Below are 72,089 nucleotides of genomic sequence, written 5' to 3'. Positions count from 1 at the left end.
TCAAACTCAACACACACAAAACAGACAATCATTTCAAAAAATAGGCAGAAGATACGAACAGACTCTTCTCCTATGAAGACATAAAAATGGCTATCAGACACATAAAAAAATGTGCATCATCACTAGCCATCATGGAGATTTAAATTAAAACCACTTTGCGATACCACCTTTAGAATGGCCAAAATTAGCAAGACAGGAAACATGTGTTCAAGGGGATGTGGAGAAAGGGGAATCATCTTACACTGTTGGTGGGGAATGCAAGTTGGTGCAGCCACTTTGGAGAACAGTGTGGTGATTCTTCAAGAAATTAAAAATAGAGATTCCCTAGGACCGTGCCATTGCATTACTGGGTATTTACCCCAAAGATAAAGATGTAGTGAAAAGAAGGGCCATCTGTACCCCAATGTTTATAGCAGCAATGACCACGGTGGCCAAACTGTGGGAAGAACCAAGATCCCCCTCAATGGACGAATGAATAAGGAAGATGTGGTCCATATACACTATGGAGTATTATGCCTCCATCAGAAAGGATGAATACCTAACTTTTGTAGCAACATGGATGGGACTGGAAGAGATTTTGCTGAATGAAATAAGTCAAGCAGAGAGAGTCAATTATCATATGGTTTCACTTGTTTGTGGAGCATAACATATAGCATGGAGGACAAGGGGGGATGGAGAGGAGAAGGGAGGTGAGGGAAATTGGAAGGGGAGTTGGACCATGAGAGACTATGGACTCTGAAAAACAATCTGAGGGGTCTGAAGCGGCTCCGGGTGGGAGGTTGGGGGAACCAGATGGTGGGTATTGTAGAGGGCACATATTGCATGTAGCACTGGGTGTGGTTCAAAAACAATGAATACTGTTACTCTGAAAATAAATGTAAAATATTTCTAAAAAATATGTCCTTCAGATATCCTGCCATTACTCTTTATGTCACTTGAGAGCACAGAATCCTTACCCAGGGCCAAAATAATTGAGCATCATTGAACTCTCCAGACTAATTTCTACCACATCCATATTTTCTTACTCCACTTCAGGCACACAGAACACTTGGCTAGTTTCCAACAATAATCCTGTGTTTATACCTTTCATATGTATAGTCAACCTTTTTCCAGAATGGTCCCTATTTTGGGGTAATTTAACCTAGCCACTATTATGAACTAATCTCAAGTATTAGGGGGTTAACACCATAAAAATAAATTCCACTGTCAGGCAGAATAACATGTGACTGTTCCTCATCAAATTATTCTTTAAGTGATGGTGATCCAAGCAGTCACTCAAAGATCCAGGTCCCTTCCATAAAATGAATCTTTCTAGGTCTCTACATATGGTCTGATAAGTTATTTATCCAAGCTTTAGCAAGGGAAAAAGAGAGAAAGGAAGAATGATGGCTTATATACCATAAGTAATTAATAGCAGCCTCAATGATGTCCTAAAAGATGTCCTGTGCACATGGGATTTTCTCTTTGTCACTAAGACTTGTAAGTTTTACTATTAGATGATGGGTGTGGACCTATTCTTATTGATTTTGTGGGGTATTCTCTGTGCCTCCTGGATTTTGATGCTTGTTCCCTTTGTGATATTAGGGAAATTCTCTATAATAATTTACTCCAATGTACCTTCTGCTCCCCTCTCTCTTCTTCTTCTGGAATTCCAATTATTCTAATGTTTTTTGTTTGTTTGTTTGTTTTATGGTATCACTTATCTCTCGATTTCTCCTCTCATGGTCCAGTAGTTGTTTGTCTCCCTTTTGCTCAGCTTCTGTATTTTCTGTAATTTGGTCCTCTATATCACTAATTGTCTCTGCTGCCTCATTTATCCTAGCAGTAAGCGCTTCCACTTTTCTATTGCACCTCATTAATAGATTTTTTATTTCAACTTGGTTAGATTTTAGTTCTTTTATTTTTACAGAAAGGGCTTTTATTTCTCCAGAGAGCATTTCTCTCATATCTTCCATGCCTTTTTCAAGCCCAGCTAGTACCTTGAGAATCATCATTCTGAACCCTAGATCTGACATATGACCAATGTCTATTGATTAGGTCCCTTGCCTTTGTTACTGCATTTTGTTCTTTTTTTTTTTTTTTTTTTTTTTTAGTTTTTCCGCCTTGTCATTTTGTCATTTTACCCAGATAAGAATATATGAAGGAGATAATAAAATACTAAAAGGGTGGCATAAACCCCAGAAAAATGTGAATTAACCAAATCAGAAAGACCCCAAATGGTGGGGGGAATAAAGGAGGTAAACTTTTAAAAATAATAATAATAATAATAATAATAATAATTTTTAAAAAAGAAAAAGACAAATAAAATAGAGATATCAGACTGGTGAATAGAATAGAGCCACCCACTTAATTTTGAGAGTACTTTGGTCTCTTAGAAGAAACTATCTCCCAAAATTTTAAAGAAAGGAAATCTTCATACACACACACACACACACACACACACAAAAAAAAAATAAGGGTAAACATAATGAAGGGATGGAATACGACTGTAAAGATGAAAATTTTTTAGAAAATCTAAATAAGGTGTTGATAAGTTGGTTGGGAAAAGAAAGAAAAAGAAAGTGGATAGAATTTGCTCAGGCTGGAGATGAGAACAAAGTCCTGTGTTAGATTTCGGATATATTTTAATCTATTAGAAGAGGTTGTATCCCAAAATTTTTTAGAAGAGAAAAACCCTATGTGTATAGAAAAAGTAAAGTTAGATACAGTGAAAGATAAGATATGACTATAATAATGAAGTTTCAAAAAAATTTTTTATGAAAGGTATTGTTAAGATAAACTAGTTAAAAATGCTAAAAGAGGAAAGAGTAAAAGTTAAAAAATAGAATAAGATAATAAAATTTAAATTAATTAACTTTGCAAGACTAAAGAATCATGGAATCATGGAAAGAATTATGGAAAGCCATGGATTATCATGCTCTGCTTTCTCCTCCTCTGGAATTCCACTGTTCTCCTTTGTAAGTAAACTTGGCCTTGGCTGGATTTCTTGCTGATCTTCTTGGAGAGGGGCCTGTTGCAATGATTCTCAAGTGTCTTTGCCAGAGGCAAAATTGCACTGCCCTTGCCACGGGCCTGGCTAAGTAATCTGCTCAGGTTCACTTTCAGGAGCTTTTGTTCCTTGATCACTTTCTGTAGAGTTCTGGAGGACCGGAATGAAAATGGCAACCTCCCAGTCTCCAGCCCAGAAGAGCGGAGAGCTCAAGCCCCACCTCTCAGTGTGCCCTGGGAGAAAAGCACTCAAACATACCCATCTCCCTGGTCCTTGGCTGCACTCCTAGCTCACCCTGCCTGTGACCGAACATCTCTCTCTTTCTGTCATACAGCCCCTTCTGCAGTCTCCAAACCCAGCAGATCAGTGCTGGTCTTCCAGTGAGGTCTCCCCGGATCTTCCACTTGTGGAGTCCCTGCTCAAAAAGCAGTGGTCTGACTGTGCCACAGATCACATTTTAAGGTAACCCCAAATTGAGAGCTCACTCCTTGACTCCATCTCCATAGCTAGCTTCCCTGCTCTAATACCTGTGAGCTCTGTGATAATCAGACACCCTGATCCTTCAGTGACCCCAGAGGATATGAGACCACAGTGGAGCAGACTTTTAAAGTTCAGATTTTGTGCTCCATTGCTCCACTGCTTGCCCAGAGCTGGCTCCTCCCCCCACAGTCTATCTTCCCATTGCTTTGGATTCACTTCTCCCCAGGTCCTAACTTTCAGAAAGTGGTCAATTTTCTGTTTCTAGAATTGCTGCTCTTCTTCTCTATGATCTTCTATTGGATTTGTAAGTGTTCGATATGGTTTGACAAACTATCTAGCTGATCTCCTGCTACCTGATGTCATCTCAGCCTGCTACTCCTCCACCATCTTGACTCCTCTTCCAGTAATGTTTTCTTGACTATGACACTAACCTAACAAGAAACAAAAGAAAAAAAAAAAAAAGGGTAAGTTGGGCTAAATAAATTTTAAAATTTTGTGTATGTTTAAGGACAGTCACAAATTGGAGAAAATATAAGCAAATCATATATCTGATAAAGGATTAAAATCTAAAATATATATGGAACTCCTAAAATTCCACAAGAACTACAAAATAAATAAATATAATAACCCAATTAAAACAAAAGGCTTAAACATTCCTTCAAAGAATATATAAAAATTGTCAATAAACATACAAAAAGAGGCTTAACATCACTAGTCTTAGTAAAATGCACATTTTTACCACAATTATATATTGGTTTGTACTCATTTGAAATGAAAAAAAAATAGAGAATAAATGTTAGCAAAAATGTGGAAAAATTGGAAAGATTGTGCTTTGCTAGTGGGAATATAAAATGCTGCAGCCACTTTTTTTTTTTTTTTTTAGTTTCAGAGGTAGAATTTAGTGATTCATCTGTTGACTCTAGCACCCTGTGCTCATTACATTAAGTATCCTCCTTAATGTCCATCACCCAATTTTCCCTTACCCACACTCACCTCCCCTCAAGCAATCCTGATTGTTTCCTAGAGTTCAGCATCTCTTATGGTTTGCCTCTCTCTCAATTTTCATCTTATTTTATTTTCCCTTCCTTTCCCCTATGTTCATTTGTTCTGTTTCATAATTTCACATATGAGTGAAATCATATGGCATTTGTCTTTCTTTGACTGACTTATTTCACTTAGCATAATACCTTCTAGTTCCATCCATATTGTGGCAAATGGCAAGATTTCATTTTTGATGGCTGAGTAATATTCCATTGTATATATCTACAACTTCTTCTTCTTCTTTGTTTTTTTAATTTCTTTTCAGCATAACATAATTCATTGTTTTTCTTTAATCCATTCATCCCTTGATGAAAATCTGCAGTCTTTCCATATTTTGGCTATCGTGGACATTGCTGCTATGAACATTGGGATGAATGTGCCCTTTTGAATCACTATGTTTGTATGCTTTGGGTAAATACATAGTGCAATTGTTGGGTCATAGGTTTGTTCTATTTTTAACTTTTTGAGGAACCTCCATAATCTTTTCCAGAGTGGTTGTACTAGCTTGCATTCCCACCAGCAGTGTAAGAGGGTTCCCCTTTCTCTGTATCCTCACCAACATCTGGTGTTTTCTGAGTTGTTGATTTCAGCCATTTTGACTGGTGTGAGGTGATATCTCATTGTGGTTTTGATTTATAGAGCTTCAGCCACTTTTGAGAATAGCTTGGCTGTTCTTTGAAAAGTTTAACACAGAATTAATCCATGATCCAGCTATTCCATTTCTAGGTATACATTTAAGAAAATGAAAGGAAGGACTCAGATAACTCTTAACCAATATTCACAGCAGCATTATTAACAATAACTAAAAGGTGGAAATAACCCAAATGTCCATAAATGGACAAATTCTTTTTAATGTGACCTGTAAAATAATGTGGTATTATTCAGCTTTAAATGAATACATTTCTGATATAGGTCACAACATGGATGAAAATTGAAAACGTTATGCTAAGCAATAGAAGTATAAAAAATAGGCATGTGGGGACAAGATGGTGGGGAAGTAGGATGAGGTGCATTTTAAACCTGTACCCTAAAGTGAGCTGATTATCAACCAAAGAACTCTGATCACCCATGAAATCAGCCTGAGATCAGAATTATACACGTCTGGATCTCTACAGGGGCAGAAGATGCCAGTGGGAAGGTAAAGCGGAGTGGGAATGGGGAACTGATATATGAAGATAAACAAAATGGGGAGGGAGCCACCAGAGGCGACTGGTTGGAAAGTAATACCCCTAATACGACCGAGATGCCCTGCCTCTGGGGACAAGCATTAATTTGGAGACTGGTTGAAAGCACTTCAAAAGAGCAGAGGATCTCGGGGGGAAATTGTGAAAATCGGGATGGCTAGGGACAGGGGCTTAAGTCCCCGGTCCAAGAACAGCATCCCCAGTGCTGAGCTAGAGAGAGTGCGGCAGAGAAACCAGGTCTTTGTCCCTAAGACAACAGTGTGCCTGAGAATGCGAATGCGTAGGGTCTGGCTCCTGTGAGGGGCTGGAAGCCTCGCCAGAGGACAGAACACGCAAGCCCTGCTATACAGACTAGGATGCGCATGCCCCTCATTCTCCCCTGAAAGAGATACACAAAGGCCTGGCCGGCGCTCTGTGACCCGCACCATTGTTTCAGAGCCTAAGACAAGTGACCCAAACTCTCCCCTGAAAGAGGTGTGCAAAGTCCCAGACTGGTGATTTCAGACCTGTGCCCCATACTCTGAGCCTGAAATGTGGGTGCGACCCAAAGCCTCCCCTGAAAGAGGTGTGCTCCTAGACCCAGAAAGACCAGGCACTCCCAGCCCTGGCCAGAGGGAAAAATCTCAGTGTGCAATCGCTGCTTGGAACCTCTCTAGTGGTCTGGAGCTGCCCAGACAGCCACCGCTGCCATGGTTTTGGGTACAAGCAAAATATCCTGCATCCCCAGGGACTGCGAAATGGAACCTGCTATGCCAGCAGACAAGGGGGAACTTATTTGGGCTCTGCAGCCAGACTGAGGCTTCTCTCTGAGAGGGAGGTCAGGATGCAATTTGTTTTCCTCGAAAACTACAAAAACCATCAAAAGCGGTCAAGGTGAGAGAAAAAAAAAAAAGTGAAAAAACATAAAAACCGCCAGAGAACAAAAGCCTGAAAAAAAAAAAAAACAGTTTCCTCAGAGCCCACCCACTTGATGGGGGCTGGGGGACTTAACTCAGGGAACATCATTGACTGAAAACCTACGTGGCAGGCCCCTACCCCAGAAAACCAACCAAGAAAGGAAAAAAAAAAAAAAGACTACAAGACAACAACCACCACTACTTCATAGGACAGCTTTTATTTTTAACTCGTTCCCACTATTCTGGTTCATTTTTTTTATATAGATAATTTTTAACCTATTTACCATCACAGTGAGATGTCCAGTACATCAAATTCCATAATAAACTTCTAACCTGAACTTTTTGATACATACACACCTGTGTTTTTCTTCTGGATTTCTATCTTTTGAATTTTTTTAAATATTTTATTTATTTATTTGACAGAGATCACAGGTAGGTAGAGAGGCTGGCAGAGAGAGAGAGAGAGAGAGAGAGGGAAGCAGACTCCCTGCTGAGCAGAGAGCCCGATGTGGGACTCCATCCCAGGACCCCGAGACCATGACCTGAGCCGAAGGCAGTGGCTTAACCCACTGAGCCACCCAGGCAACCCGAATTTTTTTTTTAATTTTAGTTTACTTTAATTTATTCCTTTTTACTTTTATTTTCTAATATTCATATAGATTTAAACTTCAAAGTAATGTCCTTTCCCCAATCAATACTACCCCAATAGGTAAAGCAATTTTTAATCCCCCTTTAACTTAGGAAAGTTAAGTCATTTAAAAAAGATATCAAGATACAACCAGGAAGAATCAAACCAACCTTCCTCACCCACACTGAGAATTTTTAACCACTCATCTTCTTCTTCCACCATTGTTTCTGTGTTTTTGTGTTTGACCTGATAGTATATAAATCTTACACTTGTGGTTCTTTTTGACGAGGTTCTTCCATTATTTGCATATTTTTTTTTCTCGTGTCATATAGTTTTATCAGTCTTTGTGTTTGTCTGTTTTTGTGTGTATACTTCATAAATCTTGTGTTCGGGCACATTTGAGCTGAACTTTCTCTTTCATCATCCCTTTCTTTCCTCTCTCTCTCTCTCTTTTTTCTTTTTTTTTCTTTTTCTTTTCTTTTGTCTCTCATATGGATGGGGAACCCTGATTACTCAGAAGTGTTCCAGGGTGCACCTTGACTACACCACGGTCAATACATCCAAATACATCTGCTCAGTCATCTCTCACCAAAATGACTAGGAGGAGGAAGGCCCAACAGAAGAAAAACACAGAAGATGTACCTTCAGCAACAGAGCTAACGGCTATCAACATAGACAATATGTCGGAAAGAATTCAGGCTAACAATTTTCCAGGCAATAGCTAGGTTGGAGAAAGCCATGGATGACCAAACAGAATTGATTAGGGCTGAGATGAAAGTGGCCAGAGAGGATGTTCAAAATATTAGGGCGGAATTAAAAGCTAACAGGGCTAAGGTTCACAATACTCTCAATGAGTTCCAATCTAATCTAAATTCTCTCAAAGCTAAGGTAACTTAGACAGAAGATAGAATTAGTAATCTGGAGGACAATAGATAGAGAGAAAGGATCAGGAGGTAGCCTGGAACAAACAGCTTAGAAACCACGAAAACAGAATCAGGGAAATAAATGATGCCATGAAGCATTACAAATCAGAATTATTGGACTCCCTGAAGGGGAGGAGAAAGAAAGAAGTCTAGAAGATATAGTGGAACAAGTTCTTCATGAAAATTTTCCCAATCTCGTGAATGGAACCAGCGGTCCTGTATTAGAGGCTGAAAGGTCTCCACCCAAGTTTCTACATTCAAAAAAAAAAAAAAAATCAAGGCACCTGATAGTCAAATAGAGGAATCATAATTGTAGGTGTAATCTCTTGAAAGGTACTAGGACAAAGAGGCTCCTTGCCTACAGAGAAAATCCCATCAGAATAACGTCAGATGTGTCCACAGAGATATGCCAAGCCATAAAGGGCTGGCAAGATATATTCAGGGCACTAAATGAGAAGAACATGCAGCCAAGAATACTTTATCCAACAAGACTGACATTCAAAATGGATGGAGAGATAAAGAGTTTCAAAGACTAGCAAGGCTTAAAAGACTATGCAACCACCAAGCTGACACTGCATGAAATATTAAGTGGGGTTATATAAAAGAGGAAAAATCCTAAAAATAGCATTGAACAGAAATATAGAGACAATCTACAGAAAGAAAAGCCTTCAAAGGTAACACGATATCAATAAAAACGTATCTATCAATAATCACTCTCAGTGTGAATGGCCTAAATGTGCCCATAAAATGGCACAGGGTTGCAGATTAGATAAAATGAGAGGACCCATCCATATGTTGTCTACAAGAGACCCATTTGAATCTAAAGATATACCCAGACTGAAAGTGAAGGGATGGAGAAGCATCTTCCATGCCAATGGGCCTCAAAAGAAGGCTGGGGTAGTGATAATCATATTAGATAAATTAGTTTTTAAACTAAAGAATACAGAAGGACACTACATAATTCTTAAAGGGACTCTCCACCAAGAAGATATAACAATTGTAAATATCTAGGCCCCCAAAATGGAGCAGCCAATTAAAAAAAACTGTTAATCAAGATAAAGAGTCATATTGATATGAATACATTAATGGTAGGAGGTCTTAACACGCCTCTCTCAGAAATAAACACATCATCAAAGCAGAAAATCAATAAAGAAATAAGAGCATTGAATGACACATTGGACCAGATGGACCTCATAGATATATACAGAACATTCCACCCTAAAACAAGAGAATACTCATTATTCTCAAGTGCACATGGAATCTTCTCAAAATAGACCACATACTGGGTCACAAATACTCAAGTGATAGCAAAAGACTGAGGTAATTCCCTGCATATTCTCAGATCACAATGCTTTGAAATTGGAGCTCAATCACAAGAAAAGGTTCCAAAGAAACTCAAACACCTGGAACCTAAAACCACCTGGCTTAAGAATGCTTGGATCAAACAGGAGATCAGAGAAGAACTAAAATAATTCAGGGAAACCAATGAGAATGAAGACACTTTGGTCCAAAACCTATGGGATACAGCAAAGGCGGTCCTAAGGGGGAAATATGTAGCCATCCCAGCCTCTCTCAAAAAAAATTGAAAAATCCAGAACATACCAGCTATCTCTACACATTAAAGAAGTGAAGAATCAACAACATTTCAAACCAACTCCACAATTAAGAAGGGAAATAAACAAGATTAGAGCTGAGATCAATGAAGTAGAAACCAGAGATACAGTAGAACATATCAATGAAACTAGAAGCTGTTTTTTTGAAAGAATCAATAAGATCAATAAATCATTGGCCACACTAATCCAAAGAAAAAAGAGAAAGCCCAAATTCATAAAATTATGAATGAAAAGAGACTGATCACAACTAACACCAAAGAAGTAGAAAGAATTATCTGAAGTTATTATCAACAGTTATATGCCAATAAGCTAAGCAACCTAGATGAAATAGATGCATTCCTGGAAAACTTTAAACTCCCAAAATTGAATCAGGAAGAAATTGACAACCTGAATCGACCAAAATCTAGTAACGAGATTGAATCAGTGATCAAAAGCCTCCCAAAAACCAAGAGCCCAGGACATGATGGATTCCCTGGGGAATTCTACCAAATTTTCAGAGAAGAAATATTCTCCTGAAGCTGTTTCAAAAAATTGAAGCAGAAGGAAAATTTCCTGAATCTTTCTATGAAGCCAGCATTACTCTGATCCACAAACCAGGCGAAGGCCTTACAAAAAGGAGAATTTCAGACCTATATCACTGTTGAATATGGATGCTAAGATTCTCAAAAAGATCCTAGCAAACAGGATCCAAAAGCACATTAGAAAGATTATCTACCATGACCAGGTGCAATTCATCTTTGGGCTACAAGGATGGTTCAACATTCGCAAATCAATCAATGTGATAGAACAAATTAATATAAGAAGAGAGAAGAGCCACCTAGTCCTCTCAATAGATGCAGAAAAAGCATTTGACAAAATCCAATATCGTTCCTGTTTAAAACGCTTCAAAGTATAGGGATAGCAGGAACATTCCTGAACTTCATCAAATCTATCTATGAAAGTCCCACAGCAAATATCATCCTCAATGGGAAAAAGCTTGCATCCTTCCTGTTGAGTTCAGGAACAAAAGGATGCCCACTCTCACCACTCTTGTTCAACATAGTATTAGAAGTCCTAGCAACAGCAATCAGACAACAAAGAGAAGGTATCCAAATTCGTAATGAAGAAGTCAAACACTCTCTCTTTGCAGATGACATGATTTTTTATGTGGAAAACCCAAAATACTCCACCCTCAAACTACTAGAACTCATACAAAAATTCAGCAATAAGGCAGGGTACAAAGTCAATGTGCAGAAATCCCTGGATTTCTTATACACTAACAATGAAAATACAGAAAGGGAAATTAGAGAGTCGATTCCAATTACTAGAGCACCAAGAACCATAAGATACCTGGGAATAAACCTAACCAAAGAGGTAAAGGATCTCTACTCGAGGAACTACAGAACACTCATGAAAGAAATTGAAGAAGACACAAAAAGATGGAAGACCATTCCATGCTCTTGGATTGGAAGAATAAACATTGCTAAAATGTTTATACTGCCTAGAGCAATCTATATTTTAATGCCATTCCGATCAAAATTCCAACAATATTCTTCAAAGAGCTGGAGCAAAGAATCCAAAAATTTGTATGGAATCAGAAGAGACCCCGAATCGCTAAGGAAATGTTGAAAAACAAAAATAAAACTGGGGGCATCATGTTACCTGATTTCAAGCTTTACTACAAAGCTGTGACCACCAAGACAGCATGGTACTGGCATAAAAACAGACACATAGACGAGTGGAACAGAGTAGAGAGCCCAGATATGAACCCTCAACTCTATGGTCAAATAATCTTCGACAAAACAGGAAAAAATATACAGTGGAAAAAAGACAGTCTCTTCAATAAATGGTGCTGGGAAAACTGGACAGCTATATGTAAGAAGAATGAAACTCGACCATTCTCTTACACCATACACAAAGATAATCTCAAAATGGATAAAAAAACCTCAATGTGAGACAGGAATCCATCAGAATCCTAGAGGAGAACATGGGCAGTTATCTCTTTGATATCAGCCACAGAAACTTCTTTCAAGATATGTCTCTAAAGGCAAAGAAACAAAAGCAAAGATGAACTTTGGGGACTTCATCAAAATCACAAGCTTCTGCACAGCAAAGGAAACAGTCAAGAAAGAGGCAACCCACAGAATGGGAGAATATATTTGCAAATGACAGTACAGATAAAAGTTTGATATCCAGGATCTATAATGAACATCTCAAACTCAACACACACAAAACAGACAATAATATAAAAAAAATGGGCAGAAGATATGAACAGACACTTCTCCAGTGAAAACATACAAATGGATCTCAGACACATAAAAAAATGTTCATCATCACTAGCCATCAGGGAGATTCAAATTAAAACAACATTGAGATATTACCTTACAGAAGTTAGAATGGCCAAAATCAGCAAGACAGGAAACAACATGTGTTGGAAGGGATGTGGAGAAAGGAGAACCCTCTTCCACTGTTGGTGGGAATGCAAGTTGTTGCAGCCTCTTTGGAGAACAGTTGGAGATTCCTCAGGAAATTAAAAATAGAATTTCCCTATGACCCTGCCATTGCACTACTGGGTATTTACCCCAAAGAGACAGATGTAGTGAAAGAAGGGCCATCTGTACCCCAATGTTTATAGCAGCAATGGCCATGGTCACCAAACTATGGAAAGAACCAAGATGCCCTTCAACGGACGAATGGATAAGGAAGATGTAGTCCATATACATATGGAGTATTATGCCTCCATCAGAAAGGATGAATACCCAACTTTTGTAGCAACATGGATGGGACTGAAAGAGATTATGCTGAGTGAAATAAGTCAAGCAGAGAGAGTGAATTATAATATGGTTTTCTTACTTTTTGAACATAACAATTAGAATGGAGTACATGGGGAGATAAAGAGGAGAAGGGAGTTGAGGGAAATTGGAAGGGGAGGTGAACCATGAGAGACTATGGACTCTGAAAATCAATCTGATGTTTTGAAGGGGCAGGTGGTTGGAATTTGGGTACCAGGTGGTGGATATTATAGAGGGCAAGGATTACATGGAGCACTGGGTGTGGTGCATAAATACTGAATACTGCTGTGATGAAAAAAAAAATGAATACATTACAAAAAAAATATATGGCACGATTCAATTCTTTTTTTTTGTTGTTTTAAAGATTTTGTTTATTTATTTATTTGTCAGAGAGAGAGAGAGACAACACAAGCAAGCAGAGCGGCAGGCAGAGGCAGAGAGAGTGCAGGCTCCCCACTTAGCAAGGAGCCTGATGCGGGACTTGATCCCAGGACCCTGGGATCATGACCTGAGCCAAAGGCCAGCCAACCAACTGAGCCACCCAGGTGTTCCAGCATGATTCAATTCAATTCTGTGGTACCTAGAATAGGCATATTTATAGGCACAGAAACTAGACTGGATATTAACAGTCTTGGAGATAGGGAATGATGAGTTATTGAAATTTTATTTGTGGGGCACCTGGGTGGCTCAGTGAGTTAAAGCCTCTGTCTTTGGCTCAGGTCATGATCCCAGATTCCTAGGATCGAGCCCCACATCAGGCTCTATGCTCGGCTGGGAGACTGCTTCCCTACCTCTCTCTGCCTGCCTTTCTGCCTACTTGTGGTCTCTGTTTGTCAAATAAATAAATAAAACCTTAAAAAATAATAATAATAAAATATATTTATAACGTGTTATAATTTGAAAATACATTTAGTGAAAATAACAAATCAGAGTTTTACAATTCATTTAGAGAAGTGATTGGATATCATATATTGATATGAACTCTGAGTGACCATAAAAATACTGATATAACTTTATATATATATATACACATATGACTATATATATACATATATACACAATATATCAGCAATACATTTTTGAGAAAAAAAAGTATTTATTGGGTTCATGCCCCCAAGATGGCACCGGTCACGCCCCTAAGATGGCTCTGGAGCAGTACAGACAGCCTAAAAATATCTGCCCTGGCCACACATGACTTCGTGCTCGTCACATGAGCACTGTATGCCACCACTGCCTACGAGGCCCAGATACCTCCTGTTCATGTGATCACCTCTGTGATTGGCTGCTTTGCCCTATATAAGGCAAAGGAACTTCCCCGCAAGGGGAGGAGAAAGATCCACCAGTGAATAAAACAAGAGCTTGTGCATCAACCTGTGTGTGTGTTGCGTCATCTCTGCGGGCAGGGAGAGCACGACATTTGGTGCTGAAACCCGGGAACTGTGAGTATATTTAAAAATAGCAAAGATACAGTGAAGGTAGAAATTCTGATACTGGTTGAGATATGTTCTGATTTACTGATAATGTTGAGGTATATTTAACTTTTTAACTTTATGTGCATTGATCTCACATTGAACAGTTTTGTCAGAGTGAAATACAATGTTTCCATTTTGTTTACTTGATTTTTAGAAGTGGTAGTTCTAACAGGAAGATTCCATGGAATAGAAGTTGTGCAGCCTTTTAAACTTAGCGTTTTAGAGAGAAGGCAATACATGAGTACTTTTTCCCCCTCATCATATTGCACGTACGTCACTAGGACGACCACAAAGGAAAGGTTAAAAGTTTGCTGAAGAGCAACCACAAAGGGACAGCAGTTGTATGTTCACGGATTGTGACTGTAAAGGTAAATACAATGGGGTCAGAAATTTCTAGATTCCGAATGGAGAGCCCCTTGCAGGCATTTTGAAAGCTAATGGAACCCCTCTTAAAGCTCGAACTGCTCGAGCGTTCCTAAGAGCAATAGAGCATCAAGCCCCTTGGTTTTTAGATGAGGGCCTCTTAAGTGTCCCACAGTGGGAACATTTGGGAGAAGATTTGAGAAGGGCTGATGCTCAGCAGCCTTTGCCAACAGGCACCATGGCTATATGGGCTCTTGTGAGGAGCTACCTTACCGTTAAAAAGGACAAATTTACAGGTCCCCTAAAAGAAGGAAGTTCCATTTTAGAGGAAGTAAAAGAGGAGCGCTCTTTGCACTCCTCCCGTTCCTCTGAAACTGACAGTGAAAATGGTGAAGAGGAGGAGTTCAGTGGGGAGGAATTAGAAAGGAAGGTAAAAGAACTAAAAATAGGTCATGCAACCCTTCCTGATACGATCGAGCCCACAGCGCCACCCCCTCCCTATTCAGGTTCCTGTAAGGGTGCATACTCGTGTCAAACCTCCTCTCCTTGGGTAGATCTCTCAACGGCTTGCTTCCCCATTCTCGAGGAAACTCAAAACCAAAGGTTTCATCAGCCCATAGACTTTAAGCTTGTGAAACAATTAAAGGAAGCAGTTAACACATACGGTCCTCAGGCTGCCTTCACAATATCCATATTAGAGTCCCTAGAGGGGCTCAATTTGAGCCCAGGGGACTGGACAAACTTGGCTAGAACGACCTTATCAGGGGGGCCAATATCTGATGTGGAAAACAGCCTGGCAGGAATACAGCACGGACACTGCCAGGTGCAATGCAGCCGCCCGCCACCCAGACTGGAATGTAGACATGCTAATGGACTTAGGAAATTATGTCACTGTTCAGGCTCAAGCCCAATACCACCCTGCCATCTACCTACAAATAGCCACCGCAGCTACAAAAGCTTGGAAAACCCTACAGGGTACCGGAGCTTTACAGGGACAATTATCAAAAGTCATTCAAGGCAATAATGAGCCATATGCCGATTTTGTAGATCGTCTACTCCAGACAGCTTCCCGCATTTTCGGGGATGAGGAACAAGCCATGCCCCTAGTCAAGCAATTAGCCTATAAGCAGGCAAACAAATGGTGCAAGGAAGCTATCCGGCCCTGGAAAAGCAAGGACCTCTCCACATATTTAAAGGTATGCAGAGATATCAATGACTCTGTTATACAAGGGCAGGTCCTTGCGGCAGCCATTACCCAGGGCCTTTCAAGTTATGGTTTTCAGAAGCCATCTTGGTCTAATCTGGGAGCCTGCTTTTCCTGCGGGCAATTGGCCACAGGAAAGCGCAATGTCCAAACAAACAGCACTCCGAACAAGCCGAACAAAGCCAAAAACCCAAGCTCTGTCCTAGATGTAAGAAAGGGAATCATTGGAGTAATACTTGCACCTCCATAAGAGATAGGGAGGGAAATTTCCTTGGTCCTAATCCTAAACTACAAAAAAACGGGAATTCGGGCCCTTCACTCCAGGGCCCACAACAAATGTACGGAGTGATACAACAAGTGCCCATGAGCTGGCATCCACTTACGAGCCAAGGAGGGCCACAGTAGGAAGCACAGGATTGGACATTTGTGCCACCTCCAGATTGGTCTTAACTCTTGACATGGGGGTGCAGACGGTGGAATCAGATTGGCAGGGACCAATACCCCAAGGGACAGTCGGCCTCCTGTTAGGAAGGAGTTCCACTACCTTGAAGGGATTAATTGTGCACCCAGGTGTTATTGATTCTGATTTTCAAGGACAAGTGAAAATTATGTTATCCTCCCCAAAAGGCATAACGGTCATAACCCCGGGAAATAAGATAGCTCAAATGCTTATTCTACCTAGCCAACATGATCTTTATGCATATAAGAATACCCCCTGAGAAACTAAAGGTTTTGGTTCCTCCAGAGAGCCTCTCGCTTGTTTAACCCTGGGATTACAGGACAGGTCGTTATTAACCCTAACCATCTGAGGAAGGGACTTCCTGGGTCTGCTCGATACAGGAGCTGACAAAAGCATTATAAGGTCCCTTGACTGGCCTAAAGATTGGCCTATAGTCAAAGCCAACCAAACACTGCAGGGCCTGGGAGTTGCACAAAGCCCTGACCAAAGTGCAGCAACATTGCAATGGAAGGACAGAGAGGGCCATACCAGACTATTCCAACCATACGTTTGTGCCCTACCTATATCACTTTGGGGGCACAATATCCTAGCACAAATGGATTTAAAACTAACCACAGAGAATTTGTTCAATGCTCCTGTCAAGAGAATGATGCAGTCAATGAGATATACAATGGGCCGAGGGTTAGGGAAACAAGAGCAAGGCATAACTCAACCGATACCACTCTCAGAGCACTTCTAGAAGAATCAAGGTCTGGGTTTTTAATAGGGGCCACTGAACATGCCATACCTTTAAAATGGAAAGGCGATAGGCCTCGCTAGATTCCTCAGTGGCCCCTAACTAAAGAAAAATTAGAGGCAGCCAAAGGTTTAATAAAGGAACAGTTGGATGCTGGGCATCTCCGCCCTTTGACATCCCCTTGGAATACACCCATATTTGTTTTAAGGAAAAAATCAGGTAAATGGAGGCTACTCCATGATCTCCGAGCAGTAAACGCTCAAATGTCCTCTATGGGCCCTATCCAATGTGGCTTACCTCTTGTTTCTGCAATACCAAAAGGATGGCCCACAATTATTATAGATATACAAGATTGCTTCTTCTCCATTCCATTACATAAGGATGACTGTGGGAGATTTGCATTTACTTTGCCAGCAATTAATCACTCCCAACCAGATCAGAGATATGAATGGACAGTCTTACCACAAGGTATGACCAATAGCCCTACCTTGTGCCAAATGTATGTTGACAAGGCTTTAAGAACATCCAGACACAAATTTCCCATGTTGTTACTATACCATTATATGGATGATATTTTATTATAGCATAAAAACAACCAAGAGCTTGATAAGGCACTCCAATTTCTAATTGGAGAATTAAAGGAATGGCACCTCACCATAGCAGAATTAAAGGAGTGGCACCTCACCATAGCACCAGATAAAATACAAAAAGGAGATTTACAAACTTATTGAGGCACACATCTTTCGTCCATGATGGTACGGCCTCTAAAACTCAGCTTTAGGCTGGACAATCTAAACACCTGTAACGACTTTCAGAAATTGTTAGGTGACATTGCCTGGCTTCGACCCTACTTAAAACTAACTACAGCAGAGTTAAGGCCCCTATTTGATATTCTTAAGGGTGACATAGACTTAAGCTCAAAAAGAAGTCTTACCCCCGAGCCTAGGCAAGCCATCACCTTAGTCCAACAGCGATTAGAATCATGTCAGATCACACGCCGTGATCCAGATCAACCCTTATTATTAATAATACTACCAGACCCTCATAGCCCTACTGCCATAATTTGGCAGGGTGGCCCCTTACAAAATTTTCATTTACCTAGCTCCCCATCTAAAACATTACAACCTTACCCTGAAGCCGTGGCCTTGCTTCTACAAAAGGGGCTAAAGGACTGCCTCGCCACATTTGGCTCACAGCCGCATACTATCATTACCCTCTACGGACCAGATCAAATTAATTGGCTCATCAATCATGAAAACAAATTGGGCCATTCTCCAATTCACTACTATTGGAACCTTCGATAACCACTATCCAAAACACCCCTGGATTCAATTCTGTAAAAAAACCCCTATTGTCTACCCACTAATCACAAAAACGACCCCCTTAAAAGATTGCTTAACACTCTTTACTGATGGCTCAAAAAATGGAGTGGGAATGGTAGTAACTGCAGGAAAAAGCTATACAACCCTGGTACCATCTGCACAACTTGCAGAACTGGCAGCAGTCATTTTGGCTTTTTCAACGTTTCCTGACGATCCCTTCAATCTACTATCAGATAGCAATTATGTCATTAGCTCTCTATCAGTTCTAGAAACAGTGCCTTATATTGCACCTGCCTCCACTGCTGCTTCTTCAAATCCCTACAAAAGCTGATCTTACAGCATACACAACCCTTCTTTGCAGGACACCTTAGGGCTCACACACGTCTTCCAGGACCCTTATCTACGGGTAATGAAAAGGCAGACTTTATCACAAAAACACCTTTTATATTATCCATAGAAGAACAAGCCAAATTATTCCATGAAAAATTCCATGTAAATTCCACTACACTCGACAGAAAATTTCAAATACTGAAAACTCTTGCTCAACAGATTGTTAAGTCTTGCCGGCACTGTGCCCCTCTTATTCCAGCACCCTTCCTTGGCATAAACCGACGTGGAATACTACCCAATCATGTGTGGCAAATGGATATTACACACATCCCTGAATTCGGCAACTTAAAATATGTACATGTCTCAGTAGACACATACTCGGGGGTCATTATGGCCTCCTTACATACAGGAGAAAAGGTTAGAGATGTCATTCAACATTGCTTGAAAAACTTTGCCTCTTGGGGCATCCCCAAACAAATCAAAACCAACAACGGGCCTGCTTACACATCACACAGCTTTAAAAATTTTGCTGATACATTTCACATACATGTAGTCACAGGTATACCCTACAACCCTCAAGGGCAAGGAATTGTCGAACGTGCACACTTGACCCTGAAAAATCAATTAATAAAACAAAAAGGGGGAATACGGGCCACCTACAAGTCCCCTAAGGACAAACTCAATACCGCTCTCTTTACTTTAAATTTTTTGGTCATGGACGCAATAGGACGATCGGCAGCAGATCGCCACTCGTGTCAGGAGGTCAATCTCAATGATTGGGTAAAATGGAAAGACATTCTGACAGGACTATGGAAGGGTCCGGACCCAGTCCTACGATGGGTCCGTGGTTCCGTTTGTGTTTTCCCTCAGGACCAGCCGACTCCGGTTTCGGCTCCAGAACGCCTAACACGACGAGTACATCAAAATTCTCTTCACCAGTTGTATCCAGCCCTTATCAGGCATATGCATCACATCTAACTTGTATTCTAATCTCTCCCGAGCAGCGAACCTCTCCGGAGAATTATCTCAGATGCTCAACGGCACCTGGTCAGCCAAATTCCACAATCTGAGAGCCTCCCTCCGGATGGAGATTCTGCAGATCAATGCCACGAGAGTCAACCCTCCCAATTCCTACAAACTATGCAGGCAGTGGTGGCTTTGGGGAAATCCTGGTTTGGGACTATTGCACTTGGCTGTATTGTGTTCTTTGTCCTCCTCCTGGTGCTGCATTGGATAAACGCCCTCCAACTCACATCAGCCAGAGACTCACATTAGCAGGCTGTACATCAAGCCTTGGTAGCCACAGAGAATGGTAGCTCACCCCAAGTATGGCTTAGCATGCTGGACCGGTAGTCAATGACGGGTAATGAGGAAGATAACAGTGTACCAACCTAAGACAGAAGCTGCAGCATGCTCTGTAGTATTTGATGACGGGTAAGGGCGCAAGTTGATCGTCCCAACCTAAGACAGGCACGGTCCCTTATCCATACAAATAAACAAAGAAGGGGGAGCTGTTGGGGTCATGCCCCCAAGTTGGTGCCGGTTGTGCCCCTAAGATGGCGCCGGAGCAATACGGACAGCCTAAAAAATATCCGCCCTGGCCACACGTGACTTCGTGCTCATCACATGAGCACCATATGCCACCACTGCCTACGAGCCCCAGATACCTCCTGTTCATGTGAACACCCCTGTGATTGGCTGTTATGCCCTATATAAGGCAAGGGAACTTCCCCACAAAGGGAGGAGAAAGAACGACCAGTGAATAAAACAAGAGCTTGTGCATCGACCTGTGTGTGTGTTGCATCATCTCTGCCAGCAGGGAGAGTGGGACAAGTATCTCTACTTATCTATCTGACACAAGATACTGATATGTAAGTACATAAGATAAAACTCATAATGTTATCAATTCCAAAGTATTTAAGACAGGTCACTGTACAAGAGGAATTGAAATACCCTAAAATTTTACAGTGTGCATATGAAACACATCTTGCATACCACATACTACTGAAATTTCTAAAGACCACACCTGTTTCTTCTCCTATCATTGCTGCAGCAACTGTTTTCTTCTTAGTCATCTACCTTCAAGCAGGAGCACTAGATGGGGCCTCATCTTTACCAGATGTCCTTTCCTGCTCTTTATCAAGAAGGAGCTACTAGGGTGGATTTTCTTAGTTTGTGTGAACATAGCCTGAAGGGAAACATCATAAGGAACCTAATGGATGTTCTTCCCTTTCTTCCTTTCGAAGCAAAGTACTAAAATACATCTGGACGTGATTTCTCCAGGGTCCTTGTAAGGAACTTCCATACAGCCCTGGTGGCTGCAATCACAACATATTATCTTGTCAGAGACACTATTTTTCCTGTTTTAACCTACATTCGTTCCTGGTCTTCTGTTTGGTTTCCTGGATCACATTTCCAGGAAAATAATTGCAATTCAGTTTTTATTTTCTAAGCTAACTTTTTTCTGGGAAGCTCAGGCTAAACCATGACATGTACAAAAGTAATTTAATAAAAGTTATTAATATTGAACCTTAATACTTAACAAGGAGGAGACACTGAGAGAAACTTTTCTAAAGTATCAAAATAATATATTTTTTTAAATCCTCACATGGGCATATTAGAAGAATTATATTATTTTTTTCTCTTTTTTCTATAGAAAATGACTTTGTCTTATAAAGTTCAATTACAGAATATGAAGCTCAAATTTTTTTGGAAAAAACAGTGAGAATGGTGTGTTAAGAAGTTAAATGATAACAAGATTAAGTTCATGTTTTTCTGGATTTCTTTTGGATATTTATCTGCATTTTATTTTTTTTTTATTTTTAATTTTTTATTTATTTTTTTTATAAAATGCAGATAAATTCTGAAAGGTAATTTATCTGCATTTTAAATGTGAGATCAGAAGGGATTGCTTTTCTTACCTGAAGAAAATGTTTATATGTATCTAGTTATGTAACAGTGATTTTGTAAACTTTTTCTTAAGAAAGATTCCCCAAGTTACATAAACCTTATGATCAGAAAACTTAAAAGTCAACCTTTATTTATGCACACATCAGGGAGAAAGAAATGTGAGATATATGAAAAGAGACAAGAGGGAGATAGCAGCCATATGACCCAGGATTTTTTTTCCCCCTAGACTGAGCACTTGTCAAAATACTTGGAAATAGATGAAAAATTAGTTTATTGCTCTTCAGATAACTCAAATATTTCACTTTTTTATTCATTTTCATTGTTTTAATGTATTTTTTTCATATTTTATTATGTTCAATTAACCAACAAATAGTACATCATGAGTTTTTGATATAGTGTTCAATGATTCATCAGTTGCATATAATACCCAGTGCTCATCACAACATATATTTCACACTTTCAAATGGTGAAAGTTTTGTTACAACTCCTTACAACTCATTAGAAGTTTAAAAAAAATGCAATGGGCGCCTGGGTGGCTCAGTGGGTTAAGCCGCTGCCTTCGGCTCAGGTCATGATCTCGGGGTCCTGGGATCGAGGCCCGCATCGGGCTCTCTGCTCAGCGGGGAGCCTGCTTCCCTCTCTCTCTCTGCCTGCCTCTCTGTCTACTTGTGATCTCTCTCTGTCAAATAAATAAATAAAATCTTTAAAAAAAAAAAAAAAAAAAAAAAAAAAAAAAAAGAAGTTTAAAAAAATGCAAAATCATTACACATTAAGTGCATATTTTAGTAACAGTGTGCACAAAAATGTATACTACAATACTTCCCTAGGAGGGTTTTTCCTAAACCCTTGAAGAGAGAGAAACATAAGGACTGGAAATGTTAGAAGGGAAATAAACTTCCAAAATAATTCCATGAAAAAAGTGAAATAATCATCATAATAATTAATTTGAATGTAGTGTCTCACAACCTGACTTATATGGGGACAGTTTAATTATTGTAATTCTTTGTAAATTGAAAGAGTACATTTTCAAGAATTTTTAAAAAGGTGAATGAGATTATCACATCTATATTAACTGTATAATTGTAGACTAGGGACAATGTGCCACAGGGACTGTTATTCTGATGTCAATTATTCTTCCAAATCAAAGTATTAGTCTAAACTGATGATTCAAGCTCTCTTATTTAAGCTCCATGATCTCTTTGTTTTTAGGAGCCTATATAATGCAGTTAGTGCTGATTCTCCTTGCCCATCTTTATTAAGCATTTAAGGACTCAGGCTTATCCATCTCTAGGTCCTCAAATTATTTGCTTATTCTTTCCTGTTTTAAAGCCTCTCACACTGGTTAGAGACGGACCCTTATCTTTATGTAAACAAAATGTAATTCCATGCTCAAGCCACAGAACTATTTCATTCTTTGAATCTATAACCACTCTCTGCCTTCACTTAATTGTTTCTGCTTCTTTCCTGTCCTATTTGCTTTCCTTTCCTTTCCAAATTCTCAGTTTGGAAGATCTAATTCATGCCTCTTAGTTACCCACATTAACAAAAAAAAAAAAAAAAAAGCAATTCCATTTGTTTTTTTCAGTTCTGTAAGATTTTTCTCTAGACAGTAGATATTTGACTATTTGACCTTCAGTGTAGACTATCTGATTTAGGGGAAGCTACTTTGTCAGGTAAGTAACTTTGAGGACTTTCTTGTCAATCAGTTGTGGGATGTTTGAAATATTTGATTCTGACTTAGATTTTGGAGTGCTAGTTTAAACCAGATGTATATTAAGGAATATTAATCCTCAGCATTCAAATTATGGATATTATGGATCAGTGTTAGTCACATAAATTTTATAACCTCTGTTTTCATTTATTTTCTTAATTGATATGATAAATTCAATTTTCTATTGTATATATCAGAATGTTGGTGATTTTTCTGACCAGAAAATTTCTTCATGTATTTATTTCAATGTAAATATTCAACAAAGCTTTTGATATTAAAAAAGTATATTCATTTATATAATTTTGAAGTGTTTTTAGGGGCAGTAATTTATCTCATTTGTTTATACTATTTCTTCTTCCCAGGTGATTAATCTATTTTTTTAAAGATGATTTAGCTAGGGAGACCCTACATATCCTGCTCAAAGAAACTGCTCCATCTCATTCTTACTTTATACTTACAAATTGTAGAAAGCAGGTAAGACAAGAATATGAACAACTTGCCAGATATCCAGAAGTTCATAACTGGTGGAAATAGAATGTGAAATCTGGTTTCTGATTCCAAATATTGTTTAATGTTCACATCATTACCTCCAAAATTCTAAGAAAAATAGCTTTCAAAGGTAGAAATAAGGTAAGTCCTCAGTGTAACCATTCTTGAGATTTAGCTGAAAAGGTTATCATGCCTTTGGTCTGTTTTGGGAATGAAGACTTGGATCTCTGATTTTGTCAATAATTTTTTTACCCCTCTGAATAAAGATTTTCCAAATTACTCTAATTTTTTTAGTTTTTATTTAAATATTAGTTACTAAATATTAGTGTAATATTAGTTTCAGATATATAATTTAGTGATTCAACACTTATATATAGTCTCCAATATTCATTATATATATATATATATATATATATATCCCAAGGGTGTTCCACTGTTGTTCTTTTAGCACCACTAGTAACCAACTTTGTGTATCAATGTGATGATGGATTTCAAAAGCCTTATAAGCCATGGTGTCTCCCATAAAATTAACCATAATATTATTGTAGAAAGCAGGTAAGACAAGAATATGAACAACTTGCAAACTTAGATGTAATGTGGAGGTCAACCAATTAATGTAAGCAAACTTAGATGTAATGTGGAGGTCAACCAATTAATGAAAAAGTCAGTGCATATTACATCATTCAATCATAATGATATTCTGTGTAAATACTGCATATTTACATAGAAAATTTACACTTTTATGTGTAAATATACAAACGAAATTGAAAGTATATAAGATGAAAAAATACATAGACATATAAATAGTTATTATCTAGGGACATGGAGAATACCAGCTAACTCCTTTCCATTTTCTTATTTTCCCAGTATTCTTTAATGTTGTTTTATTGCTTTAATTTTTTTTTAATTTTTAAATTTTTTTTAATTTAATTTTTAAAATTCAGGTCATGAGTCAACACTGACAGAGTGAGAGTAAGATGCTTTTAAGATCTGAACAGTCGCAGAGTTCCTGAAATCACCCTTTCCCTCTGTGTGGAATGCTGGGAGTTCTCTTGGGCCTTGTTAATGGTCTTCAGCACCAGGAACACTCATGGTCAGGGCGGGGGACACCTGTGCCCTAAAAGGGAGATTTTGGGGCCCATTGATCTCTCTTGGGCTTTAATATTCCCCTTGGACCAATACTAGTCACTGTTTTTCATCTCTATTAGCCATCTACCAACCTCTGAATTTATAGTAAAATAATGAGCAGAGCCCTCTAAGGAACTTGTTCTTATTGAACTTCTGATGGGTAGGGCTGACTGGGCATTTCCTTATCTGTCCATCTTCCGGATTGCCTTCAAATATTTGTTTTTAATTTCCCCCAAGTGTTTTAATACAGTGGAAACAAAAATAAAGACAGAAACAGAACAAGGAATCACATTAGGAAACAGTGTAAAGCTAGCAATATCTCAAGTACAAGAAAGCAAAAATTTGTAAGGATATGTTTGCCTCATTAAGAAAAGTCTAGCCAAGATGGGTTTCCTGGGTGGCTCAGTCATTAGGTGTCTGTCTTTGGCTCAGGTCATGATCCCAGGGTCCCAGGGGACCCTGTTCAGTCAGGGAGTCCCTGCTTGTGTTTTGATGTGTACATCAAAAATGTAAAAAGAAATAAGTGAAATTAAATTTTAGTCTATGCTATTTAACTGAATATATCCAAAGTATTGTCATTTCAGTACATAACCAGTAAAAAATATTGAGATACATTGCACCTCATTTTTTTAAAAATATGAGTCTTAAATTCTTAATGTAATTTGTGCTCTCAAAACATCTCCATTCAGAACACCTATGCTGCAGGTCCTCAATAGTCTCATGCAGCTTATGACTACTATACTGGACAGGGAAGATCTGTAGGCGACAAACAGAGATTGTCCAAACAGCCTACCTGTTCATAACTGTAGTAAACTATTATTTAACTGAAATAGCTATACACACAAATTAAACTTCAGGTTTGAACAGAAACGTCCCTCTTTGAGAAACAATGATCTCTAGTATTATTGAAAAACAGTTACAGGTTTTTTTTCCTTCCTTTTTCTATTAAAAAGTTTTTCAGTACTTATTGCTACCATTTCACTAATCATGTTAATGAGTTGTGGGGTATTAATCAGTAGTTTTCTGCTAAAAGAAGGAAAACGAACACCACTTGACTCTAAACATTTTCATCCTGATTATCTTTTTTCTAATAATTCTTATATTGTTTCTCAGAGCATTTTTTAAAAAAATTCAACATAGAATCATTATTTGCAAATGTCCAAGCCCTACTACATTAAGAACCCTACATTAGCAATGTACAAATGTGTCAAGAGTAATATAGAGCTTATAACAGCATTATTTACAATAGCCAAATTATGGAAACAGTCCAAGTATCTATCCATAAATGAAGGAACACACAATGGAATAGTATTCAGCCATTAAAAAAATGAAATCCTGTCAATTTCAATGACATGGATGGGACTACAGAGTATAATAACTCATTCAGTGAAAGACTAATACAGTGTTATTTCACTCATATGTGGAATTTAAAGAAAAAAATGAGCAAAGAAAAAAAGAAAGCAAAGGAAAAAAGAAAGGAGAAGGGGAGACAAACCTAGAAACAGATTCTTAATTATAGAGAACAAACTGATGGTTACCAAAAAGGAGGTTGGTGAGGGATGGGTTAAATAGATGAAATGGATTAAGGAGTGCACTTTTGACAAGATGGAATTGTTGAATTACTACATTGTACACCTGAAAGTAATATTACACTGTATGTTCACTATGTTGGAATTAGAATTTTAAAAAAGAGCCATATAAATAAAAGTGGTTACTCTTTAATAGGCAAAATGTTGTCTTTTTATCAATGGTTTTCAAAAATAATTAGATCCTAATATAGGGAGAGAAGTATAAAGTGGGGACTTTGTTTCTTCTTTACCCACTGCTCTATTCCTATTAAATCAAACAAGCTCTAATTTTTCTCTTTTATGTGTATGTTACACACTGTAAGATTGTTTTAGCAAAAATAAAGATGAAAGCACTTTTTATTAAATAAACAAAAGAACAAGTGAATGAATAATTAAATATTCTTGAGCAAGTGACATAAAGTTGTTTCACCATTAACTCTGAATTTAAGAGTAATAGCAAAACAAGTATATCATCCTTCAGTGAGTGATTGTATGGTGTGGCATACAAAATTCTTCAGGATGTTCTTCCAGTAAGCTGATATTTTTGAGATTCATGGATGAGGTGGGTCTTCCTTAGGACCCAAATGTAAAGACTACTTTCTCAAAGCAACCTATAACCCCAGGAAACATTGGATAAAGAGGTAAATTACATGGTGAGATGTGACTGATTTGTCTTGATTTTGTCCATGGCTGCATCAGAATGTTTTAAACAAACCAACTATTTATCTTCTGTGTCCAACTTCCCCTCTCATACCCATGTCTTTTTAGTGTGACCTACAGAGATATGGAGTGGGGCAATTATTCCATGTATGCTGACTTTATTCTCCTGGGCTTATTCAGCAATACCCGTTTTCCCTGGCTTCTCTTTGCCCTCATCCTTTTGGTCTTTGTTATCTCCATATCCAGCAACACCATCATGATCATTCTCATCCAGATGGACTCCCGCCTCCACACCCCCATGTACTACTTGCTCAGCCAGCTCTCCTTCATGGATATCCTGTACATTTCTACCATTGTGCCAAAGATGCTGGTTGGCCAGATGATGGGCCAGAGGGCCATATCCTTTGCAGGATGCACTGCCCAGCACTTCCTTTACTTGACCTTGGCAGGGGCTCAGTTTTTCCTCCTAGGACTAATGTCTTATGACCGCTATGTAGCCATCTGCAGCCCATTGCGCTATCCTGTCCTCATGAGCCGAAAGGTCTGCTTGTTGATTGTGGTGGCAGCCTGGCTGGGAGGGTCCATAGATGGCTTTCTGCTCACTCCAGTGACAATGCAGTTCCCTTTCTGTGCCTCTCGAGAAATCAACCACTTCTTCTGTGAGGTCCCTGCCCTTCTGAAGCTCTCCTGTACTGACACATCAACCTATGAGACAGCCATGTATGTCTGCTGCATCATGATGCTCCTCATCCCTTTCTCTGTCATCTCAGCCTCTTATACAAGTATTCTCATCACTGTTTATAGGATGAGTGGAGCAGAGGGAAGGCGAAAGGCAGTGGCCACTTGCTCTTCACACATGGTGGTGGTCAGCCTCTTCTATGGTGCCGCCATGTACACCTATGTGCTGCCTCATTCTTACCATACCCCTGAGAAGGACAAAGCTGTGTCTGCCTTCTATACCATTCTCACTCCCTTGCTCAACCCACTCATCTATAGCCTCAGGAACAAAGATGTTACAGGAGCTCTAAAGAAAGCTCTGGGCAGGTGTTTGTCCTCAGGAACTGTATCCACCTTTTAAAGAAATTGCATTTGCCTCTTTATATTTGAAGAAAAGAATACAAAACTTTATCATTGCCTTTGGATTTGCTTATTGGAAACATAATAAGTCATTCACATGCCAGGAAGAAAAGGTGGGAATATTCTTGGGATTTGGAAAGCAGACTGTGGGATTTTGAGAACTTGGTCATTTTTGAGAAGTATAAGGGTTCTGAAAAGTGGATGGGTTGAGATGGAGTGGGAATAAAGTTGGGTTTTCACTAGTCACCTATCTGCTTTCCACAAAGCATGCATGCCTTTAGAAATATGCAGTTGTCCTTTTCTTGCAAAGGTCAAGTGTGGCAAGGGAAATGCTTATCTTCAGCTATTCCTCTGACTTTTCAGGTATTCTTCTGATTTTCCACCACCACCAATTGTTCTTTGAGATATTTAACAAATTGACCACTTCAAAGAAATCAACTTTCCAACTATTGTCTTGATTGTACTTCAAATGTTATTTTAATCTCTACCAATGATATTTTTACTATTCCATATTTAATTCTATCAAGCCAAAATTGGCATTATTATTTGTTGAAAAAATGGTTTGACTCTATGTAATTAATTTTCGCAACTGAATCTCATCAAAATGGCTCAAAAACACAATGGAACAAATCAAATTTGGGAGGAGGCCAGCAACTTTATTTTTCTGCCCTTAAAGTTTTATTAAAATCATCCCAAAATGATGAACTAGATGTTAAAAAAAAATGTGGTTTTGAGGCATTGGTAAGCATGGATTGCTCCTATATTTTCTATCCCCTCTTACCTCAAACTCTTAATGATATCATTTTTTTAAAAGATTTTATTTATTTATTTGACAAAGAGAGAGAGAGATCACAAGTAGGCAGAGAGGCAGGCAGAGAGGAAGGGAAGCAGGCTCCCTGCTGAGCAGAGAGCACCATGTGGGGCTTGATCCCAGGACCCTGAGATCATGACCTGAGCCAAAGGCAGAGGCTTAACCTCTGAGCCACTCAGGCACCCCTTAATGATATCATTTAAAAGGAACAAGTAGGGCAATTTGAAATAACATCTCTCTCACTATAAGAGAGAGAAATATTAGGCCTAATATTTTACTTTTAACAATTTTTATACAAAATAATGGTACTCTTTTAACAGCTAAATGCTGGTTTATTCTTTTGGAAATTAACATACTTACTATTCAAATGTTTTTACTCAATTTTGTATTCTCATATTTTTAAAATTTAGCCTAATTTGTTTAATTATTTTAGTAATTGTATATTAGCCAGTATTCTTCTGAGGTAGAGAAAATTATTTGAATCTCCTCTTTTCCTTTATTTTCTTACTTAACAAAATTCATTCTATTTCAGGTTCTCTGCCTTTCCAACTTCCTGCTTTGATATCTTAAGGTTTACTTATCTTATATTTCATTATCTATGAAGAAAATATTTGAAACACAAAGAACAAGTTGTAATTATATAAAATCTCATTTTAAAAATTTGTAGTATTAGGATGACTTAAATGTACATAGGCAAGTCCACTAGGAGTTGACATATGTTTCCAAAAATTTGATGCTTTTCTACTCTGAAAAAGAAACATAGAACTTTCATAGACACATTTTTCTATCTTGTGTCTATGAAAGTTCTATAATGTTTTTTTTTGGGGTGGTGGTATTATTTCTTTTTTTTTTCACTTCTGTTTATTAGTTCTTTTATTTATTTTTTTTATTATGTTGTTAGTCACTATAAAATGCATAATTAGCTTTGGATATAGTATTCCAAGATTCATTGTTTACAAATAACACCTAATGCTCCATGAAATAAGTGCCCTGCTTAACATTCACGACCAGATACTGTTTCTTATCCCTAAATGTGGGTATCTGTCCTATAGTTTCATTAAGAACACGCAAATTGGAACCAGATGTTGTAGTTAGCCTTTTAGATTTTGCCACTATATATTTTTTATTTTTTTCAATTTATTTATTTTCAGAAAAAGAGTATCCATTATTTTTTCACCACACCCAGTGCTCCATGCATTCCGTGCTCTCTATAATACCCATCACCTGATACCCCAACCTCCCACACCTCCGCCACTTCAAACCCCTCAGATTGTTTTTCAGGGTCCATAGTCTCTCATGATTCACCTCCCCCTCCAATTTATCCCAACTCCCTTCTCCTCTCTAACACCCCTTGTCCTCCATGATATTTGTTATGCTCCACAAATAAGTGAAACCATATGATAATTGACTCTCTCTGTTGACTTATTTCACTCAGCATAATCTCTTCCAGTCCCGTCCATGTTGCTACAAAAGTTGGGTATTCATCCTTTCTGATGGAGGCATAATACTCCATAGTGTATATGGAGCACATCTTCCTTATCCATCGTCCGTGGAAGGGCATATGGTTTCTTTCCATAGTTTGGCGACCGTGGCCATTGCTGCTATAAACATTGGGGTACAGATGGCCCTTCTTTTCACGACATCTGTATCTTTGGGGTAAACACCGAGGAGTGCAATGGCAGGGTCATAGGGAAGTTCTATTTTTAATTTCTTGAGGAATATCCACACTGTTCTCCAAAGAGGCTGCACCAACAGTGGAAGAAGGTTCCCCTTTCTCCACATCCTCTCTAACACATGTTGTTTCCTGTTTTGTTAATTTTGGCCATTCTAACTGGTGTAAGGTGATATCTCAATGTGGTTTCAATTTGAATCTCCCTGAGGGCTAGTGATGATGAACATTTTTTCATGTGTCTGATAGCCATTTGTATGTCTTTATTGGAGAAGTGTCTGTTCATATCTTCTTCCCATTTTTTGATATGCTTGCCTGTTTCGTGTGTGTGGAGTTTGAGGAGTTCATTATAGATCCTGGATATCAACCTTTTGTCTGTACTGTCATTTGCAAATATCTTCTCCCATTCCATGGGTTGCCTCTTTGTTTTTTTGACTGTTTCCTTTTCTGTGCAGAAGCTTTTGATTTTTATGAAGTCCCAAAAGTTTATTTTAGCTTTTGTTTCCTTTGCCTTTGGAGACATATCTTGAAAGAAGTTGCTGTGGCAGATATCGAAGAGATTACTGCCTATGTTCTCCTCTAGGATTCTGATGGATTCCTGTCTCACATTGAGGTCTTTTATCCATTTTGAGTTTATCTTTGTGTACGGTGTAAGATAATGGTCAAGTTTCATTCTTCTACATATAGCTGCCCAGTTTTCCCAGCACCATTTATTGAAGAGACTGTCTTTGTTCCACTGTATATTTTTCCAGTTTTGTCGAAGATTAATTGACCATAGAGTTGAGGGTCCTTATCTGGGCTCTCTACTCTGTTCCACTGGTCTATGTGTCTGTTTTTATGCCAGAACCATGCTATCTTGGTGATCACAGCTTTGTAATAAAGCTTGAAATCAGGTAACATAATGCCCCCAGTTTTATTTTTGTTTTTCAACATTTCCTTAGCGATTCAGTGTCTCTTCTGATTCCATACAAATTTAAGGATTATTTGCTTCATCTCTTTGAAAAATACCAGTGGAATTTTGATTGGAATGGCATTAAAAGTATATATAGCTCTAGGCAGTATAGACATTTTAACAATGTTTATTCTTCTGATCCAAGAGTATGGAATGGTCTTCCATCTTTTTGTGTCTTCTTCAATTTCTTTCATCAGTGTTCTGTAGTTCCTAGAGTACAGATCCTTTACTTCATTGGATAGGTTTATTCCCAGGTATCTTATGATTTTTGGTGCTATAGTAAATGGAATAGATTCTCTAATTTCCCTTTCTGTATTTTCATTGTTAGTGGATAAGAAAGCCACTGATTTCTGCACATTGACTTTGTATCATGCCACGTTGCTGAATAGCTATATGAGTTCTAGTAGTTTGGGGATGGAGTCTTTTGGGTTTTCCATATAAAGAATCATGTCATCTGCGAAGAGAGAGAGTTTGACTTCTTCATTACCAATTTGGATACCTTTTATTTCTCTTTGTTGTCTGATTGCTGTTGCAAGAACTTCTAATACTATGTTGAACAAGAGTGGTGAGAGTGGGCATCCTTGTCTTGTTCCTGATCTCAACGGGAAGGCTGCAAGCTATTTCCCATTGAGGATGATATTTGCTATGGGTCTTTCATAGATAGATTTGATGAGCTTCAGGAATGTTCCCTCTATCCCTATTCTTTGAAGCGTTTTAATCAGGAACGGATGCTGGATATTGTCAAATGCTTTTTCTGCATCAATTGAGAGGACCATGTGGTTATTCTCTCTTCTCATATTAATTTGTTGTATCACATTGATTGATTTGCAAATGTTGAACCATCCTTGTAGCCCAGGGATGAATCCCACCTGATCATGGTGGATAGTATTTTTAATGTGCTGTTGGATCCTGTTGGCTAGGATCTAGTTGAGAATCTTAGCATATTATTGATAGATACGTTCTACTGTATCTGTGGTTTCTACCTCATTGATCTCAGCTCTAATCTTGATGATTTCCTTTCTTATGTGTGGAGTTGGTTTGATTTGTTGTTGATTCTCCAGTTCTTTAAGGTGTAGAGACAGCTGGTGTATTCTGGATTTTTCGATTTTTTTGAGGGAGGCTTGGATGGCTATGTATTTTCCCCTTAGGACAATCTTTGCTGTATCCCATAGGTTTTGGACTGAAGTGTCTTCATTCTCATTGGTTTCCATGAATTGTTTCAGTTCTTCTTTGATCTCCTGGTTGATCCAAGCATTTTTAAGCAAGGTGGTTTTTAGCTTCCAGGTGTTTGAGTTCCTTCTGAACTTTTCCTTGAGATTGAGCTCCAGTTTCAAGGCATTGTGATCTGAGAATATGCAGTGAATCATCTCATTCTTTTGGTATCGGTTGAGTCCTGATTTGTGACCCAGTATGTGGTCTATTCTGGAGAAGGTTCTGTGTGCACTTGAAAAGAATGAGTATTCTGTTGTTTTAGGGTGGAATGTTCTGTATATATCTATGAGGTCCATCGGGTCCAATGTGTCATTCAATGCTCTTGTTTCTTTATTGATTTTCTGCTTCAATGATCTATCTATTTCTGAGAGAGGCATGTTAATATCTCCTATGATTAGTGTATTCATATCAATATGACTCTTCATCTTGATTAACAGCTTTCTTAAGTAATTGGCTGCTCCCATATTGGGAGCATAGATATTTACAATTGTTAGATCATCTTGGTGGATAGTCCCTTTAAGGATTATGTAGTGTCCTTCTGTATCTCTGACTATAGTCTTTAGTTTGAAGTCTAATTTATCTGATATGAGAATTGCTACCCCGGCCTTCTTTTGAGGCCCATTGAATGAAAGATGCTTCTCCATCCCTTCTCTTTCAGGATGGGTGTATCTTTAGGTTCAAGACAGGTCTTTTGTAGACAACATATGGATGAGTCCTGTCGTTTTATCCAATCTGCAACCTTGTGCCATTTTATGGGTGCATTTAGGCCATTCACATTGAGAGTGATTATTGATAGATACGTTTTTATTGACATCGAGTTACCTTTGAAGTTTTTCTTTCTGTAGACTGTCTCTATATTTCTGTTCAATGCTATTCTTGGAATTTTTCCTCTTTTATAGAACCCCCCTTAATACTTCCTGCAGTGTTGGCTTGGTGCAAATGTTGAACCATCCTTGTAGCCCAGAACCAGCCTTGCTGGTCTTGGAAACTCTTTATCTCTCCATCCATTTTGAATGTCAGTCTTGCTGGATAAAGTTTCTTGGCTGCATGTTCTTCTCATTTAGTGCCCTGAATATATCTTTACAGCCTCTTTCTGGCTTGCCAGGTCTCTGTGGACAGGTCTGATGTTATCTGATGGGCTTCCCTCTGTAAGTAAGGAGCCTCTTTGCCCTGGCGGCTTTTGAGAGATTATACCTACAATTATATATCCTCATTTTGACTATCAGGTGTCGTGATTTTTTTTTTTGTAATGTATAATCTTAGGTGGAGACCACTCAGCCTCTAGTACATGAACACTGGTTCCATTTGCGAGTGGGAAGATTTTCATGAAGGACTTGTTCCACTATATCTTCTAGACTTTTTTCTTTCTCCTCCCGTCAGGGATTCCAATAATTCTGACGTTGGAATGCTTCATGGCATCATTTATTTCCCTGATTCTGTTTTTGTGGTTTCTAAGCTGTTTGTTCCAGGCTTCCTCCTGATATAAAAAGACTGATACAAGTATATGACAAGAGAAAAAAGAGAAAAAAAAAATATATATATATATATGTAAATAAAGAAAGAACCTCGTCAAAAAGAACACCAAGTGTAAAATGTACATGCTATCAGGACAAACACAAAAACACAGAAACACTGGGAGAATAAGATGGGAGAGTTCTTATAAATTCTCAGTGTGTGTGAGGAAGGTTGTTTTGATTCTTCCTGGATGTATATTGATATCTTTGTTAAGAACTCAACTTTCCTAAGATAAAGGGGGATTAAAAATTGGTTTACCTATAGGGGTAATATTGATTTGGGAAAGGGAATTACTTTGAAGTTTAACTCTATATGAATATTAAAGGATAAAAATAAAAAGGAATAAACTAGACTAAAATAAACTAAAATTTAAAAAAAGGAATTCAAAAAATAAAAATGCAAAAGAAAAACGTAGGTGTATGTATCAAAAAGTTCGGTTAGAAATGTATTATGGAGTTTGATGTACTGTACAGCTCGCTGTGATGGTAAATAGGTTAAAAAAATTACCTATGTGTAAAAAAAAAAAAATGAACTGGAATAGTGGGAACGAGTGAACAATACAAGTTTTCCTATGAAGTAGTGGTTGTTCTCTTGTAGTCCTTTTTTTTTCTTTCTTTCTTGGTTTGTTTTCTGGGGGAGGGGCCTGGCACATGGGTTGTCAGTCAATGATGTTTCCTGAGTTAAGTCCTCCAGCTCCCCTCAAGGGGGTGGGCTCTGAGGAAGGTTTTTTTTCAGGCTTTTGTTCTCTGGCGGTTTTTATGCTTGTTCACCTTTTTTTTTTTTTTTTCTCTCCCCTTGACCGCCTTTGATGGTTTTGTAGTTTTAGAGGAAAACAAACCGCACCCTGATCTCCCTCTCAGAGAGAAGCCTCAGTCTGTCTGCAGAGCCTAAATAAGTTCCCCCTTGGCTGCTGGTAGAGCAGGTTCCAAGTTGCAGACCCTGGGGGCGCAGGATCTTTTGCTTGTACCCAAAGCCAAGGCAGTGGCAGCTGTCTGGGAGCTCCCGACCACTCCCGACCCATGAACCAGAGAGGTTCCAAGCAGCAATCGCACACTGAGATTTTGCCTCTGGCCAGGGCTGGGAGTGCCCGGCTTGCGCACCCCTCTTTCAGAGGCGGCTCTGGGTCGCACGCATGTCTCAGGCACTGAGAACGAGGCGCAAGTTCATAAGCACCAGGCTGGGCTTTTGTGCACCTCTGTCAGGGGAGAGTTTGTGACGCATCGCTTAGGCTTTGAAACAATGGTGCGGGTCAAAGAGCGCAGGCTGGGCCTTTGTAACTCAGGGGAGCATGAGGGACATGCGCGCATATCTCAAGCTTTGTGGTAGGGCTCGCGCGTTCTGCCGACTGGCGACTGGCGTGGCTCCCATCCCCTCACAGGAGCCAGAACCCATGCATTCTGGGTGCGCTGGTGGCTTAGGGACCAAGAGCTGGTTTCTCCACTGCACTCTCTCTGCCTCAGCGCCAGGGGAGGCTGTCCTGGGACAGAGGACTTAAGGCCCTGTCCCTAACCTCCCCAATTCCCACAATTTCCCCCTGCAATACTTTGCTCTTTTGGAGTGCTTCAAACCAGTCTCCAGGTTAATGCTGGTCCCCAGACGCAGGACACTCTCATTCATATCGGGGTATTACTTTCCAGCCGGTCGCCTCTGGTGGCTCCCTCCCCCTTTTGTTTATCTTCTGATATCAGTCCACCATTCCCTCTCTGCTTTACCTGCCCACTGGCGTCTTCTGCCCCTGTAGAGATCCAGACGTGTATAATTCTGATCTCAGGCTGATTTCATGGGTGATCGGATTTCTTTGGTAGGTAATCAGCTCACTTTGGGGTAGCAGCTGAAAAGGTGCTTCCTCCTACTCCCCCGCCATCTTGTCCTTGCCACTATATTTTGATATCCCAGGATTCCTTAACCCAGTCCTTCACTCTCTTTGAACTTTATTTTCTAACACCTGTGTCATGGAAAGGATGACTTAGAATAGGAATAGGCAGTTAGGGCCATTTTCTGATTTGGAAATAGTTTTATAAGTGGATCCCTGTGGGAAAGAATAGATTAGGAAAATTATATATTTCATTACAGACAAACTTTTTCATTGTAATTCTTGTAAAATTCTAATTATAGATATGTTTACTATGTAAAAATAAATTAATTTCTTGAACCCCTATTTCTGAATTATTAAATTAGGATATTCTAACCTATTTCTTACTTCAACAATACTTCTAAGAGAATATGAGATTACTGGTACAAAGCAATTTTAGCTTTGGAAGGTGCTATATATGTATTATTATAATTAACTCATTATTATCGAGCAGGAAACCTGCTTCCCTCATCCTCTTCTATTCCAGTTTTGTCTCTTGACATTGCAATTAAAATCCTTTCTTGCAGAGATGAGGTTACAGAGATGATCAATGCCTTCTAATTCCAACATAAGGCCTTTAATAAAACATACAGAAAATGTTTTAAGGACTGCTGTTAGTCTGCCCATTACACATACTTCTGATAGAATAAGTCATTGTCTCTAGAATATCTTGAGGGGCTGAGTGTCATAAGCTCCCTTCACATTGATTTTCACCTAACCTCAGAAACTGAAGAACATAGGCAAAAACTCAACATGAAGATAGTTTCTTGTTGGGAAGAAGCTACTCAACCAACCTGACTCCAAACTTTCCCAACCCATTGAATCCAAAATGGCTGCATGCTGCATGCTTCAAGGCATAGCTCTCCTGTATGTCCACTTTTTTTTTTTTTTTCCGTTTAGTTTTGGCCATATAGTTGACATGCAAATAATATAAATTGAAAGAATGAAATAAATGTCAGATATTCTATAATATAGTTCCTTTCAGCATCAGTCAGTTTTCTCCTTTATAGACTAATATGAGCAAATTCAAAGCATAGTTGTCATTAGAGGGCTCTACCATTCTCCAATTTAGGCATTTTCCCTTCACTTTTTCTTATATCCTTCTTCTCTTCCCTGATTCATATACCTCTCTCTTCCATCCCTGGCTAATATGCCCTACCCCCTTTGTTTCTCTTTTTTTCAGTTTTTATTTAATTTCCACTTAAATTATTTAAATTCCATGTAGTTAACATTCAGTGCAATATTAGTCTCAGATGTACATTTAAGAGATTCAACATTTATATACAAACTTCCAATGCTCATCAGAAGTGCACTCCTTAATTCCCATCACCTATTTAACCCATCACCCCACATCCCCCCCTTCTGGTAACTATCTGCTCTCTATAATTAAGAGTCTGTTTCTTGGATTGCCTCTCTCTATTTTTCCCCTATGATTCTCCAATTTCTTTTTTCTTAATTCCACATGTGAGTGAAATCATACTGTATTTTTCTTTCTCTTATTTTGCTTAGGATAACACCCTCTAGCTCCATCCATGTCACTGCAAACGACAAGATTTCATTCTTTTTATGGCTAAGTAACATTCCATACACACACAACATCTTCTTTATCCACTCATCAGACAACAGGCATTTGGGCTCTTTCCATAATTTAGCTGTTGTAGATAATGCTGCTATAAACATCTCAGTGGATGTATCCCTTCTAATTAAAAGTTTTTTTTTTTAAAGATTTTATTTATTTATTTGACAGAGAGATCACAAGTAGACAGAGAGGCAGGCAGAGAGAGAGAGAGAGAGAGAGGGAATCAGGCTCCCTGCTGAGCAGAGAGCCCGATGCGGGACTCGATCCCAGGACCCTGAGATCATGACCTGAGCCGAAGGCAGCGGCTTAACCCACTGAGCCACCCAGGCGCCCCTCTAATTAATAGTTTTGATTTCTTTGGGTAACTACCTAGAAGAGCAATTGCTAATTGTAAGGTGGTTCTGTTTCTAATTTTTTGAGGAACCTCCATACAGTTTTCCAGAAGTAACTCTGAGATATTTCTTTTTATGTGCAGTCAGCCAACATATAGTACATCATTAGTTATTGATGTAGTGTTCAATGGTTCATTAGTTGCATATAATATCCAGTACCCATCACAAACCCTACCTTCTAGCCTTTTTTCACTTTTCTCTTTCTCACTCTTGCTCTTGGACTTTGTCCATTTCTACTTTTTTTACTGTTTTGACTATACTCCAGCAAACACTGCTGAAATGATACTGCACTTCCATAATGATGGATGGGGTTTCAATTAGCTTAGATTAGCAGAGAGAGAAATTTTATGGTCTTTCAAAGTGGGCTTCTAAAGTGTATTGGCAATGATGTCAAGGTGAAAGGTGATATAGCTAATGTAGAGAAATTTGTAATGGAAATGTATTTAATATACAGAGACTTGGCTAGATGCACTTACTTGTACCAGAGGTTTATATAAAAGAAAACATATGCAAATCTATATCTTTTCTTTTTACAGTATGCTCAGTAGTCTTCTTTGGTTCTGATGTATGTCCATATAAATAATATTTATCTAAAATAGATGAAAATCCCCTAACATTCCAGATTCTACTGTTCTATAGTAGAAACAACTATAGATAATTTCTTCCCTACTCTGGGAGGAAACCTGATTCTCAACCTGTGACTGTGCATTTTCTCTTTCTTGGGTGTCAGATCCTTCATGAGTGCTCTGGTTAGGCTCTTCCATTTGCATATGGTTTCTCTTTTGGTGTTTACATAAACACATTTTCCCTAAGAATGCAGACCTCAATTTTAGTGATCCCAGTCTTGTTTTAAAGATATCCCAGAGTACCTTCAATAATCTCAGGAGAAATGCTCTGAATAATATTGTCTTCACTTAGTAATTTTTATGAAATAAATATATCAAGTTGACTTTGATAATAGTTATAGGATTATTGTAGATGAAGTAAAAATCATGAAACAATAAGGAATAAAGCAAAACAAGAAAATATCATTGAAATATTGTATCATGGAACACTGGAACTTGAAGTAACCTTGCTGATGGTTGTGTCAAAGTATTTTTTTTAGCTGGGGAAAAAAACAGTTCTGAGAATGGAATTCTATGCCAAACTACACACAGGAAATGCTGGACCTTCAGCTGCAGACTCCCAAGTCCAGGAATCCTTAACATTTCTTCTAATCCCTTTAATTTAATCATTTCTCAGAGGATATGGTTTAATTTTGTAATTTCTTAGTTATTGCTAAGATCCAATATTCTACAAGCTGTAAAATTTTCCTTTCCAGTCCTCTGAGTGTCTTACTGCTTGATTATTCCTTGTCTGAATCTCCATTTAGGAAAATTTTGATATGTGTCTTTGTCTTTCAGGGACTAGGATAGAGCAAAAATCTTAAGAAATTTAGAAAAGACATTCTAAAAAGTATATATTAATGTGATCTTATCATAGTAAACAAAGTTTTATTCTAAGAAAATTTACTGTAAATTACAGGTAGCACTTTGTAATGATGTGACTGAACAAAATCATTTGAACTGAAACCAAACACTGGGAATATAAACATCCAGACTTTGGGAATTGCTGTTTTGGGACATAAAGAAATGTTAATCTCTACCTTTATGCAAGACATATTACTTGGAAGGCCTGAAAGTGTGGAAGAGGAGGAGAAATAGCAATAAAAAAAATGATCCAGAAACATGAAAAGCAACATAGAGAAGTCACAAAATATCTATCATACATAAATAATTTGGACTTGTATTTTTATATGATAACTAAGTTCAACACCAGGTGAAAAGTTGTGATGTCCACAGTTTGTGCTACTTTCCTTAGAAAATTAAGTAATAATAAAAGCCTAATTTAATTGTTATATCAGCACTTTTCAATTATTCTCATCATATAGATATAAAAAAAAATGATAGTTGGAGCACTTGGGTGACTCAGTCAGTTGTGTCCAGCTCTTGATTTTGGCTGAAATAATTCTGTTGGGGTCTTGAGATTGAGCCCCTCATTGGGCTCCACACAGTTAGTGGGGAGTTTTCTTGAGATCCTCTTTCTTCCTCTGCTCCTCCCCCTCGCTTGCATTTTTTTTCTCTTTCTCAAATAAATAACTATTTTAAACAAATAAATACATTCTAGTTGTATGGAAGAATGCGGTAAACTGAGGTGGCAGTTAGCAACCAGATTAACTCTCTGCTGGATGTAGCACTACAGATCAATCCAGGACTGAGAGGGTCAATATGTCATTGAAACCCATTGGAGGCTCTGTAGTAAGTCACATCAGAGTGAAGGTAATATTCTATTCAAATCAATTGCCCATCTAATGAAGGAAATTTTATATTTATTGGAGAACTATAAAATATTTTTCAGTAATTAGTTTTTAAAAAGTATCCTAAGTGACTGGAAACATATATGTGTTTTTATTTATAATGTAGAGGGTATAGGATTTAAGGTCTAGGTCTAATAAATTTGTGAGAATTAGAAGGCATATAAGGAATGTGCCCATCACTAGACGTAGTGCATAAGAAACATTCTATCATGATATTTATTATCATTATTATTGCTCTTATTTTAATGGTAGTACATAAGTTGTTCCCCTCCCCAAACAAGACAACTTCCTATTTCCTCTCTAGAGAAATAAAATGCATTTCATTTTTAGAAAGTTCAATTTATCTTTTGTTTAAAGCTATTTATGCAAAATAACTTTTAGAAAATGTATGGCCTCTGTTTTAATTTATCTCTTATTTATTTTTCTTTCCTTCCCCTTTTTACTTCCCTCTCTTCTTCTTCTCATCCACTCTAATACTTTCTTCTTTTCTACTTTATTTTCTTTTTATCATGTCTTCTTTATTTCATACTGAATTTGAATTCTTTCTCCACTAACCACTAGATAAATAATTATGAAAACCACTTAATCTCTCTGTAAAATGCATATTTGTAATAAAATATATTCAAACAAAATAGGCAAGTGACACAGGAAAGAAATTCTTAGTTTGGTACAGTTTTGTTTTTTTTGTTGTTGTTTTTTTTTGTTTTTGTTTTTGTTTTTTTAGATATATTAAGTTTTAATTTTAAATTTAGGTTGGTCTACTTTTACTTCTCTTTTATTTAATTTATTTTTTATTTATTTTAAGCATAACAGTATTCATTATTTTTGCACCACACCCAGTGCTCCATGCAATCCGTGCCCTCTATTATACCCACCACCTGGTACCCCGACCTCCCACCTCTGCCCCTTCAAAACCCTCAGATTATTTTTCAGAGTCCATAGTCTCTCATGGTTCATCTTCCTTTCCAATTTCCCCCAACTCCCTTCTCCTCTCTATCTCCCCATGTCCTCCATGCTATTTGTTATGCTCCACAAATAAGTGAAACCATATGATACTTGACTCTCTCTGCTTGACTTATTTCACTCAGCATAATCTCTTCCAATCCCATCCATGTTGCTACAAAAGTTGGGTATTCATGCTTTCTGATGGAGGCATAATACTCCGTAGTGTATGGTCTGCTTTTACTTCTAGGCCACTTTATTATTATTATTACTCTGGAATAATTCCAGGATTAGGTAAGTAGTTCAATTGTGATATTTAAAGAAATAATTACAACTTTTAACTTGGGAAAAGAATGCACACTCCAGTAAAAGGGATGGGCTTTTGTTGACCTTCCCATAATGCACAAGGTAAATCTTATAAATTTAGATTAATTGACAGCCCAGGGATTCCTCCTGCAAAATGCTGAAATCCATTATTAATGAAAAATATTTTGAACTGGCCCCACCTCCATATCCAAGTAGTTAAGGAGTCTGTTTTTCCACTGTGACCTTACTAAGTAAGGCTTGGACTCAGTTGCTCTGAGGTAGGATGTTAGATTTTCATGGAAACAAGGTAAAACATTTCCCAGAGAGTTGGATGCATTCTTTAAGCATCACTCTGTGACTACTAGAAAGAAATTAGAAAGAATTAAAAATTATGAATTTATGCATTCACTTTTGGCAACTAGATTATTGGAAAAGGGATATTTAGTTTGAAATATAGGAAACTAAGGGAAATCTGGTATAGTTTGGAAAGACATGGATAGATTCACTGAAGAGGAAAATCACTTTTAAGAGCTGATTGGTTGAAAGAGAGTGCTTAGTACTCATTATGAGGAGTTTTCAGACATTAGGGGTAGGTGTAAAATATTAGTAACACAGGGGGAAGAATTGATTTACCTCTGAATGCGTTTAAGACAAGGATTACCCTCTTTATATGTAGGTAGGTGTGGTTAAAAGTTTGGCGAATGCTTGGGAGAAAAGTGAGATATGTTAAATGTCAGCCAGGAACAACCACAAGAAGAGACAGCAGCCAAGTTCAGTTTTTAAAAAAGTGTATTTTGCTTACAGTTCTTAGAAACAGAAATCACGGCACAACACCAAGTGCCAAATGGGAAAAGTGAGAAGAAAGCATTACGCCATAGCTTTTATTTGAGTTTCTGTGGATAGATAAGGCAATATGAGGGAAACAGGTTAGGATTGGCTCATCAGATAATTTTGCTTGGCTCTACCATGGTCTCTAGTTGCCTCATACCTAATTCTGAAAGATTTAGGCAGAGAAGGATTTTATCTAGGAGTGTACATGCCAGATAGAGGAGGTCAGAGTCTGTATTGGTTAGTTTTCATATCAAAAACATGGCTCTAGCTAAGCCCTTTGCTATTTATCAAGATTTGGCTAGCCCTGGAAGGGGCAGTCCTTCCATAGTTAGAAGGGATTTTAAGATGCCAAAACATTCTAATATGCAGAAAACTTAAAAATATATACATGTATATACATACAGGGTATCAGAAAGTACTGTTTCAATACTTGTCTTTCTTGGACAACAGTTCTTCCTGATAAAATGTTTCCTAATCTCACTTGGAATTCTCTTCTTACAAGAAGCTGTGAGGGTCACAAACTGCCTGAATTTCTGTGGCTTCTCCCAGAACAACTCCAGGCCTGTTTTATTGAAATGTGCTGCTTCTACCAGCTGGCACCCTGCACAGAGTTCCTCCTACATCTCTTTACTTCTCCTCATATGGAAGACCATAAGAAGGATGAACACCCCTTACAAAACTCACTTTTCCTTTTTTTAATGCAGAGATTCAAAGCTTCTGTTGGCGGTGTTTTCCACTTTTGGCTGGTTCTTCCCCAAGTTCCATGTATTAACTGAACAGTCTGCGGGTCAGAAGATTTTCTGACTCAAACATCAGAAAGGCCTGATTCTGAGGTCATGCAGATAAAATGATGTTTTGTTTTGCTTTGTTTTTGTTTTTGTTTTTTTATGGAAGAAAAAAATTCTTTAGTTTGGGAGGGGGGTGGAAAAAACCTGATAACTTTGAATAGAGGAAAATGATAGAGGAAAGTTAGTTGATGGGGAATGATCTGGACTCTTATATGTGTAAATAAGCCAAGTAACACATTACTTTAAGCAAGAGTGTGAACACTGACATCAAAATTAGATACCAAGAAGTGGTGTAAACAAAAGTTAACCGTAAAATATTGTGTTCATGATATATATATGGTCACTGCTTAATGTCCATTCCAAATATCTACAATATAATATTAACTGTACATTTTGACCATGTGTCACATTAGTTTTTATATATTTTGTATTTTTAGTAATTATATATTTGATTCATTGACAAAGTAAACATGTCCTAAACCTCTTAATGTGCTACTCTTTTAGCAGGTTCTGTTCCCTATACACATTATATATATATACATATATATATATATATGTGTGTGTGTGTGTGTGTGTGAGATATATATGTATATATATATATATATATATATCTCACACACACACACACACACACACACGCAACCTAAATCCATTTTTTTAATGCAATGAGTCTATGGTTATTTTTGAAATAAGAAATTTTGTATAAAATTATATCTTTATTTCAACTTTCATAATCTATTATTCTAGCATATATACTAAGAAAGGATCTAAATGTGGGGTGCCCATGTGGCTCAGTCAATTAAGTGTCTGCCTTCAACTTAGGTCATAATCCCTGGGTCCTAGGATCAAACCTGCCTCAGGCTTTCTGTTCAGTGGGGCATCTGCTCCACCCTCTCACTCTCCCTCTGTGGTCACTTTCTCTTTCTCTATCTCTCAAATAAATGAGTAAAATCTTTTTTAAAATGTTTGAAAATTTTTCATTCCCTAATCAAGAAGATTTGAGGCAATAAGAGTGACTTACTATATGGGGGTTAATTTCAATTAATAAGAAGAAGAAGAAGAAAAAGAAGAAGAAGAAGAGGAAGAAGAAGAATGATTTACCCCTGTCAATACTCTGTAGAGTCCAATCTGAGTGTTCATATAAAATAAATTATGTGGCCCATATTTTGATTCAAAAGTAATTTATTTTCATAGACAATTTTCACTGCAAAACCCTATAAACACAATTTCAGCTGTAATATCTTAAATTCTGTCTCTTTGTATATGAGTGAGACCTGTGCATGTCACAAGAAAATCTTCTGCATATTAAAGAAGGCAGAAGTAGTTGACTTTCATCAAATTTTCTGAGAGTTACAGTTGATATCCAGTATTGTTTATTTTTTAATTATGTTATGTTAGTCACCATAAAATACATCATTAGTTTTTGATGTAGTGTTCCAAGATTCATTGTTTACATATAACACCATGTTCCAGCCACTGTGTGCCCTCCCTAATACCCACCACCAAGCTCACCCATCCCCCCAATCTCTGCCCTCTAAAACCCTCATATTGTTTCTCAGAGTCCACAGTCTCTCATGCTCCATCTCCCCCTCCAATACCCTCTTCACTTTTCCTTCCCTTCCCCTAATGTCCTCCATGTCATTTCCTATGTTCCACAAGTAAGTGAAACCAATGATAATTGACTTATTTTATTCAGCATAATCTCTTCCAGTCCCACTCATGTGGATGCAAAAGTTGGGTATTCATCCTATCTGATGGCTGAGTAATATTCCATTGTATATATGGACCACATCTTCTTTATCCATTTGCCTGTTGAAGGGCATCTTGTCTCTTTCCACAGTTTGCCTGTTGTGGACATTGTTGCTTTGAACTTTGGAGTACATATGGTCCTTCTTTTCACTACATCTCTATCTTTGGGGTAAATACCAGGTATTGTTTATTAACTATCCAAGCACTTGTTTTTATCCTGCTTAACTGATAAGGTGTAATAAATGTAGGTTAACACAAAATTGATTTTATTTCCCCCCTCTGGATCTTACTTATTTGTTTAGAATATTACTCATAATATAAATCCATTTTTGATGAACACTTAGAAAAATAAATCTATTGCCCTGGTTCATTTTATTCTCACATAAAGGGATAATTATTCTTTTTCAATTCTTCACAGATTACAAATTTCATTATTATGTAAACAAAAAATCAGGGTATATTTATAGTATTGACGGCCAATACATTTTATAGAAATAAACTTCAGTAAGTCTGTCACTGAAATACAAGAGGAAAAACAAAATATGATAATAATAATAAACTCATTCCTCAATATCCATGAACATATCCAAAAAATACTCATATAACTTCCTCAAAAATAAAAAGTATGAGAAGTAGTTCAAGGGAGTTTTAATAGTATTGTTTCTTTTGCCCTTTAAATTCAGAAATCATTTTGCCATCTGGAATTACCTTTACTTATAAACATGAAGGATCAGTAACACAGTACAAAAATAAATGTTAAGGAATGAAAAAGTAAAATAGCAATAGATTCCTAGGATAATATAACATTTTAATAGATTCAGAATTCCACCCTATCAGAAAAAAAAATATGTTAATGTTTTGGCTAACCAGTAATTTAAGAAAGGCTTCGGTCACCATAGAATAATATGAGCCCATATTTAGTACAAAATTTTTATATACTACTCGACAATAGCAACCAAAAGGACCGCCATGATGATGAACTCAAAACCCTCCTTGTGGAATATAGTTCATGACTATCCTCATTAGAGATTCCTCATCCCAAGTTATCCCATGAGAAAAAGGGATCCAACTGTTTAAAGTTACCTATGCCTAAAAAGGTGAACTTCTTTGGCAGCACATCTCACCATAGCCCAACTGACGCTGATCCTCAGTTTAAGTTAGTAGCTCTGCCCTGTTAATCCCTAATGTCCCAACCATTCAAAAAGCTGTTTAGTAATAACAGATGCCCCAGGGCACCTGGGTGGCTCAGTGGATGCATTCAACTCTTAATTTCAGCTCAGAGCATGATCTCAGGGTTGTGAAATCGAACCCCACATTGAGCTCTGTGCTGGATGTGGAACCTGCTTGGGATTTTCTCTTTCCCTCTGCCTATCCTTCCCTCTCCCTATCTCCCTCAAAAGTAATAATAATAATAATAATAATAATAATGATTTATCAAAAAAAATAATAAGCAGCAGCACCCAATACTAAATTCATCTAGATTTATTGGGTCCATCTTTATTTTCTATCAATTTATGAAATCACAAGTGTGTGTCAATGTATGATCTTAATAATGTAATAATCTTCACTACAGAGAAAAACTTAAATTCAATCAACCCTTGAATTTTTTTTTTTTTTTTTTGCAAAGCAATATGGAGGGGAAGGTGCAGTTACCGACCTCAGGAAATATTTATTCTAAATTAATAAGCTTATAAAGAATTTAAAGAAGACGGTTCAGAATAAAATAAAGCAAATTTTGAAAGTGGTTTTGTATAAACTATTGTATTTATATTTCATGCCCAGCCCACAGAGATATAGACCTATGATTACCTTTCACAGATAATGAAAGTGTTATAGTTTATCTGTCTAATATCACATAGACCATAATTATACCAATATTGAAACTACAATTCAAAATTATTCTGAATTCTTTTTTTTTATTAATTAATTAATTAATTTATTTATTTATTTATTTTTATAAACATTTATTTTTATCCCCAGGGTACAGGTCTGTGAATCACCAGGTTTACACACTTCACAGCACTCACCAAGGCACATACCCTCCCCAGTGTCCATAATACCACCCCCTTCTCCCAAACCCCCTCCCCCCAGCAACCCTCAGTTTGTTTTGTGAGATTACGAGTCACTTATGGTTTGTCTCCCTCCCAATCCCATCTTGTTTCATTTATTCTTCTCCTACCCACTTAAGCCCCCATGTTGCATCACCACTTCCTCATATCAGGGAGATCATATGATAGTTGTCTTTCTCTGCTTGACTTATTTCGCTAAGCATGATACGCTCTAGTTCCATCCATGTTGTCGCAAATGGCAAGATTTCATTTCTTTTGATGGCTGCATAGTATTCCATTGTGTATATATACCACATCTTCTTGATCCATTCATCTGTTGATGGACATCTAGATTCTTTCCATAGTTTGGCTATTGTGGACATTGCTGCTATAAACATTCAGGTGCACGTGCCCCTTTGGATCACTATGTTTGTATCTTTAGGGTAAATACCCAATAGTGCAATTGCTGGGTCATAGGGCAGTCCTATTTTCAACATTTTGAGGAACCTCCATGCTGTTTTCCAGAGTGGCTGCACCAGCTTGCATTCCCACCAACAGTGGAGGAGGGTTCCCCTTTCTCCGCATCCTCGCCAGCATCTGTCATTTCCTGACTTGTTGATTTTAGCCATTCTGACTGGTGTGAGGTGATATCTCATTGTGGTTTTGATTTGTATTTCCCTGATGCCGAGTGATATGGAGCACTTTTTCATGTGTCTGTTGGCCATCTGGATGTCTTCATTGCAGAAATGTCTGTTCATGTCCTCTGCCCATTTCTTGATTGGATTATTTGTTCTTTGGGTGTTGAGTTTGCTAAGTTCTTTATAGATTCTGGACACTAGTCCTTTATCTGATATGTCGTTTGCAAATATCTTCTCCCATTCTGTCAGTTGTCTTTTGATTTTGTTAACTGTTTCCTTTGCTGTGCAAAAGCTTTTGATCTTGATGAAATCCCAATAGTTCATTTTTTCCCTTGCTTCCCTTGCCTTTTGTGTTGTTCCTAGGAAGATGTTGCTGCAGCAGAGGTCGAAGAGGTTGCTGCCTGTGTTCTCCTCAAGGATTTTGATGGATTCATTTCGCACATTGAGGTCCTTCATCCATTTTGAGTCAAAATTATTCTGAATTCTATATTCTTTCCTTTATCCCATGCTGCTTCTGACATATTATCCATAGTTGGCCCTGCCCAAGTATCAATTATTAATTATCATAGCAACATTTTGCCTTTGGAGCCCCAGGAGCTACCATGTGGCATGAGCATGAAGGGCATTCTCCAAAATACCACCTTTATCCTCTTGGGCCTCATCACACATCCTGCATTCCCAGGCTTACCTTTGCAGTGGTCTTCTCCATTTTCTTTCTTTTTTTTTTTTTTTTGGTGGCTGTAACAACCAATGTGATCATGATTCTGCTCATCCATGTGGACTATCACCTCCATACACCCATGTACTTTTTACTCAGCCAGCTTTCATGGACACAGTTTACATTTGTATAACTCTTCCCAAATGCTGCAAGATCTTCTATCGAAGAAAAAGATCATCTTCTTTTTGGGACATACTTCAGATCTTCCTCTACCTAACCCTAATTGGAGGTGAATTTTTCTTGCTAGGCCTCATGGCTTTTGGCCGGTACCTGGCTGTGTGCAAACCCCTGGGATATCCTCTCCTCATGAACTGCAGGATTTGTTTGTCCATGGTGGTAGGCTTCTGGGTTGGTAGCTCCTTAGATGGATTCATGCTGACCCCCTTCACCATGAGTTTCCCCTACTGATTAATTTCCCGAGAAATTAATCACTTTTTCTGTGAGATTCCACCAGTACTAAAAATGTCATGTCTTGATACATCACTCTGTGAGACTCTGATGTATGCCTGCTGTGTGCTAATTCTGCTCATCCCTATATCCATCATCTCTATTTCCTATAAATGCATCTTGCTTACCGTCCATTGGATGAACTCTGCTGAAGGCCAGCATAAAGCCTTTGCTAAATCTTCCTCCCATATTTTGGTGGTGAGAATTTCCTATGGTGCAGCCTTCTACACAAATGTGCTGCCTCATTCTTACCACACACCAGAGAAAGACAAGTTTGTATCCACCTTCTATACCATCCTCACCTCAATGGTCAGCCCACTCATATACATTTTGAGGAATAAAGATGTGGCCACAGCTCTAATAAAATGCTGGGAAGATGATCCTCCTCTTGAACAATGAGAGTGCTGGATTTGTACAGGAAATACTAGAGGGGGCCAGATACACACATCATTTGTGTTGTAGCCACTGGCACACACTTATTCCATAAAATATGCTTTTGATTCTGGAGAAATATTCACTGTGATTTTTGTAATCCTGAATTATCAATAGGTAAAATCATATCTTTGCAAAAACTACATAGGAACAATAAGCAAAGACTACAAGTATCATAATTGGCCAATTCTCTAGTCTGGATTCACTGTAAAACTTTTTCCAGAAAACTTTTTCCAAAACTTTGCTCCTTCTCTTCAAGTAACACCGTAAATAATCCCAAACGGAGCAAATGCCCCCTTTAAGAGTACTGAATAAATATTTTTATGTTACACATGTTTATGTGTCTTTTGCATCTATATTATTGATCAATTTTTGAACAGAAATTGAAGGAGCAGTCACCATATCCTTGAGTATTTAATGTCAAACATTCATATAAATTAAATATTTTCTAATGGTAATGTAGCAGCTTTATTTAGGAAAATTTTATGAAAATAATTTAATTGTATTTTGGTTTCTGTATTCTTAGTCATCTTTTATGAATATTTGTATTCTCTAACTACTGAAATTAAACTATGGGTAGTTATCATGCATTTATTCACATAGAGTTTTTTATGTTCCTGGAAATCGATAGACATTTACTAGTTGAATAAAATCTGACTTCTGTCATTCAGATAGAAACATGGCTAAAAACTTTAAAAACTTGCATTAATGCACTGCTAGGGTGGCCTGTGATGTGGATGACAAAAATTCTTCAAAGAGTAAAACCACAAGCAGAACAGAATTTATTCACTCTCCAAGAGAGGAGAATGAATATCATATGTGATATATGTGACATATGTATCACATATGGATATATGTGGTGTGTGTGTGTGTATGTGTGTGTGTGTGTATATACATATATATATACACACACATATATACATATATATACCACATCCCACATCCTGGACAAGCCCCAGACAGAGTCCTTAGAAAAACCTGCCTCCTCCTGCTCTACCTGGCTAAAAGCCAAACCCCTCCCCAGAACTACCCCCCATGAACACAACAGAAACCCTCTCAAATCAAAAAAGCCCAGCCTGACAGAAACTCTTGGCTATATATATATTATATCATATGATATATTATTATATCATATTATTATATGATTTATATATTTATGATATATTATATCATATTACATATATATCTATATATATAGATATATATTATATTATATCATCTAAGAGGGATGTCAGCCAGGAGTTTCTGTCAGGCTGGGCTTTTTAAAGGTTTCTGAAGGATTTGAGAGGGTTTCTGTTGTGTTCATGGGGTTAGGAGTGGGGAGGGGTTTGACTTTTTAGCCAGGTAGAGCAGGAGGAGGCAAGTTTTTCTAAGGGCTCTGTCTGGGGCTTGTCCAGGATGTGGGATGTGGTCCAGCTAGAGAATATGTCTTGTGGTCTATTTTCTGAGAATGTGGGGTCCTATGACCTAGAAAAACAAACAAACAAAAATAATTAGGATCAATTACTTACAACTGTGAGTTTTGTCTGCACACTTGGTCAGGTAAGGGACTTTGAATAGATTCCTTTTATTCCCTCCTCTCTATTTGAAATTATTCTTGATTGGGAAAATGGGGGAAAGTCATTATTCTGTAAATAGTTCCTGCTGAATAGGGTCATAGAGCTCTCCCTACCTAGCTGCAAAGGAGACAGGAGCATGACATTCTGGTAGCAGACTGCTTTGTTCTAAAAGCCAGGGCTTCCCAGACATGTGAAAGATTGCTGATTAAGTTGAGATTTGGAAAAGGACAATCTATAACCTTTGTTGTTTAGGAAGGTTAGGAGTGTGATGAAGCCAGAAATAGAAGTGGGAAAAGAGAGGCTACAGAGGCATCTATGTATTAGAAAAGGGTAATATTTGGGAAAGAGAGAGATTAGAGAGATCTTAGGTCAAAGCTTGTTCAAAGAAATGGGGGCTATCTCTAAAACCTTATGGTCAAACACTACAAGTTAACTGTGGAGAGCATCAGGTGTCAGGGTCAGCCCAGGTGAAGGTGGAAAGATCTTGGGATTCTTGGGAGATGGAAATAGTGAAAAATCCATCTTTAAGATTTAAGACCGTGAAGTACATGGTGTAGGGTTGAATGGTGGAGAAGGGTGTATGAACTGGAAATAATGAGGTGGGTGGGGACAAATGCCTCATTGATAATTATGAGATCCTAAACTAGTCTAAAAAATCATCTAGCTTTTTGAATGGAAGGAGTGGAGTATTGTAAGGAGAATTAGTAGGTTTTAATTTTAATGCAAAAGATTTGGAAACAAGAGGTTATAAATCTCACAAGGACTCAGCTTTAAGAGGATATTACAGTTTTGAAAGGAAATAAGTTGAACCCTTAAGGCATATAGTAATGGGGGTAAGATGAGCAATCTTAACTGATTCTGAGATATCTCACATGGGTGTGGGAACCAAAGTCTTACCTGGAGAGAGTGAAGTGGAAACAAGGTTTGTTGGTTCAGTAAGGAGTCTGAAGAATTGGGATTGGGGATGGACAGGGTGAAGATGAAGGTGAGTACCTAGTCTTGATGGGGACATCCCTAGTCATCCAAGGAAAGGGACAAGACAGCATGGCCAAACAAGAAAAGAATGGCTAAAGATTTGATCTCCCAGGGCACATGAGAAAAGCGGGGTAACTGGAGGTTGAGAAAGAACACAGTAAATCCTGACACATGTGGAGGGGGAAAAAGAATGTCTGGAAACTTCTGGTAAAGTGCTGTAGATTGTTCCAGTGTTAATAGAGACTTACCCTGGTTTCAGCCATGGAGATGGAAATGACATGTGTGGGAGCCTTTGCCAATCCTGAGATGTATGAGTACCAGTCTTAGAGAAGTCCCAAGAGATCTGCCACCAGGGATATGGCTGATGCTCCTTGTTTGGGCCCCAAAGACAGGTTTTGGGTGGTTCTCCCCCAACTTTGGTCACTCTTTCAGTGGCCAACTTGCTTACAGGAGGGGAAAGTGGTTTCAAGTAATGGTTTTTATTGGGATATTGTTTAGACCAGTGACCTGGTTTACTGTAGTTGTAACAAGCTCTCAGAGGGGGCTTGTGGAATGTTCAGGTTGAGCTAGTAGGATAATATTTTTCCTGAATAGCTATATTATGGACAATAGTAAGGATAGAATAAGAATGAGATCATTTTTTGATACTTTTGTCTCTTTTTCCTTTGATATCCTCCTCTCTTCTGTGAAAAACCTTGAAGGATGGGTCTAGTAGTCCAGATTAAGGAGTTTGAGGGCCTTTATATAGTTTCTGAAGTTGTGTTTTGTTTCATTTTTTTTTCTAATGTCTGGAGCTTACTGGTAGATGAAAAGCATAGCCAGGATAGATTTTCCTTTGTAAGAGTTAGGATCAAGATGGTGAATTTTTATACAGCCTCAGTCAGGTAAGTGAGAATAAGGGCAGGGTTTTCATCTCATCTCTGGACAATCTTCTTTAACCTTTCATAACTGACCTGTTTAGAAGCTTCTCCTTTCATACCTTCCATAAGGTGAGCGACCATGTGGTCATCTTTGACCTTGTTCTTGAGGAGAGCTGATAATTCCAACTGGGCTCAGCTAAGGGAGCCATTGATTTGCTGGGAGCATATTGTGCAAGTTGTCTGAAGTTCATATCATCAGCATATTCAGTAGCCTTGGACAAAATTCTGGTCTTTTCTTCTGGTCTGATACAGGTGGAGAGCATAACATAGAGGTCTCTCCAGGATAAATCATAAGAAAGGATGAGATACTCAAATTGCTTAGTTGAGGGAAAGAGCCAAGTTTAGATTATATATGATAAAGATCTGTCATGGAGAAAGGAATATGGACTTGAACAATGCCTCTGATCCAGGCACCTCATAAAGATGGAATTGGGTGGCAGGAACATCGGGGAATTTGTAAAAGTGGCCATAAGAAGCATGAATGGGAGAAATATCAGGATGTTGAGGCAAGGGCTTGAGGGTAATGGGGGCTCTGACATGTCTTAATGGAAAGAGAAGAAGTGAGAGAACACAGAATTTCCAAGGGAGGATTGACTATAGGCAAGTGGAAAGGCAGAAGTTGTTCAGCAGGGCTGAAGTCTGAGTCAGAAGAATGGGGGAGAGAGAGGTGTCTTTTGGGGGTAATAGAAAGAGCATAGGGAAAGCAACTTAAAGGTCAGGATGATGATCAAATTCAAAGAAAGCTTTCACATAGGAACCTCACATCATTTTCTTTTTTTTTTTTTTTTTTTTTTTTTTTTTTTTTTTTTTAAGATTTTATTTATTTATTTGACAGACAGAGATCACAAGTAGGCAGAGAGGCAGGCAGAGAGAGAGGAGGAAGCAGGCTCCCTGCTGAGCAGAGAGCCCGATGCGGGGCTCGATCCCAAGACTCTGGGATCATGACCTGAGCCGAAGGCAGAGGCCTTAACCCACTGAGCCACCCAGGCGCCCCCCTCACATCATTTTCTAAGGCAATGAAAATATAAACTCAGTTGGAGAAGAGTATTTTGACTAAGAGAGCCATTCCATAGCCAGATCTCCTAGTCATCTAATTTATATTGGGCTATGCTGTATTACAGTAGAAAATAGATATTTGAGCCAAGTATCTTGTTCCAGTTGGAGTTTTTTGATATTTTTAGGGAAACAACCCCAGAGGGGAGTCCTTAGGAAGGCTAGACAAGGTATTCCCCATCTGAAAATTTAGGAATAGGAGAAAGAAGGTTTTGAAGGCTGGAACAAAGGGAAAAATCATGGAGGGAGACATCCTGACCCAGCATCCCAAGAAGAAGATGAAACACTGACCAGTACCAAGCACAAGAGAAAAGGGTATCACTCAAACTCAAGGATTCTTGTGAGGGAAAGGGATTGATGGTCCCAAGACTGTGGAAAGAACCAGAAGAGGCATCCCTCCAATGGTTGATACATCGATTGTTGACTGAGCCCAGTACTGGGGCTTGGGGAATCAAGAACCTGCCATGGGGAATCAGCAAACAACCAGTGATAATTCCTAATGCTCAAAATCTCACAGAGCCCTCTTAAAAATGAAAATTTTGACTCACCCAATATTAATTGACAAAGAGATCTGGTTGAGATGGTAAGCAGTATCCAGTCCTCATGTATAGGGCCACCAAAATGTTAAGGTGGCCTGGTAATGTGGGTGACAAAGAATTGCACAAAGAATAGAGCCATAAGGGAGAGAGAGTTTATTCACTTTCCCAGGAGGAGGAGAGGGACCAGACATCAGGTGAGATGTTGGCCCCAAGTTTATGTCAGGCTGAGCCTTTTAAGGGTTTGAAGATGTGGGAGGATTGCCCCTATGTGCAAAGATGAGTGGTTAGGGAGTTGACTCTTGACCTGGTAGAACAGGAGGTGGCAGGTTTTCTGAGAGGCTCTGCCCAGGGCTCATACAGGATGTGGGTTGTGGTCCAGCTAGAGAATGTGTCTTGTGGCCTATTTTCTAAGAATGTTGAGCACCACTACCTAGAAAAAAAACAGAGGGGCAATTATAAGCACCTGTGAGTTTTGTCTGTAGGCTTGGTTAGGGAGGGGGCTTTGAATGGAACCTTTTTTATGTACTAATAATATGGTATAGATAAATATAGAATGAATAAATTGAGAAATTTCACTAGCTAAGTTACTTCTCTTGGTCAATTCCTCCATTCTCAACTTCTTGATGTGCTATACTGGTAGACAAATATCTCTGATTCTAATTAGTTTTTGGCTAACTGTGGTGTTTGGCTAGAAGCCAATTTTTGATAGACTGTTAACTAAACAAAAGCTACTCTGATAGAACTGTCTTCATCAATTTATCTATTTTTAACTTTTACTGAATGAATGGTTCTAAAACACGACAAATAAAAAAGAAGCTGTGATTCATCTGTTGTCTATTTTCTCTATTAATAAAAAGCTTAGAAAATGTTGGGTCCATGTTTTAGAGGTTTTATAGTTGACAAAAACTATTAAATGATTACTTAAACTCGTGTTAATCTAATGTCAACATAGAGGTGAAAATGTTTTCTCCATTGATGTTGATGCAAGTAAAACATGCTTATCAATAGCTTTTTAAGGTTTGTTTTACCTTGGAATGCTCCTAATAACTTGATCATATCCAGAAATTAAACAAAAAAGAAATAGAGGAATTGCTTGGATAGATAAATCTCCAAGTGAAGAAATTGACTAGGATTCTTTGAAGAAATATACTAATGCTTCAGTTCAGTTTCATTCCCTTTTAATTACCTTGAGTCTATACATTGATACTTCCTTTTTTTTTTTTTTTCCTTCTTCTTGCCTTTGTTAGTATCTCTCCTGGTCTTTCCCTTCTCACAATCTTTCATTTCACAGTTCCCATTTCCCCTGTACTTTGGATATTTGTGTGTCTTATTCCCTCAGAATCCTGCCAGGACCTGGGTGAATCATTTGCACATTTAAGAAAGGCATTTAACACAGACTTTGGGGGCATCTGGGTGGCTCAGTGGGTTAAAGTCTCTGTCTTCAGATCAGGTCATGATCCAAGAGTCCTGGGATTGAGCCCCGTATCAGGCTCTCTGCTCAGAGGGAAGCATGCTTCCCTTCCTCTCTCTGTCTTCCTGCCTCTCTGCCTGCTTGTAATCTCCGTCTGTCAAATAAATAAATAAAAATATTTAAAAAAACAGACTTTGACAAATATTTCAGAAGTATTGAAAAACAACTGGTAAAGGATGTGCATTTATATGAGTTCCTAGAAATGCTATAAGAGTTAATGACTGGGGTAAGAAAGAAGAGGACTCTTTGGTGTTGTTAAAGGTCTATTTCCCACCTCAGTGGAGATTGCATTGAAGCGTTCATTTTGTTGTAATTTATCAGTATCACTACATCTGACATATGCACTTCTCTCTTGTATGCTGTACTTAATGTTTTAAACATTCTAGACATCACATAATATATATTGTCAGTATCCCTTCTCCTCACTCATAAAACTGGTCCTATTTTACAAGAAATGACCAGGAATTTTTTCCCAATAACTGTACCAACTTATCCTATAAGATAACTTGTGATCATCAGTGTTTCCTCTTTCTTCAACTTCTCAGAAAGAGGAATGAAAGTTATAAATTTAAATTATTCATAAGTATCAATAGTATTCTCACAAGATGTCAGGTACTGTTCTAAATTGTGAGCAAAGATGAAGAGAAATCAATGTCCCCATTTTCCAAAGCATACTCACTGAATTATCCGATTTTGATCATCAGAAAATTCTTTTTTTTAAGATTCTATTTATTTGACACAAAAAGAGAAATCATAAGTAGGAAGGGCAGCAGGCAGAGAGAGATGGCAAAGCAGACTCCCTGCTGAGCAGAGAGTCCAATGTGGGCTTGACCCAGGACCCTGAGATCATGACCTGGGCCAAAGGCAGAGGCTTAACCCACTGAGCCACACAGGTGCCCAATTGTTTCAAAATTCTAAGAAGTATTTGGAGAAGGAATTAACCTCATGGTAGATGAAGAAACTGATGTTTAGAGCACATCACCACCTCTCTCAAGCAGGTGGGAAATGGGAGTTCCAGAACCATGTCTTCTGATTTTTGGTCTTGCGTTTTTATGCCAAATCTTGTTATTAATTGATAGAAAGGAAAGAAGCAACAAATAAATAAAATATTTTTTAAAAAGAAAGAAAAAAGCACGTGGCACAATAAACAGCTCCCAGCATGTTAATCCTGAGTGACCTAGGGAAAAAAGTCCTTCTGGAGTAACATGCTGAAAAAAATCCATTAATTTTTTGTTGGATTCCAGCTGGGCTGGTCTAACAAGGACCTAATGGTCCTTGTTGAAATTTGGTAAGACCCCTCTGGGGTCTTTCTACAAGTGAAGGATATGGACATTACATAAACTGACCCTTGCTTTGCATATTTAATTTATATAGTAAATATTTAAAAGCATATTTATACAATATAAAAAATGTAGTGGTCAGTAATATAAAGTCTACTTCTTACATACTTTAGTAAATGCTTTACTGAATAAATATCCAGGAAAGTTTTGGGAATTTAAGAGTGACCAGAAAAGGAAAATATTTAGACAATTATTTAGTTTAGAGAAGAGAATTCAGACCTCTGTTGTCTAGAAAGTGACAGTACATACTTGCAAAGTTAGATTAACTTGGATGAAGTGAAATTCTGGTAAATGAAGTCTGATAACAATGTGCGTACAAAGTGTTTGAAAAATGAAATCCTGACTATACAGTGTTGGGGTCGATTCCACATTAAAACCTGTTAAACCCCTAGGGCCTGCCTGGGCCTACTTAGACATAGTGACTCCATGTTGCCTAGGTAGACATTTTGTTGTTTAATAAATGCCTCAACAGTTATTGATATCAGTTCAGGTAACTGTTGCTAAAACATACACCTAAAACAAGGCCATTTTGTTTATATCAGTTCCAGGTAACTATTACTAAAATACACATCTAAAACAAGGCCAGATAGGTGGAAACATGCAATCAGCCAAAGTCACATATGTAAAGGTCTGCGGTTGTGCCCTATAAAACTAGCCTGTAAGACCAAGGGGGGATCGCTCTCTTCGGAGGCAGCCCTGGTCAGTCAATCTGACTTCTAATGCTTGGCATAGAATAAATCTTTAAGTAACTTTCACTTTGTCTCAACCTCGTTCCCCTGGCCAGTCAGTCTAACTTCTAATGCTTGGCCTAGAATAAGACTTTGCATAACTTTCACTTTGTCTCAGTCTCGTTCCTTTGATAATGGACCCAACATAGAGAAGTGATATATATGAGCTAGGATGGTTGTAATAATGGTTAATTTTATCGTATTGAAATGTTATTTAATAGAACAACAGGTGAATTATGAAGTCTATAATTAGCTAAAACCAGAGGCATTTTTCATTGTTTTTCAGTTGGAAGTATGGTGGTGGTACATCTTATTAAACCAATATGCTTACCATGTCCTTGTCAATCAGTTGCCAAATATCCCACTGGGTGTTTCCTTCAAAAGTTCAGAGGTTCAAAGTTCAAGAAAATATTTAAAATTTCTGTTTCTGTTATAATACTTTAGTTTGCAGTATTACATAAGAATGTAAAGGCAATAAATAAATACCTATATGATCAATTTTGACATTTCATATTATTTAGTTCATTTTTATTATAACTTTAAGCTTATTCAATTATATTAGATTTTATGCATCACATACACAAGGACAAGCATTTTGATTTTGTTCCCTGATTCATCTCAAGTCCCAAGAAAATTTCCTGGTATAGAATGTGTTAAAAATTATTAATTGGGGGCGCCTGGGTGGCTCAGTGGGTTAGGCCGCTGCCTTCGGCTCAGGTCATGATCTCAGGGTCCTGGGGTCGAGTCCCGCATCGGGCTCTCTGCTCAGCAGGGAGCCTGCTTCTCTCTCTCTCTCTGCCTGCCTCTCCATCTACTTGTGATTTCTCTCTGTCAAATAAATAAATAAAATCTTTAAAAAAAAAAAAAAAAAAAAAAAAAAAAAATTATTAATTGGATGAATGAACAGATGTCATTTCATTTTCAAAGGCTTAGCACACAAAAACCACGAATTTAATATTTTGTAATTCTTTCTTTTTCTTGTGATATCCATGTTTGAAGAGTTGCAGTGAAAACTGTTAAATTTATTTTTTGTGACTATATATGTATTTGCATAAGTTCAGTAAGAATCTTTTCTCTTGGTAACAGGATGTCCAAAAACGTAATTCTGCTTCTCTGATCTGGAGATGATAACATTAGATATACCTTAATATTATAAAGCCCTTTAATTAAAAATAACCATGTTTTGGTAGAACAAATTTCACAGCATGCTGCTGAGAAATAAAAACAAACAAAAAACTTATACATAACAGTTTACAACCTGGGACTTCATCTAGTAGAAAAAAATACCTCAAGAAAGTCTCTTTAATCTTGTTAGAAAGACCTTTATCATATGCAATTAATCAATTTTTGTGCCACCATATTCAAAGAAATATGTTCTTAGATTAACATATTGCACCTAAAGAAAACACCAAGACTTTACTGCATGACCCAAAAGTGAGAAATTCCAGGAATGGAGTAAATGACAGCTAAAGAAAACAGCTTTCCCACAATGACTGGAGCAGATCTGTACACCCTTATCTTACTGCTTCTTAATTTTTTATTTCTCATCTCTCATGTCAAGAGACAATGTTCTTATCCATTCTTCCCAGTCTATTATAAAAGCAAAAATTTCTCTATTAGGATCCTGTCATCAAAAACTTTGAAACTTTTCATAAAGTCAGAGACTGCTTGATCTTTCCTAATTTCTCTTTGGTCCCAGATGCCACTGCATATTAACCTATAGGTGTTGCCTATTGGGTTAAATATTACAAGCAGGATGTCCCATACTTTGTTTCAACTTTTCCTAGACATAACTGTATTAGTCTAAGTGAACACTTGGTTAAAAAAAATTGTCAGCAATGACTCCATTTTTTACTGTACACTACATCTTGTTATAAATATAAAAATACTGACCTTGCTGACTTGTCAAAGAAAAAACAATAAATTACTTTCTTAAAAAAGACTTTCTGAAGAGCTTATGAAGCTTTTCCTTATAAGAGATGAAATGTCTTTGATCAACCAATGAACTGGACCATAACTTTACCCCTAATCTAAATTCTTGGTAAACAATGATGTAAAGTTTATTTAGTTCCTTAGCTCTATTCTATTGCACTGATAAATTTATTGAGAAGATAATAATTCAACATTTTTAGAGAAGTTAAATTACTTGAATGTTTAATGTATAATTAGTAAATATCAATCATCTTGATTTATTTCAAAGTGGAGATACCAACTCAAAAAATGAAATTTTAACATTGATTATCCTTCCCTTTTTTATACATGTTTCTACATTGAGTACCTTATTTTTTTTACTATATTCAGTTAGCCACAGTATAGAACATAATTAGTTTTTGATGTAGTGTTCAGTGATTCATAAGTATAACACCCAGTGCTCATATAGCACATGCCCTCCTCAGTACCCATCACCCTGTTACCCCCTCCCCCTGAAACCCCCATATTGTTTCTTGGGGCCCATAAGCTCTCATGGTTCATCCCCCTCTCTGGATTTCTCCAATTCTCCCTCTTTGGATATTGCTCCTTTCCCCTATGGTCCTTCACATTATGCTTATGTTCCACATATGAGTGAAACCATATAATTGTCTTTCTCTGCTTGGCCTACTTCACTTAACTTAATCCCCTCCAGTTCCATCCATATCCATGCGAATGGTGGGTATTCATCATTTCTGATGGCTGAATAATATTCCATTGTGTGTATGTCCCACATCTTTTTTATCCATTCATCTGCTGAAGGGCATCTCAGCTCCTTTTACAGTTTCACTAGTGTGGACATTGCTGCTATGAACATTGGGGTGCACTTGCCTCTTCTTTTTACTGTATATATCTTTGGGAGTGCAGTAGTAGTGGTTGCTGGGTCGTAGGGTAGCTCTATTCTTAACATCTGAGGAATTGTCATACTGTTTTCCAGAGTGGCTGTATCAGCTTGCATTTCCACCAACAATGTAAGAGGGTTCCCCTTCCCCACATCCTTGCCAACATTTGTTGTTTCTTGTTTTGTTAATTTTTGTCATCCTAACTGGTATAAGGTGGTATCTCATTGCGGTTTTGATTTGTGTTTCCTTAAGGGCTAATGAAGTTGAATTTTTTTTTCATGTATCTTTAGCCACTTGTATGGTTTTTTTGGAGAAGTGTCTGTTCATGTCTTCTGCCTATTTTTTGACTGGATTATGAGTTTTTTTGAGTGTTGAGTTTGAAAAGTTCTTTATCTTGAATACCAGCCCTTGATCTGTAATGTAATTTCTAAATATCTTCTCCTATTCTATGGGATACTTCTAAAAGACTCCACCCCCCATATTATTAGAACTCATACAGCAATTCAGCAATGTGGCTGGATACAAAAAATCAATGCACATAAATTAGTTGCTTTTCATACACTAACAATGTAACTATAGAAAGAGAAATTAAGAAATCAATTCTATTCATGATAGCAACAAAAACTGTAAGATACCTAAGAATAAACCTAACTAAAGAGATAAATATCTACATGATAGAAACTACAGAATACTTATGAAAGAAATTGAGGAAGACACAAAAAGATGGAAAAATATTCCATACTCATGGATTAGAAGAATGAACATTGTTAAAATGTCTATCCTGACCAGAGCAGTTTACACTTTCAATGCCATCCCTATGAAAACACATTGACAAATTTCAAGGAGCTGGAACAAACAACCCTAAAATTTGTGTGGAACCATTAAAAGATCCTGAATCACCAAGGGAATGATGAAAAAGAAAAACAAAGCTGGAGACATCATATTGCCTGACTTCGAGCTATATTACAAAGCTGTGGTCACCAAGACAGCATGGTATTGGCACAAAAACAGACACATAGAGCAATGGAATAGAATAGAGACTCCAGAAATGGACTCTCAACTCTATGGTCAACTAACTAATCTTTGTCGAAGCAGGAAAAAATGTCCAGTAGAAAAAGACAGTCTCTTCAATAAGTGGAGCTGGGAAAATTGTAGAGCTACATATAGAAGAATGAAATCTGACGATTCATTTCCTTACCCTATATACAAAGATAAACTCAAAATGGATGAAAGACTTCACTGTGAGACAGGAATGCATGAAAATCCTAGAGGAGAATATAGGCAGTAACTTCTTCCACATCAACCATAGTAACTTACTTCAAGATATGTCTCCAGAGCCAAGTGAAAGAAAAGCAAAATGAACTTTTGGGACTTCATTAAGATAAAAAGTTTCTGCACCACCAAGGGAACAGTCAATAATTCAACTTTCTTAACAATTTCCTAATTACCTAGTTGGGTTTGTTTAATGTCCATGAGGTTTTTGAAATATTAGTATTGCTGTGCTCATTTTCTTCCTAAAAAAGGTATACTCAATTAGCTGATGGTTTTGAAACCTAGAACATCTACAACTAACAAGACTATGGTCACTCAACATGCAGAAGTAATAAATAAGACTTATTTATCTGAACCTCAAGAGGGCTTCATAAAATTCCCAGATGAAGAAACTAAGAATTATTTTCTAACTACTTTTTTTTATACAACTGCGTCCTAACCCTAATAAGGGTGACTACTTAAAATAATAGAGAGAATAAAATTCCCTGCCAAGACGTGACATGACTTTCTGGGATGTGTCCACCCAGAAATCTAGGACTAAATAAATTTGTAGTTGATCAGCAGTGCTTTTCAAGAACAATCTTGATCAAAAGGTGGAAATGTGAAAGGTAAAATGAAATGCAATCACCCATGTCAAACTTTTAAATGGAAACAGGAGGCCATTAAAGAAGTAGTCTTTGGACTGCTGGATGAACCTATAGACTTTGACCTGGGATACACTGCAAATATTCTAAGGATGCTGCCTAAACATCTGCAATTTGCTGTAGATAGAGACTTTGCTTAGTGATAGTCTTAGCAGCCAATTACCTTCAGCTAAGATTACTTTTCTGCTATAAACATTAATCATGATTCTTTTTTTGTTGTTCTTTAATTACTTTTATTTTTTAATTTTTTAAATTTCTTTTCAGTGTTCCAGAATTCATTGTTTATGCACCACACCCAGTGCTCCATGCAATACATGGCCTCCTTAATACCCACCACCAGGCTCACCCAACCTCCCACTGACTCCCCTCCAAACCCCTCAGTTTGTTTCTAAGAGTCCACAGTCTCTCAGGACTTTTCTTCCAATATCCCCCAACGTACTTCTCCTCTCCATCTTCCCATGTTCTCCACGCTATTCCTTATATTCCACAAATAAGCAAAACCATATGATAATCGATGCTCTCTGCTTGACTTACCTCACTCAGCAGAATCTCTTCCAGTCCCGTTCATGGTGATACAAAATTTGGATATTCATCCTTTCTGCTGGAGACATAATACTGCATAGTATATATGGATCATATCTTCTTTATCCATTCATCTGTTGAAGGGCATCTTGGACCTTTCCACAGTTTGATGACTGTGACCATTGCTGCTATGAACATTGGGGTACAGATGGTCCTTCTCTTCACTATATCTGTATCTTTAGGGTAAATACCCAATAGTGCAATTGAAGGGTCATAGGGAAGCTCTATTTTTAATTTCTTAAGGAACCTGCCACTGTTTTCCAAAGTGGCTGCACCATATTGCATTGCCACCAACAGTGGAAGAGGGTTCCCCTTTCCCCACATCCTCTCCAACACATGTTGTTTACTGTCTTGATTATTTTGGTCATTCTAACGTGTAAGGTGATATCTTAATGTGGTTTTGATTTTAATCTCCCTGATTGCTAATAATGATGAGCATTCACAAATCAATCAGTGTGATAGAACAAATCAATAAGAGAAGAGAGAACCACATGGTCCTCTCAATTGATGCAGGAAAAGCATTTGACAAGATACAGCATCCATTTCTGATTAATATGATTCAAAGTATAGAGGGAAAATTCCTGAACTTCATAAAAGCTATCTATGAAAAACCCACAGCAAATAACATCCTCAATGAGGAAAAGCTGACAGCCTTCCCTTCGGGATCAGCAAGAAGTCAAGGATGCCCACTCTCACTTGTTCAACATAGAAGTCCTAGCAACAGTAATTAGACAACAAAAAGAAATAAAAGTTATTAAAATATGCAATGAAGAAGTCACTCTTTCTCTTTGGAGATAACCTCGTACTTTATATGGAAAACCCAAAAGACTCCACCCCCAAACTACTAGAACTCATACAGCAATTCAGTAATGTGGCAGGATACACAATCAAAGTACAGAAATCAGTTGATTTCTTATACACTAACAATGAAAATACAGAAAGGGAGGATGCATGTGTGTACCCATTCATCTCTCCCTCTAACTTGGGTTTGACGTACAGGCTCCTGGAGAAGATGGCTGTCCCAGGTGTGTCTGGCTGGTCCCAGAAAGTGCAATGTTTTAGTACAACTGTAGTCAGGCCATTTTTTCAAGCTCATGCAGCCACCTGTTCAGGTATATGGCATCTAACATTGCTATGCCACTGCTCTTTATTCCACTGCATCTAAACAGAATAAACTGGAACAAGTAGAGAAAGATTGTTGAGAGTAGAACAAATCTTGAAAGAACCCCAAATGGCTGCTGCTTCCATTATGAATCCCTATAAATAGTGTTCTGTGAAAGTGAAAAGCCTAAATGACATAAGCACAAAAGAGACGTTCTCTCCTCTCACATCCAACCCAATCAATGTGTTCATAAAGTATGGTCACTTGGACAATACCGCTGGAGTCATTTATGCCTTTTTGACCATGATAAGAATCCACCATGGAGAAGTACTGTGCACGGTGACCACTGCATCTCCTTTAGATGAAGACACTCTTAATAAATTAAAAATGGCCCTGAAAAGCTTCCTAAATAAAGGCTAGGTCTTCAAATTGGAAGTTAAGACTGATCCATCAGTCATGCATGAAATGATTGTCTGTATCAGAGAGAAATATGCTAAGTCTGTGAAAACCAAGATTCAGAAGCTAAGCAGGGCCATGCTGGAGGTTTTCTGAAAGTGCTGATTCTCTGTCAGTGAAAATTCCTAAACCTGAAGGAACAATAAAATGCTTCCTTAACAACAACAACAACAATACAGAAAGGGAAATTAGAGAATTAATTCAATTTACTATAACACCAAGAACCATAAGATACCTGGGAATAAACCTAACCAAAGACATAAAGGATCTGTACTTGAGGAACTACTCATGAAACTTTCATGAGAAACTCATGAAAGAAATTGAAGAAGACACAAAAAGATGGAAGACCATTCCATGCTCTTGGATCAGAAGAATAAACATTGTTAAAATATCTATACTGCCTAGAGCAATCTCTACTTTCAATGCCATTCAGATCAAAATTCCACTGGCATTTTTCAAAGAGCTGGAACAAATAATCCTAAAATTTATATGGAACCAGAAGAGTCCCCAAATTGCTAAGGAAATGTTGATAAAGAAAAACAAAACTACGGGCACCACGTTGCCTGATTTTAAGCTTTACTAGAAGGCCGTGGTCACCAAAACAGCAAGATACTGGCACAGAAACAGAAATATAGACCAGTGGAACAGAGTGGAGAGCCCAGATATGGACCCTTAACTCTATGGTCAAATTATCTTTCACAAAACAGGAAAAAATATACAGTGGAAAAAAGACAGTCTCTTCAATAAATGGTGTGGGGACAATTGGAAAGCTATGTGTAAAGAAATGAAACTCTTGATAAAATCCCAATAGTTCATTTTTGCCCTTGCTTCCCTTGCCTTTGGCGCAGTTTTAGGAAGATGTTGCTGTGGCTGAGGTCGAAGAGGTTGCTGCCTGTGTTCTCCTCAAGGATTTTGATGGATTCCTTTCTCACATCGAGGTCCTTAGTCCAATTTGAGTCTATTTTTGTGTGTGGTGTAAGTAAATGGTCCAATTTCATTTTTCTGCATGTGGCTGTCCAATTTTCCCAACACCATTTATTGAAGAGGCTGTCTTTTTTCCATTAGACATTCTTTCCTGCTTTATCGAAGATTAATTGACCATAGAGTTGAGGGTCTATTTCTGGGCTCTCTATTCTGTTCCATTGATCTATGTGTCTGTTTTTGTGCCAGGACCATGCTGTCTTGATGATGACAGCTTTGTAATAGAGCTTGAAGACCGGAGTTGTGATGCCACCAACTTTGTCTTTCTTTTTCAATATCCCTTTGGCTATTCAAGGTCTTTTCTGGTTCCATATACATTTTAGAATTATTTGTTCCATTTCTTTGAAAAATATGGATGGTACTTTGATAGGAATTGCATTAAATGTGTAGATTGCTTTAGGTAGCATAGACATTTTCACAATATTTATTCTTCCAATCCAAGAGCATGGAACATTTTTCCATTTCTTTTTGTCTTCCTCAATTTATTTCATGAGTACTTTATAGTTTTCTGAGCATAAATTCTGTGCCTCTTTGGTTAGGTCTATTCCTAGATATCTTATGGTTTGGGGTGCAATTGTAAATGGGATTGACTCCTTAATTTCTCTTTCTTCTGTCTTTTGTTGGTGTAGAAAAATACAACTGATTTCTGTGCATTGATTTTATATCCTGACACGTTACTGAATTTCTGTACAAGTTCTAGCAGTTTTGGAGTGGAGTCTTTTGGGTTTTCCACATATAGTATCATATCATCTGCAAAGAGTGATAGTTCGACCAAAAGCTTTTGCACAGCAAAGGAAACAGTTAATAAAATCAAAAGACAACCGACAGAATGGGAGAAGATATTTGCAAACAACATATCAGATAAAGGACTAGTGTCCAAAATCTATAAAGAACTTAGCAAACTCAATACCCAAAGAACAAATAATCCAATCAAGAAATGGGCAGAGGACATGGACAGACATTTCTGCAAAGAAGACATCCAGATGGCCAACAGACACATGAAAAAGTGCTCCATATCACTCGGCATCAGGGAAATACAAATCAAAACCACAATGAGATATCACCTCACACAAGTCAGAATGGCTAAAATCAACAAGTCAGGAAATGACAGATGCTGGCGAGGATGTGGAGAAAGGGGAACCCTCCTACACTGTTGGTGGGAATGCAAGCTGGTGCAGCCACTCTGGAAAACAGCATGGAGGTTCCTCAAAATGTTGGATAGAACTGCCCTATCACCCAGCAATTGCACTACTGGGTATTTACCCTAAAGATATGGACGTAGTGATCCGAAGGGGCACATGCACCCGAATGTTTATAGCAGCAATGTCCACAATAGCCAAACTATGGAAAGAACCTAGATGTCCATCAACAGATGAATGGATCAAGAAGATGTGGTATATATACACAATGGAATACTATGCAGCCATCAGAAGAAATGAAATCTTGCCATTTGCGACAACATGGATGGAACTAGAGCATATCATGCTTAGCGAAATAAGTCAAGCAAAGAAAGACAACTATCATATGATCTCCCTGATATGAGGAAGTGGTGATGCAACATGGGGGCTTAAGTGGGCAGAAGAAGAATCAATGAAACAAGATGGAATTGGGAGGGAGACAAACCATAAGTGACTCTTAATCTCACAAAACAAACTGAGGGTTGCTGGGGGTAGGGAGGTTGGGAGAAGGGGGTGGGATTATGGACATTGGGGAGGGTATCTGCTTTGGCGAGTGCTGTGAAGTGTGTAAACCTGGCGATTCACAGACCTGTACCCCTGGGGATAAAAATATATCATGTGTTTAAAAAAATTAAAAAAATAAATGAAACTCAACCATTCTCTTACACAGTACACAAAAATAAACTCAAAATGCATAAAACACCTCCATGTTGAGGGAGGAAATGTTAAAAAACAAAAATAAAACTGGGGGCATCACGTGACCTGATTTCAAGCTTTACTACAAAGCCATGATCACCAAGACAGCATGGTACTGGCACAAAAACAGACACATAGACCAGTGGAGCAGAGTAGAGAGCCCAGATATGAACCCTCAACTCTATGGTCAAATAATCTTTGACAAAACAGGAAAAATATACAGTGGAAAAAAGACAGTCTCTTCAATAAGTAGTGATGGGAAAACTGGACAGCAATATGTAGAAGAATGAAACTCAGCCATTCTTTAACACTGTGCACAAAGATAAACTTGAAATGGATAAAAAGACCTCAATGTGAGACAGGAATCCATCAGAATTCTAGAGGAGAAAATAGGCAGTAACCTCTTCGACATCGGCCACAGCAACTTCTTTCAATATACGTCTCCAAAGGCAAAGGAAACAAAAGCAAAAATGAACTTTCAGGACTTCATCAATACCAAAAGTTTCTGCACAGCAAAGGAAACAGTCAAGAAAACCAAGAGGCAACCCACAGAATATTTGCAAATGACAGTACAAAGGCCTGATATCCAGGATCTATAAAGAACTCCTAAACTCAATGCACACAAAACAGATAATCACATCAAAAAATGGGCAGAAGATATGAATAGACCCTTTACCAAATAAGACATACAAATGGCTAATAGACACATGAAAAAATGATTACTTAAAAACAACGCACACAAGCGTTCCCTTTTGTCTTTTAAAACCCTTGACTTTTGTTCCATAAGGGGACACAATTTGGGTTGCTACCCAACTCTATGCCTCCCTAATTGCAATTCTGAGATGCCAAATACATATTTTCCTTCACATTGCTTATAATGTAGTATGGTTGCAGTCTGTGAGTTTTGTTCCTTGAAGCAAAGGAAGCCCTATCTTTTCCATCAGGTTATGTAACGTTCTTTTGAGAATACATAGTAATGTAAGTGATATAAGTTTGAATACCAATGATCTACATTTAGATCCTTTCCATTCTCCTGACCTTTACCCACATACAAACTTATCCTCCGAACATTTTAAGGAAGTTATAGCTCCACTGACTTTGTCAAACTAAAATTCTATGTTTATATTAGTAAGATAGTGTGCATGTTGACAACTGAGTCATTAGCACTGTGGTTGCATTTTCTTAAAGACATAAGTATTTTTATTTTCTTCCTGGTTAATTACACCTCATCTTGTTTAGTTGATTTTAATTTGCTTCTCTGCCATGTGTATATACTTCCTCTTGATAAATATTTTCTAGAAATTGTGAATACTTCAGAATTCTCCCAATTTCTTCTTTCTATGCCACCCTTTCTACAATCTCTGTCTTCCTGGTCTCGCTCAGAGTGCATGTGTGAGGCTTACCTGCACAGAGCTCTCCTACAGTCTCATCAGCACCAAGCCCATACCTGGTCTCCTTCTTTTTAACCCATGCTGTCCTCCTTCTTGATTTGCTCCCTTATTTTAGAGGAGCATTTTTTCCTATTCTTTTCTTATGGAATTCCTATTATGTGCCTTTTTGTTTTCTTAAATTGAACCTCAAATTTTATTTCCTATTTCCACCCTCTTTTCAGGTTTTCTTATTAGTTCTACATTGTCTTACTGTCATAATTTAAATATTATTTTATTATTATATTCATTTATTTCTCTAATGCTGTTTTTATAACATCATGTTGTAGCTAATACCCATTCTTATCTTTCTGGACAAATGAATCACAGTTCCTTTTTTACTTATTTTGAGTTAATATATATTCACTTATGTTTTTATCCATTCATCAGTCAATGGACATTTGGGCTCCCTCAATATTTTGGATATTGTTTTAGAAGCACAAAGGTCAGGAACACTCCCGCACCCCTGGGACAACCTCTGAGGGAGTCACTGTGGGCACACACTGTGGGAAGCTGTGGATTTTGACAGTGCTAATAGAAATAGAGACTGTTTGTCCTGGGGATTTAGTGAAGAGAGCAAACTGTAATTTCTCTGTTCTGGGCCATAGATTTAGGTGTGCCCATTTTTTTTTTCTCAGACCCCCCAGAAGAGGCTTGGAAAGCCACCAGGGAAACAAAGCACAGAAGACAAGTTTCTGCTGAGCCTATCCCCCTGATTGTGGTCAGGGCAACTCTGCTCAAGCAGGGTTATTTGAGAACAAAGAATGTCAGTCTGTTCCTCCAGAAGACAGGCTGGAAGAACAAGAGGACAGCAGCTTTATGGACCCCATACAACTAAAACATCAATGCCAGGGGAAAATAGTGTATTGAGATCCAGGCATTGTCTAATCACTTATTTTATTTAGTTATTTATTTTTAGATAAAACTCTCTCTTGGGTGCCTGGGTGGCTCAGTGGTTGGGTCTCTGCCTTCAACTCAGCTCATGATCTCAGGGTTCTGGGATCAAGTCTCGCGTTGGGCTTTCTGCTCAGTGGGGAGCCTGCTTCGCCCCTCTTTCTGCCTGCCTCTCTACCTACTTGTGATCCCTCTCTCTCTGTAAAATAAATAAATAAAATCTTTTAAAAAAACTTTTTTCTTTTATTCTTTCTTTTATGTTTTTCCTTTTTTTATCTTTTTCTCATTTCAACTATATGTTTATTATATCAACTTATAATTTATACTTGCTTTTTAACTTGTATTTTTTCACATCTTTATATTTATAGATATATGTTTTGCTGTACTCCTTTTTTCAGTATTCAATTTTACATATATATACAAGTTACACTTTCCTTGTAATTTTGGGAAGTAGTGTATTCTAACACACAAACCAAAATACACCCCAAAACAATTAAACACTCTGCTGTGTCTACACTAAGAGATTTTAGCCCCTCTTCTCATCATTCCCTTTTTCACAATTTTTTAATTTTATGAATTTTATTCTCATGTTTCATTTTGGCTTGGTTTTTCTGATAGTGTCTTCTTATTGCTCAGGATTTTGCTAGGGTGTATTTTCCTTGGTTCATGAGTGGCTGATATTTTGGACTTTGCTCATTCACTCAACCATTGATCAACAAACTGACTAGGAAGAAACCCTCAACAAATAAAAGAAGCAGGGTCACCTATGTGGCTCAGTTATTAAGCATCTGCCTTCAGCCAAGGCTAAGATCTAAAGGTCCTGGGATTAAGTCCAGAATCAGGCTCCCTGCTCCACAGAAAGCTTGCTTGTCCCTCACCCACTCCCCCTGCTTGTGTTTCTTCTCTTGCTGTGTCTCCCTCTGTCAAAGAAAAAAAAATAAAATTTTTAGAAAAAGAAAAGAAACAGAGACAATTTCATCTGCCACAGAAATAATGGATATGGGTACAAGCAAAATGGCAGAAACAGACTTCAGAATAGCATTCATAAAGTCAGTAGCTAGGCTTGAAAAAAGACTTAATGACAATATAGAATCACTAAGAGTAGAAATGAGATCTAATCAGGCAAAGTTAAAAAATTTTATGAATGATATTCAGTCTAAATTGTATATTCAAAAAGCCAGGGTAACTGAGGAAGAAGAGAGAATTAGTGATCTAGAAGACATGGTAATGGAAAAAAAGGAAGATGATGGAAACAGAGATAAGCCAGTAGCAGCACATGAGAAAGGATTGCAGAGATTAATGATGTCATGAAACATTCCAATATCAGAATTATTGGGATCCCAAAGGGGGTGAAGAGAGAGAGGGCCAGAGGGTATATTTGAACAAATAATAGCAAGAACTTCCCTAATCTGGGGAAGGAAAGAAGTATTCGAGTCCAAGAGGCAGAAAAAAACCCTCCCAAAATCAATAAAAATAGATCAACACCCCTATATATAATAGTGTAGCTTGCAAATTTTACAGCTAAGGAAACAATCTTAAGAATAGCCAGGGTTAGAGGGTTTCTTACATATGGAAAAAAAGAACATCAGAATAACATCAGACCTGTACACAGACACCTGGCAAGCCAGAAAGAACAGGAAAGACATATTCTGGGTACTAAATGAAAAGAACATGCATCCAAGAAAAATTATCCAGCAAGGTTGACATTCAAAATGGATGAAGAGATAAAGAGCTTTCAAGACAGGCAGAAACTAAAAGAAACCAAACCAGACTTTGGAGAAATATTGGGGATTCTGTAAACCAACAGAAACCCCAGTAGTTAAATAAACCATTAAAAAAATAAAATATATAGAAACAGGGGATTTGCATATAAGACAATGGCACTAAACTCATGTCTTTCAATGGTTACTCTTAAATGGAAATGGGCTGAATGCTCCAATCAAAAGAAACAGGATTGCAGATTGGATAAAAAAGCAGGACCCATCTATATGCTGTCTACAAGATACTCATTTTCAATCTAAACACACCTCCAGATTGAAAGTGAGAGGATGGAGAACCATCTACCATGTTAACAAACCTCCAAAGAAAGCCGGGGTAGAAATTCTTTTATATCAGACAAATTATATTTTAAGCCTAAGTCCATAATAAGAGATGAAGAGGTACATCATATTATAGTTAAAGGATCTATCCAACAAAAAGCCCTAACAATTGTAAATATATATGCCCCTAACATGGGGTCAGTCAATTATATAAACCAATTAATAACAAAA

General features: G+C 37.9%; 1 protein-coding gene and 2 pseudogenes across 1 annotated transcript; all 3 read left to right on the top strand.

Annotated features, from left to right (window-relative positions):
- The first annotated feature begins 27,002 nt into the window (after positions 1–27,002).
- On the top strand, positions 27,003–27,956 carry LOC101691060 (olfactory receptor 2T27). The gene has a single exon (XM_004781564.2). The coding sequence runs from the start codon at positions 27,003–27,005 to the stop codon at positions 27,954–27,956; it is 954 nt and encodes a 317-aa protein (XP_004781621.1).
- Positions 27,957–48,204: 20,248 nt separating this feature from the next.
- LOC101693032 lies at positions 48,205–57,423 on the top strand (annotated as a pseudogene).
- A 6,674-nt stretch (positions 57,424–64,097) lies between these two features.
- On the top strand, positions 64,098–64,739 carry LOC101692732 (annotated as a pseudogene).
- Positions 64,740–72,089: the final 7,350 nt, after the last annotated feature.

This window comes from Mustela putorius, unplaced genomic scaffold (genome assembly GCF_011764305.1).
Source record: "Mustela putorius furo isolate JIRA1106 unplaced genomic scaffold, ASM1176430v1.1 tig00003923_pilon_pilon_pilon, whole genome shotgun sequence".
In the NCBI taxonomy this organism is placed as follows: domain Eukaryota; kingdom Metazoa; phylum Chordata; class Mammalia; order Carnivora; family Mustelidae; genus Mustela; species Mustela putorius.
The sequence above is the reverse complement of the archived record's forward strand: the minus strand, read 5'-3'. Positions and strand labels throughout refer to the sequence as shown.

Excerpts from the sequence above, each read along its gene's own strand:
- LOC101691060 (XM_004781564.2), top strand. The coding sequence starts at position 27,003 with ATGGAGTGGGGCAATTATTCCATGTATGCTGACTTTATTCTCCTGGGC.